Raw genomic sequence first — 72,089 nt, 5'->3', positions numbered from 1 at the left:
GGTACGGTCGGAATATACCATACCGGCCAGCAATCTGGTACGTTCGACCCCCCTGTTTCGTACCAGAAAAAATACCGACCATACCGGCCAATTTTGGGAAATACCGGCCGGAACAGAAAAAAAAAATTTTTAATTTTTTTTTTAAAGTTTTGTAATTTTTGAATTTTTGTTAGTGTAGAATGGTAACTTATTTGCATTAACTTATCAGTATTATTTGTTTTCTTAGTATGCAATGGTAACTTTTAAGCTTTCTATTTTTTATATTGTGTTTTTTTTTTTAATTGATACTCAAGTCTAAAACCATGAATAATTAGTTTTGAATTGAAGAAATGTTTTATGGTAAATTTTTACACACACACATACATACATATATACATACATATATATATATATATTTGTATATATATTTATAAATATAAAAAATAGCGGTAAACTCGAAATAGTACACCGGTATTGACCGGTATCCGAAATATATTATACTACTGACCAAACCGGTACAGCCTCCAATATGGTACTAACTCCCTTGATTTTTAGTCTAGGTCATTGCCTTTCAAGTTTTTCTTGCAATATCTTCGAAGAGACTCTTTTTGTAATTTGGTTTGCTTTTGGTTTATGCAATAAAGGTGTTTTGTTTTTTCAATTAATGTTGGTGATTGGTCTTTGGATACTTTTTTTGCCTAGAGGAGGACTATTGGGCAGTAAAGTTCTAGGTGATTTATTTTTTATTTTTTGGTTTTTGGGTTATCAAATTTTTCCTACCTACTCTCTAGATAAAGGATACATGACGCAGCCATATTAATTTAGATTATTGCAAGCCTTTCTCCTTTTCATCAACACTGTCCTCTAGAAATAATTGACGTAAGTAAACGTAATTAGTAGAAAGCTTTTCAACTTTAGATTTGACTAGCCATTGTAATTTTATGGGAATTTTCTCGTATGTCTTTTGTAATTATTTGAAGTAACCCAATGTTTCCTTGCATATAATATAATATTATAAAATTTCAGATAAAAAAAAAAAATTGTACAAGGTTTTCCTGAAACTGATATCAAATTAATGTATTTGACTAATGCTCAATTTGGGGTTTTACATTTTTTCGCTTTTCCTGTGAAAACATTTTCACAAAAGTTTCCATCTTATGCACCACAATGTCTTCACTCTTAGTGCTTAGGGGCTAGGGCATAGGGCATCCTCTTTTTCCACTTCTTTTGTGGTATGGCATCAAAACTTGAATCTTCTTTTGGAAATCACAATATTTTTCTAACTAGTATTCTTGATGTTCACCAAACACAAAAGGTATGAGACTGTAGGATTAGAAAGATTTCCTGAACACTGTTTGGAATGCGTCAAGCTTTGCTTAATTGGTGCATAAATGAATTGTGAGTTGTGACCTTGACTTGTTATGCACTACAGAAGATTTAATGTTTGAATATTAAATAGCTTGAAGGATGGAGGCTTTCACCAACTCAAATTCGGTTCATTAACTCATGCTTAATCTCTTCTTCAAATTAAAGATTAGGATGGAGGCAAAATTAAGTATTAGGAAAATCAACCATTGAGCTGATGGCTTCCATTAGTCAAATACATGTGATTGTTAAAGGTTCAAGATTTTTCTAGTTTGGACTCCATTCATTGTATAAAGCTTAGGTCATTTTGATGATTTGATTTAGTTTTGCAGCAATTACTGAATTCATTGGGTTAAAAAAAATCATATCTATTATCTAATCAACTGTGGAGTCAGAATTATTTTTTTCCGAGCAAGTTAATTAGTAAAATTTTATTTTTGTATCTTTTTTATAAAAATTACTAGAGACTACTAAAGAGAAGGAAATTATGGGGGCAATTTCCATAATCATTAATTTTGAATACCCACGTACCCCATCATCCAAATCATTGTATAAACTATTAGATGTGAATAAATATTCATCCTAAATTACGATCGTTATTGTAACATAAATCAAAAATTACAAAAATTATATAGCCATTACACTAAATTAATATTAATCTATCCACTAATATCTAATAAGAGTGGTATTAGTAAAATTTTGTACTTTATGATGTACAAATACGTATAGATTATAAATGCCTTCATAATTTATGGTGGATAACTGCAACAAGAACCTATTTAGGTCTCGTACCTAGCTTAACCGAAACCTTTCCTTCAGCTGTTCAGCAACCCTATTGAGTTATGGTGAAAGCTCCTCTAACAACCCAACTAATACTATATAGTCAATCGGAGAAACTATGATAGATGGAGTTTGATGGGATATCATTACCCTTTTTTTAATGTATAATACCATTTTTTTTATAATTTTAAATAGCTCAAATAAATTAATAAAGCATAAGAGTGGATCATTTTCCATTTTTGTTTGAATTAGTGAAGTAAAGTAATCTATATTTATTATACTTGTATGGTAAATATATTATGGATACGAGATTCATAAAAATAGTTGTTAAATTTGTGACTTTTACTCAAATATCTAGCATATAAGAAATGCTTCGTTTGTGGATCAAGTGTAAAGACTCTAAATCAAAACAAATTAACTTCACTATATTACAAAAAATTATTTTATGAGATGATTTTATAAGACATCACTCTCATAACATGTGTAAGCTCCACACATATAATCTCATATGTTGTGAGAGAGATATTTCATGAAACCGTCTCATAAGATACATTTTCCTCACATAATAAATAGTATTGTAGAAAATATGATACAGATACATTTCAAATACTCTATTTCGTAAAGCCTAATTTAGCACGTTGTAGTCCCTTATCTCACCCAAAAAAAGGAAAGACTAAAAAAATTATTTGGATTATGAACTTCCTAAACAATAACTTGTCTCAACTAGGATTATGTTTTCAATTATTATTATTATTATTATTATTATTTTTTTACCAACTTAGGCCTTCTGTCCAATCTGTGATACTAAAACCCAAAATAATTTATTTTCTCATCCACCTTGGGGAAAAAAAAATCTAAAACCCAAATCTAATTTGGTTGATAAAGGAAAGTAGCATAAGGTTGCATAGCCTTTTTTTTTCTTTTTCTTTTTCTACTCTATTAACTAAAATAGCTCCCGTGCTGTATCCTTCAAAAGTATAACAAAAATGATGGAATATTGAGAAATAGGATAAGTAGATAAAAAGTTTTGGTTGCCACTAATTCCTTCCTTATCCAAAACCGAAAAGGAAAAGTCGTATATTTCTTAATTATCATCTTCCATACACATGTATAACATGCAACCTGCATGTTTATGTGGAGTTGCATGTAGAATTGTGAAAATAAAAATCCAGAACTTTCAACCATTCTCATCACTACTTTTGTTTTTATATATGCATGCATGGCTAAAGATTAAAGACACCTGTACTAAATTGTTAATGGCTAATAAATAGTTCAGTTCAGATGAGGCAAAGTTTGCCACCCCAACTAATAACCTGTTTAATTTTTCCCAACAGTTACGGACTCACTTATAGTTTCAGTTCAGAGACTGATCTGGTGCATGCAGATCATCCTCATCCTCTATATTTTGTCATGTCACTGTAACAAAGAATTAAATACCCATTAATAATACCTTAATTAGTTTATTGAAACATCACTTTTTTTTTTTTTGGTAACCATTGAAACATCACTTTGATCTTATCTAGTTTGTAATAAATTCAAACAACTATTAATTCTTTTTATACAAAGTAAGAATTTTTTTTTTCTTCTTTTTAATAACAATATTTGTTATGCAAGAAGAACAAACGGCAAGATTGTGCTTCCATTCATTTTATTGAAGTTTTAAGGGTTTGTGAAATTACCCTTCCTTGGTTCAAATTATAAATTAACCTCCCTGAAATTTGAAAAAAAAAATTATCATTTTACTACTCTTAAATTACTCCTTATTTGGTTTAAAGTTTTGGTTATATGATTATATATATTTGTTAAAATTATGCACACAATTTATTAAATCATTTTACTAAAATTTAATGAAGCATTTTGCTTCCTTGAAAATATACAATACAAATATCCATGGTGATGATATCAAACTTTCAAATAACTGGTTAAACGACCAGAGTAAAATAATTATAAAAATTTTTAAATGATCTATCTATACAAAATATTATATTTTTATTTTGAAAATCAAAGGAGTAATTTTTTCATATCGTGGAAATTATACAAAATATTTTTTTTTTTCATAAATGAAATAAGTCATTCACAATAGCAAAAAGAAAAAAAAAATCAGAAAATGTACATTTTCTGTTTAAAACATCAGAAAATGCCAAATGAATTATAAGGCCCTATTTTTTTTTAAGAAACAAAATCAAAAAAGAATTATGAGACTCTTGGCTTAACTAAAAGAGTATTCAATGAATACAAAACAAAAATACACAAATTGCAAAGACAATAATAAAAGCTAAAATACTCAATTTTTCCTAAGAATAGGCATTGGCACCCTCACATATGGAAGGAATATTTATTCCTTCTTTTTAGAGAAAAGTAGAGACGAGTCAAACGTACAAGACGTAAGTGTACGGATAAGTGCCATTGAGTTAAAAAATCGTTAAGAGAATTTTACTTCTCGTCGTAGATATGCAACGTCTTACTTCCTAACCTACGGTATTGGAGAATCCTACGAAACATATAGAGACAAAACCCATATTTACAATGATTAAAACAATCTTAAAATAAAAGATTTTGGTTAATCCATTAAATAAAAAATTATCTGTTAATTTTAATTTCAAACAATTTTTTAAGTTCTTTTTTTTTCCTAAGTAAATCTATATTTTTATATGTTTATTATTTAAACAATTTTTTTTTAAAAGACATAATTATTCAAACAACATGAAATGAAAGTAAGCTCATCCAAATTTTGAATATGGTAAAATAAAATATATAGATTTTGAAGAAAAAAAATAATGTATAATATTCGAAATAAATAGAAAAAATGTCATATAAAAACTCATGCACAAAAATCAGTAATCTGTAAAATATTTTAGTGTTCTGATTTTTTTTTTCAATTTAATATTATGAGTTTGGAAACAATATAATATATTTTTTTGAGATAATATTATAAAATAAAATGTGGGCCCTATTTTTGTGATCCGGTTTTTTTTGCTTTACCAAAAAATAAATCCGGATTTTTTCACATTTGCTGGCCAGCTAAAACTAATTCTCTCTCTGAAAAAAATAATAAATAAGAAAAAGAAACTCTTTCCCTCTCTCTCTCTCTCTCTCTCGCTCTCTGTTTTGTGTGTCTGTGTTTGTCACGTTCCGTCGTGGTTGGGTGGCTCTGTTTGTATCTGCTTAAAAGTGTGACACTGTGTTTTACAAAAACATTTTGCTTTGCCCTTTTTATTAACTCAGACCTACTCCTCACTTTCACATGTTCAAATAAATAATTGTTCATTTCATTTCGTTTCTACTCTCTCTCTCTCTCTCTCTCTCTCAAAGTTTCAGAAAGGACACAAAAAAGTATTACATTTTTTGTGTCATATAAAACCTCTCTCTCTCTCTCTCCTGTCTGGCAGAATACAGTAAAAAGAAGAAGAGCCATTAGAGGATATCAAATCATAGGAAAGAAAAAAGGAGAGTAACAAAAGAGAAGAAAAAAAAAAATTGGAGAATGAATGTTCTTACACATCTTGAACAAGATTACTCTGAGTTTGTTGAAGTTGATCCGACTGGCAGATATGGCAGAGTAAAATCTCTCTCTCTCTCTCTTTCTATCTCTCTCTATTGCTATCTACTTTTGAGTCTGAATTTTAGATTCCTTTGTTTGTTGCAGTACAATGAAATCCTTGGCAAAGGAGCTTCAAAGACAGTGTAAGAATTCTTATTCTTAAACAACCCGAACAACCCATTTCAGAATTTTTATTTATTTATTTTGTTGTCAAAGTTTGAAGCTTTTGTGGTATTTCATTCAATTTGGTGCATACCCATCTCAGATTTCTTCAAAATGTGAGCTTTAATGGGTGTTTCTGTAAGTTTCTGCAAATGGGCATTTGATAGATTTGTCATTTATTGGGTGTTTGATTTTTTTGCAGTTACAAGGCATTTGATGAGTATGAAGGGATTGAAGTTGCTTGGAACCAGGTGAAGCTTTATGATTTCCTGCAAAGCCCTGAAGACCTTGAGAGACTCTACTGTGAGATTCATCTCCTTAAAACATTGAAGCACAAGAACATTATGAAATTCTACACTTCTTGGGTTGATACTGCAAATAGGAACATCAATTTTGTGACTGAAATGTTCACTTCTGGGACTCTGAGGCAGTAAGCATTTTTTTTGAAATTTTTAATGATTGTTTTGGTCTATTCCTTGTTTTCTGTCAACTTTGCCATGTGGGTCTGTGAGATTTCTGATTACCTTTTGTTGATTCTTTTGCTTTTTTATTATTGATAGGTATAGACTAAAGCACAAGAGAGTTAACATTAGAGCAGTAAAGCACTGGTGTAGGCAGATCTTGAGAGGGCTTCTGTATCTTCATAGCCATGACCCTCCTGTGATCCACAGAGATCTCAAGTGTGATAATATCTTTGTTAATGGGAACCAAGGGGAAGTGAAGATTGGTGATCTTGGCCTCGCTGCAATTCTAAAGAAATCGCATGCAGCTCACTGTGTTGGTATGCTTAATGATTATTGGTGATTTTGCTATGTCGATCTCAATTGTATGCTTTAATCATTATAACTAGATTGAAATCAATGAAAAACTACAGGTAGAGTGGAAGATAGTATATCAATGTATTTCCAATGAAACAAAAAGCTGTATCTGTTTTTATGTGCTTTTTTCTAATTTTATCTCCTGGGTATAGGTAGTGGAATTATTAATGGAAAGACATTTAGTTTGGAGTTGATGTGTTTTCGGGTTTCCTTTTTGACAGGGACTCCTGAGTTCATGGCTCCAGAAGTGTATGAGGAGGCTTATAATGAGTTAGTTGACATTTACTCATTTGGGATGTGTATATTGGAAATGGTCACTTTTGAATATCCTTATAGTGAGTGCACTCATCCTGCTCAAATTTACAAGAAAGTTACTTCTGTAAGTGGATACTCTGGATTCCTCTCCATTGGCCTGCTTTTGTTTGTTTAGCCAAATGATTAAGCCCAGATGTCACTTACATGCTTTAGTTCTACAGGGAAGAAAACCAGATGCTTTATACAAAGTAAAGGATCCCGAAGTGCGAAAATTTGTGGAGAAATGCTTGGCAACTGTGTCTCTAAGGCTGTCTGCTTGGGAGCTTCTGAATGACCCTTTTCTCCAATTAGATAACTGTGAATATGATTTGAGACTGGTAGATTATGGTAGAGAACTAGATAACGCAGGGCCCCTGATGAGGCAGCCTCTCCTTGAATTTCATCACAGCAATAGCGGCTTTAGTGATGGATACTCAAATGGTTATGGTTTTGAAGCCCAAAATGAATGGAGCTATCATTCAGTTGAGATTGAATCAAATGGAATCGAACTTTTTGAGCACCACGATGATGACCATACTGAAGATGTTGACATAAGTATCAAAGGGAAGAAGAGTGAAGATGGTGGCATCTTTTTAAGACTTAGAATCTCAGATAAAGAAGGTTGGAATCTCTTTTATCTTCTCTCTGTTGGCATTCTTTTAGTGGGTTGTTTACTTTTCCTTTTTAGTGGAAATCAAATGTGGCACTGTGATTGTATCTTTTTGCAGGCCGTATCCGGAACATTTATTTCCCATTCGATGTTGAGACAGATACTGCATTGAGCGTGGCAACCGAAATGGTTGCAGAACTTGATATTACTGATCAGGACGTGACCAGAATTGCAGATATGATTGATGGAGAAATTGCATCCTTGGTGCCTGAATGGAGACCAGGGCCAGGGTTAGAGGAAACACCCCGGTTTGCTAATCAAGGCCTCTGTCATAATTGTGCTTCCAACCATACCTCAAGTGGTTCCTTCATGGATTTTCTGTCAAATAATCAAGGCACCAAGAATATGCAAGTTCTGCAATGCTGTAGACATGGATGTGCTGCTTCAATGCATGGCCGGTTCGAGGAGATTACATTCCAAGCAGAGGAGTCTGAGAATCACGTGACATACGGTACACCAAACATGTCAAGCGAAAGTGATTATCAGGAAATATGGAGTCGGCAGGAGAGCCGTGAGCTTAGTTCAGTTGGCTCTGGCCAAAGCAATTCTTACGAGGAATATGAGAAATTGGAGCAATCAATAGTAACTGAGGAAGAGAATGACGTTAGTATGAACAATGATAATACCTCCAAAGAAGGAAACTTAATAGGAAATTTATCAGGTTCACATTCTTTCTCTTTGAAGCCATCCTTGTATCATGACCTGTCTGGACACCATGAGAAAGAAATCCAGCAGGACTTGAGATGGCTTAAAGCAAAGTACCAAATGGAAATAAGGGAACTTAAGGATCAACAGTTAGGAATGTCAAAATCTTCAAATTGTGGAAATAGAGAAGACAAAGTAGATGATTTAACACTACAAGATGACACCAATGGAGCTCCCTTGAAATCTTGTTCTTATGATGGGGAGTTTGGTTCCAATTTCCCTGCTCATGTCAATAAGAGCTGCCCCAATACGGAAACCCAAAGGGCCAAAAATTGCAAGGCGATGAAGGATCCCTCAAATGCTGAGGATATGTTCACTGCCAAGAGTTTCTGCACAAGCTCATTGCTTCCAAATTCTCTTCACAGGACAGTTTCTCTCCCAGTTGATGCTGTTGATATATAAAACCTGTAAGGCACTGTGAATTTTTTTATATATGTCATACACTCGTAGAGGCTGTAAAATTATCAAAATCCACCCATTTTGGCCAGGCAATATCAAATTTCACCATATGTACCATGACTTATATTGTAAGAGGAATAGGAAAGCAATGTTGCTGTCTCCAAACATACATACACACAAACTAAATTTATAATGTCAAAATAAATTGTGATCGATATGAGTAGTAGTAATAATTAGTGGGGGAGAGATTCAAGATTATAGGCTCGAAATTGACAAATTGCAATGAGTATTTTTTTGAAATTATCTCTGTATATTCTTTTCCAAAAGAGGGATATAATCATTGACACGGCTAGGATGGTGCGGTGACTTGGACGAGTGTACCATTTAACTACCATAATGATACATAGAAAGATAGATAGATATGATGAGAGTATAGATGTGTGAACAATGAGGTTTGTAGGGTCCTCCATGTGTAATGACTGGATTGAACTTGACTCCCTGCGGACGTTCAACACGTTCCAAGACACAGCGTGCAAAAGCCTGTACTCGTGTAGTCCATTTGGTCACCATTGATTGCGATGTCAGTGTGGCACGCTCTCGCGGAGTAGGTGTGTCGAGTAATGTTAGGGATACAATATTTTTAGTACATTTATTTTTAAATTGTTGATACGGTTTGTCCTGATTGAAGTAATATAGATCCATTGACACAACTTTTGTTATTTTCCTTTTGTTTTTAATCGTGATTTGTGTCATTGTAAAAACATGATGAACTCGACATATTGCAAAACTACAAAGAGCCTTATAATTCAATTTTCATTCTCCATCTCCAACTATAAATTATTGAAAAAAAGATAACAAATTGAAGTTTGTATTTTTTTTTTATCTTTTTTAAATTCATATGTCAGTTTGTTGGGTTACTTGATCAAATTTATAATATGTAATTATTTGTCACTCTTGAGTCTTGAATTATTAGGGATTGTCAGTTGTTGGTGGCCAATGAAAGATTAGCTTTTGCCAATTGGGATTTTTTTCTAGGGGCATGTCCTGTGGGGCCCCAACTTTTTTATAGTCAATTATAGAGGGGAGTTCAAAGAAGAAAGAAAATGTATGGCCCACAAAAGAATCAAGTCCCATGCATGCTGATCTACTTGTAATCTGGATTTACCCACACACCAACATGAACAAGATGGTTCTATTAATATCAGATGGTCCATTCAAGAAGCTCTTTTTATTTTATTTTATTTTAGCAAAGTCCTAGTGATCTCACATAGGCTGACTTTGAGAGACACATCTAAGGTTATTCAAATCACACAGACAAAAAAATCCACTTCATGATTATGCCATGCCATTAGAGTTTGTACAAAAAATTGTACCTTTCGAGTGAACCACTTAATTTCTCAGATCGTACCTAATAAATTGGATAAAAGTCATTGGTCCAACCTAAATGGATCACTATTGAAAGACATTGTATACTTGTGGTAATATGAGGCGCAAAATGGAGGCAAGCTACTATTTTCTTAGTGCATTTTTTCGGTGCCTGTAATGGAAGCACTTTAGATGATTTAAGAATTTGCCAAACTCTTTGGAATATCCAAACTCGTATGGAAGCATTACGTGTGTCAACAATTCTTGAGAAATTATTCAATACAATAGGATGAAATCATTTAATACAATAAAATGGCCGTGCAAACTTCCAAAGTCCTAACTAACAAAAAGAAGTTATTTCTTATCAATTGCTTAAGATTTTCATATGGTCATTAAAATTGATAATGATTTATTTGTATCGGTCGGAAGACCATGAGTATGGAATAACAAGAGGATTAAATAAATTAAACCCAATTCCGTATGGAAATAATTTGTTTGCTTTTATTTGACTAGACTTGATTTGCTCTCCATGAAACATTTGGGTTGGTTTTATGTTAAATCATTTGAAAAACCATACTATTTTTTAAGCAAATATTGTAAAAGATCATGTAATTCGGCTTGATATGGACAAAACTGGTGGGTGGATGTCCAATGCAACTATTGGGGCCAAGTTGGGTTAAACTTTTGCAATTTGGGGCTAACGCAACAATCCATGCAAAACATTAAAAAAAAAAAAAATCATAAACATGACTGAAAGTGAATAATGTAGGCCTAATTTGTCAATTAGTGTAGTTGGTAATTTTATAATATCCAACCAAATTTTTTTCCTTTTTTTTCTTTCTTTTTTTGGATAAATTTTGTTCTTATCAAAGATATGATTGTTTAAGGAACTGTAAAAAGGTAATGTTTTGTTTCATAAATATTTTAGGAGTGGATTTAGAATATAGTCTTTAATCTTTGCAAAAGTAGTTGCAAAGATCTTGTTCTCGAATTTTGTGGGCTCAACTCAATAAACAAATTGATCATCTAAATCACTTTAGAAAGAGACATAACGATAAGCATTATCACTAATGAAATGGAATGGTGAATTGGACTATGGTGGTAGGTGAGAGAGAGAGAGAGGGGTCACTTGAATAATTGAAAATCATTGCACGGTTTACCTCTCTTATATATTAAATATTAATAAGGGCAAAACTTGAGTACAATATTTAGGTGCTGATCTTTAGGTTTCCCTTTTTTTTTTTTTTTTTTTTTTTTCAATTTTACCATGTGAATTTTTTCCCTTAGGATAAAAATGTATTTTTTAGTTAAATAATTACATAGCTGAATCTTACGAGAAAAACCTAAAAAACAACACCTAAAGTACTATACCTAAATTTTGTCCCATTAATAATGTGATAATGAATTCATGATGATGATGTCCAAGTTCCTTATAGTTTTTTGTGATTACGTCCATGGAAATATATGATAAGTGGACACTTTTAGATCATAATAAAGCTACATTTCATCTTAAAGAAAAATAATAGTGTTTTTTTTTTTTTTTTTTACACCTACATAGACAAATTCCAATGGTACAACTTTTTATAAAGAGTTCTTCTACATCACTTTCATAATTTCATTCAAAGCAAAATCCACTATTGTTTGCTCCTTTTACCGGGTGCTCTACAAGAAGGAAAACAATGCAATGCCCACTTTATTTGTTTTTACTGGAAATGTTTGTTCTGAGCTCCATAGTCTATTCACAAAGCAGACCCACAAGAGCAGTCAAATGTTCTTTATAGTTGGATACTGAGAATTAAGGCATAAAGTTTGCATTGGAAAATATATTACAGAATATTCCATTGTTTCTTGCTTTACTTTTTGAATATATAATATGAAACCCGTGGCAAATTACACGAGGGCAACTCGGCAAAGTATTTATTTTATGTTCCATCACATTGGATTTCTTTTCTTTTCTCTTTCTCTTTCTCTTTCTTTTTTCCTTTGTTTTTTAGGAGCCATCGTATAGGATTATATTTCATAATTCAATAGTCAACACTAATGACAGCACCCCAAAATGAAAATATGCCCGTGTGACAAGTCAATTCTCTCTCTCTTCCTCTCTCCAAATTATATAAAAAGCATTAAAATCAAAATTTTAAAAAATATATATATATATATATATATATCATTGAACTACAAGATTCTTAATATGACATTGATTTTGATAATACATAAAGAAATGCTAAGGTCTTAGAAAGTGGAAGCAAATATTACTACTTTATTCATATTTTTGCATTTGAAGCCTTTAACCGAAGCACCATTATAGATAGATTAGTGCTAAATATACTTGAACTTACTACTTATTTTTTAGGTTTTAATCTCATTGATTCTCAAAAGAAAAGATTAAAAGAAAAAAAATGTTTAAATCTCATTAATTTCAAGGGGTTGGTTTAGTAATTTTCAAGTCTCATGTTATTCATGGGATCTTAGGTTTAAATCTCCTAACCAACATTTTGGTCCCATCTTAAGAGATTCTTCCTTATAGTTACTTAGAGTGCGTTTGGGAACAGATTTAAGCTTTATCTTATATAAGTTTTTAGCTATTTTTTTTGGTACTATTTGATGGTCCAATTGCACTATTTGTAGGCTCATATCATATCATAGACTATAAAATAAAAGTTGGGCTTAGAAACTGTGGTTGCGCCAAGTGGCTGTACTAAATTGCAGAAATTATTTTAGAATTTTAAAAAAATAAATATAAATTTTTTTGTACTAATCTTCTTCTCCTATAATTTCTAAATTGATAAAAATCTTAATTTAATTACAATCCAAACTCTTCATCTAATCCTTATATTATTATAATTTATAAGTTGATAAAAATTTTTTATTTGATTACAACTCAAACTCTTTATCTAATCATTTTTTATTTAAATTATATTACAACGTGTAAAAAAAAATACATGTTAAAAAAAAAAAAAACAACAACAACAACAACAATCTTCATCTTTTTTAAAATTAATTATATTACTTTGTGTAAAAAAAAAAAAAAAAAAGCAACATATTCAATAACAAAATCTTTCTCTTCACACGTGACTTTTTTTTTAGATAATTATTGTTTATACAGATTTACCAAAAATGTTTTTGGATAAAGTTAAAAAAAAATTGTAAATAAGGTAATAAGTATTTAAGTTTAAACCAAACACCTTCTCTTTCTTCTCCAAAAAAAAAAAAAAATAGCTATATACAATAAATGTTTGTTCTTTAAAAAAAAATTGTTTTTTTTTTTTGGTTATAAAAGAAAAGTTTCTTTTTTTCCTAAAAAAAAGTTTTATTTTTTTTTTATGGGATTTATGAGATGTAACAAACAAATTGATTAGAAATCTTATTTTCCAATTGGATTTAAATTCTCATCTCTCTCTCTCTCTCTCTCTTCTCTCTCTCTCTCTCTCTCTCTCTCCTCTCTCTCTCTCTCTCTCTCTCTCCTCTCTCTCTCTCTCTCTCTCTCTCTCTCTCTCTCTCTCTCTCTCTCTCTCTCTCTCTCTCTCTCTCTATATATATATATCCTCTACAATAATTGGTTCCAGTTTTAGTTACATACTCACACTTCATCTCTGATCTCTCAAAGTGATAGAGAAAACAAACAAGTTTATTTTTTGTTCTTTTTCTAAATTTATATTTTAATTTATAATTTGTGTTAATTTCTTAATTTTAAATTATGAATAATTTTTATTATATTCTTTATATTGAATGTAAATTGTTGTTTATAGTTTTTTGGTTGTGTTATATTCTTCAAAAAAAAAAAAAGTTTATATAAATTTGGCAAGAAAGCTAAATAGATAAGCCTAAGAAATGTTTACTAATAATAGTTTTATCGGTAACTTTTTTATTAACATGATTTGAAAAAAAATTGAATAGAGAGTTAATTTATTAACGTGATTTAAACTCTACTAAAACTTTTTTAAGGGATTTCTAAAAAAAAAAAATCAAAGTAATCTTCTAATTATTAACTACTATGCATTAATTTCTAACTACCAAAACCCATAATTGAAATACTAATCTGTATGAGATATCACTTCCAAAGATTAATAGCTTAGCTATTATATATTATACGCTGACTTTTTTTTTTCAAAAGAAGCATTTCTCTATCTCCCCGCAAAACAAGGGGATTATAATAAGAATTAACCAGACAAAGGTAAGGCTACACCACCTCTTTTCTATAATAGATGTTAAATTCAGAACATTTTTCGTGCATATACACACACTACACAAAGGGATTATAACAAAAATTAGCTAGATGAGGGTAAGACTATACCACCTCTTTTCTATAATAAATGTTAAATTCAGATCATTTTTCATGCATACACATACACATGTAGTGTGCAACGCACATGACTTAAACTTTAAGTTTAAACTTAAACTTGGTAGGGTGAAACTCATTCAAGTTTCAATATCTTTCCATGCTTTCAAGGACAAAAATTAAATTCTCATGTCAGTCTCTCTACAAATTTTTAAATGTTTAATAATTTAGATTGTTTTTAATTATTAAATTGAGGTTTCTACTTAAACATGATTTCAATTATTATTTTGAATAGTTTTTAATTATTAAATTCAAGGGTTTTCCATTTAAATATATGTGATTAATTGAGCTTTAAAGTTCAATGTTTTATTGAAAATTATTTTATACATATTTTTTAGGTACTTCTATCATCTTCCATTCAATTATATAAATAAATATATATATATATATATATATATATATTATGATACCTTAGTCTCACAAAACATAGATTCATTATGTAACTTAAAAGTAAAATATTCATTTATTATTTATTATTTATTTTAAGTAAATTAATAAAATAATTATTTACATATAAATTTTGATTAAGCCGTGCGATAATAATGCTAGTTGTTAGAAAAATCAGCTTATTTTTTACATGTTTATCGGCTGTTGTGCTCACAGGTCACATTTTATTATTTTAAAAAAAATACTTAAAAAGCTGCCTTCAGTTCCAATGCCACAACGTTTTTGGTGAAAGTTTGGCCACTATTCACTCATATTATGGTTTTTTTTTTTTTTTTTTGGGGTCTAAATCTAGTTGACTGTTGTTATAGTTATCACTAACGTTATGGTATTTTTTGGCGACTCTAATTGATAGCTTTGATGAAATATGTATCTCCAATATATGATATAACAAACTTGATAGTAAATTATAGTAAAGCAAAAAAAATTAGTTATTATTATTGTTGTTGTAATATTTGTTTTTCATGTTTGGAAGTTATTCTGCATATTCAAACATTAAAATAGGGTTAGAATTACACATAAATTTTTTCTTACAGTACCTTTAGCACTTTTCGCTTTTTTCTACATTACTTTTAGGAAAAAAAAAAAAATATATATATATATATATCAACTAGTTTTTAGTTTTTTTTTTTTTTTTCCACAATAGCTTCACAATAAGTTTTCAACAAAAGCTAAAAAAGTTATTCCCAAATAAAGCTTTAGTAAGTCTGAGAGAACAATTTAAAAGAAGACAGAAAGAAGTAATAAATAATCTCCAACCAAATGATCTCTTTCAGACCTTCACCAGTGCAATTCAATAAGCTTGGCAAAGGGTCTCTCTTTCACTTTAAACTCAAAACATTAAGTGCGACAGCCTTCATTCTAAAATTCAATGCTCATAAGTAGGACTTGAGATGAGCCTACTGCCCTAGGATTCAAGTTGAGACACCAAGGAGGGGAAAACTCGGTTGGCAAAGGTGACTGCAAATGTGAATTTTAATATGCTCTTACCACTTTTGCACGACTTGGTCAAGGGTCTATGTTTTTTTCACTCAATATGCAGGAATATCATTACTTTTCAACCCGTTCAATAAGGAAGAAAATCCACTTGCACTACAGTTCATTGGCACAAATTTGTCAAAATATGTCGGGGCCAATTCAATCTTTACAGGGTTAACCAAGATTAGAATAATTGATTCAAGTCTATGGAAAAGCCTAATAGAGTTCATTTACACCTCTTTTGTGTCCATAGACTTTTTTGCAAACCTTTACTTACAAGCAAATAAGCATAGAATACCATGATACTATATGAGAAAGAAATATTTGAAGAACTAGAAAACTCCCAACCAATACAAGATTTGCCCATATCATCCCACCCCCCCAAAAAGAGGAAGATGATAAAATTTATGGTTGACCCTCAATGTGTTGCAGGTGCAGCTCCCACTTATGAAAAAGAGAAGTGAATGTTAGGCATAAGTCCACAGCAGTGAAAACAACAATACTTTCAAAGCTTAATAAACCCCATGCCATGTCCTTTTCATCTCCTAATCAGATGTAACCCTTAACCACTACGGCACCTTCATTTGCAAGTAGGCAGAAGAATCCTTCTGCAGGAAAAATACAAAAAATTCAAGAACCTCTTTTTCAAAAACGGTAAAGGCAATTAGAACGGTTTACTAGAAATATAGGTATCCTCCTATTTTTATTTTATTTTATTTTTGAGTAATGCTATGTATACAAAATTTCACAATATTTTTTACAATAATTGAGTTAACAAATTTTTACTAATTTTTATCTGGACGAACCATGAACATCAATATTTTATTTATCACTAACAATTTGCCACATCAACCGAGAGTGAAATTTTTATTGTATCTATAGACTTTTTATTTATTTATTTGTTAAATAAATTAGAATACAAAAGCCCGAAAGGGGCAAGCCCATCTCAGCTTTGACAAAAATCCCAAGAAGGGAAAGCAGGGTTGGGGACTGGCCCCGGGAGAAACAAGAAGTAACCCAAGAAGCTATATTATGGGTTAGAAAATTTAGGTCTCTGTGAACAAATTTAGCTAACTAAATCGAGCAAAATGAATCCAAAAGTGATCTAAAACCTCTTCAACAATTTCTTCAACCTCCCAATCAGAGTGACCTGGGACCTCATGCATTGATGACATCCTCTAGTCAACTTTGCCTCTAGGAAAGGAACTCATTTAACAATTAATCTATATAACCGCTTAAATAGAGGAATCCAATGTAAATAGCACTACCCAAAAAACCAATAGATTTTCCACATTAGAATTCTGGGAAGGTTGAGAAGCTTCAACGAGCTAAACTCAAATCAATAATCAGTCTTATGATCCATCCACTGGCAGCATCTGTGGAACTTAGAGTTGAAGGAGAACAAATGTTGAACAATCTCCATATGTGACCATTATGCTGTTGGATCATCCCCATTCCCTGACTCTCTGGCCAAAACTCCATCCCAGCACCAACAAAACTTTCAAACTCTATCTTGGTTGTTTTGATGAAAATTGTTAATTTTAAGTGTTTTCTAGCATTTAGTGCAACTAAAAATATTAGTCAAAGGAAAGACGTTTTCCATAGTAAATGAAAAATTACAACAAAATGGCAGAAACTGGCTTATGTTTTTAAATGCATACACCATTTTCTAGAAAAAGCCTTCGCTTCATCCCCACCACTATTATCCGCTTCAACTCCTCTATGCCACCATTAACTTCTTTCCCCGTCAATGACAATTACCTTCACCCGCCCACTCATCCATCACCAACCTCTAATTACCAATCACCAACCATCACGGCCACCAATGGTCAACAACCAATACTACCACCATTGTTGTCACTGTTGACCACCCCCACCACCACCATCATTCATCGCTGGTCAACCGCCAATGCCGCCACCACCACCACCACTTTCCTTTCCCCAATCAACCAAAATAAATACAAGTACCTGTATCTACTAGCAACTTTGGAGTCCCTTTGGGGACAAGCAGATAATGTGGACAAGCACTTTCACAGAATATGGATGCAACATGTCGGTGGCCGTATACAATTGTATTGCATCATAAATCTATGCATGGCATACTGCCGACCAATGAGAGCGATGTGATGAAATAGAAGAAGAGGGGAAAGAAAAAAATGTACCGCATTATATATATATATATATATATATATATATGCATAAATCCTGCTGACCAATGTGAGAGATGCAATGAATTTTTTTTTTTTTTTGGGGGGGGGGGGGGGTGTAAATGCTCAGTAGTAAGCATGCATCTCTGTCTATTACTGATTGATTGTATATGCTTTAATATGCAGCTCATCTGTTGATTCTAATTGTAATGTTTAGTTAATATCATCAATATACAAAGGTGCACCTTTATAATTCATATGACAGATTGGAGAATTGGTAAAAGAAAGGGAATACCTTGAAGTAAATATACAACCACTGTTTTAAACTAACAAATTGAGAACAGCTGCATACATCTAGTCAAATCATAGACAATTACAATTTCTGTGAACTATAGACTAAGTTTCCTATACAAATGCCATCTTAGATCCAATATGCGGTTGAGCTCATACCTCTTACTGCATGTTATAAGGTAGCTTATTACAATACTCTTACAAAGGCCTCAAAAGTGGATAATCTTCAAGAAGTTCCCGCTCTGACAGGGTGTCATTTTCATTCTGAGGGGTCCACAATACCTCAACTGCCTGCATGAAAACACGAGATATCAGGCATAGATATTTTACACCTACAAGTTCTGATTTTGGAAAAAATTTCATACTTACTAGTATTTTACTTGAGGGAATGGATCCAAGCTTTTGCAATGCTTCTTTCAAGTCCCCACTGCCATTGATGGTGGGGAGCTTATGTACTCCTTCAGCAGCCACCAAGATTGTTATCTGTTTTAAAGAAATTTCAGAAAAACCACAGAAAAGGAGGGGAAAATTTACGTTTCTATTTTTAATCAAATATTTATGTCCCATGACTACCGAGTCATAGATGCTGTGAGTTTATAAAGTTATGTCTATAGAATAGAAAGATGAGATAAAATGCACATAATTTAATCACTTTATACAGGGAGCATTATAATGAGATAAAACTATTGCATTGAGCCACCCCAAGATGTGCACAGATAGAAAAAGGATGCAATCCAAAGATGAACAAAAGGCTAGAGTTCTTGCCATTATTCAGGATAAGAAGAGAGTGAAAGTAAATAACACCTATGCAGATTTATTATGGATCCTATAAAATCATGGGAGCACCTTCAATTGAGATGCAGAGACAAACTGGTTGTGGTCCCAGATTTAAAGGCTAAGTAAACTCGAAACATTTATTATTCCAAAGCATGTCAAGGTCTTTCTTATTACAAAGGTCTAACAGAATTTTAATAGTGAGAACCTATGAAGCACGGGTGCGTTTTGGGACTCGGGTGCAGGTTCGGGTGCGGGACTCGGCAATTTTTGAAAAAGTAGGGTTAGGGTGCGGGTGCGACGGGACTCAGCGATTAAAAAATTATTAAAAATATTTTTATTTATATTTTTAATATATTTTTACTATTAAAATATTCTTAAAAAACACGTTACTATGCCTTGATTCACAAAACAAAGAAAGATGAAGGCAAGAAACACATTACTATGCCTCTGAGGTGGGAATTTCGGCTGTTCCGGCTAGATTCAAGGCTGATTTCAGCCTGTTTCGGCCGTTTTGGTCGCCGGCCGATACAACCCGATAGGGCCGATACGGTCCGATTCTAGCCGAATCAGGCCGATTCGGCGCAAATCAAAGCCGAGTCGGCGTGAATCAAACCGAGTTGGTGAGGAAAAAAAAAAAAACTCTCAAACGCGGCACCGTTGCATGGGCAACCGAGTCGGACGCCGCGTCCCATGTCGGACTCAAGTGCAGCACCCTCCCAGCCGCGTCCGTGCTTTCTAGGTGAGAACATCTAAGAAGAAATTAGGGGGGGGTGGGGGGACAGTGGAAACCTTTGTTCAAATTCATTGTAAAAGGTGAGCTGAGGCTTTGTAATGCTGCTAGGCTAAATGTTGTCATTGCAGCCCTCATAATCCCATTGATTTCATGTGGGCCATAGATTAGTGAATGGTGATATTTGGAAAAAAATTACAAATTAACAAACAGATCAACAGTGAAAGTTCATCTATAGTCTATTAGTCTTTCAACAAGAAATCCAAAATTGATTGTAATCAGACAGAATTAATTTAATGCTGACTTGGTTTTGTTTAGTGGGGCATTTGGTATGGTTGTAGTAGGCCTGTAAAATACCTGAACTGATTCACACCACAAATTTCCATTCAATGGCAAATTCTGAAATTTCTGCAATCAAACTACACAAAACCATGCCTACAACATCCTTCTCATCATGGTTATTCTTCCCCTTATTTAGAATGTAAGTTTGGAGAAATTATACCAGAGCAGTTATAATGTTTCTGGATTTTAAATTACAACAGGAGTTTCTCTCAGATGTGGCTTTTTCATGGAAGGTTATTCGTTAGGTTCTGTTTTCTAACACCACTCTCCAATCCCACACACCAGCCCCCCCCCCCCCCCCCCCACACCCAAACAAAAAAATAAAGATAAAAGTATAAAAATCAAATGAAATAAAATGTCAATCATGTTATCAGAAGATTAGAAAAAACCAATCAAGATGGATTCAGTTCCATCTCATAGACAAACACTGCCGCCTGAACTATGTTATACCATATAACCCAACTAAGTTTACTACTTCTATGACCATTGCGTCAACTTCATCTTAATCCCCACCCACATCCTTCTTTTGACAGAGACAGAGAGAACTTGTTACTTGACACACCATAGAAATGATAATGCTCATGGTATGAAGATAGATAGAACAAAGCACCTTAGTTGTGATTGAAGGAATATCATATATTATTAATCATGCATTTAAATAAAGCAAACCCATAAATAAATAGAAAATTACAACACATTTATGAGTCTAGTCAGCAGCAGATCACCTAAAAACCCAAAGTCAAGCTAGAAATGGAGTATTTTGATATATTCATTTTAACTATAGCCAATTTAGAGATGACCTTACCACTATGTACTCATTGCTGAATCCATTAGCTCTCTGGCTAGATGTACTTTGCTTTTTAATGTTGTTCACATTGACTAGTGTTTCTTCATCAAATTTCCCCCGTTCTTCAATAGAAAGTTGATTGAAGCGTTTCTCTCCGTCCTCCATGCTCCTCTTTATATCCACCTGCAAGAGTGGCACCAGTTAAGCATGCCGTCAACATTGCTGAAATCATGTCAAACCAATTTCTTAATGGGGAGAGGGGGAGAGAGAGAGAGAGAGAGAGAGAGAGAGAGTTTATAAAGAAGATGCCACTATAAGAAGTAATAGCTGCAGGGAATATATTCTGAAGAGGACTGCAGAGATTCTTCTGTATAAGAAATGAAAACATGAACCACATAAAATCCTATGTCCTGGATACACAACTCAGAAATTTAAGTTAATCCCTCAAGAGCTCTAAACAAAATAAAACTTTTCTCCAAGTAACGTTGTCTACAAAACCGAGATACTAATTCATACAGTGCCAAGTTCCAACTGCAAGTGAATGACAAACAGAGAATCAACTAGTTTGTCAGTCACAACCCACAAACACAAGGGGTCCATGTGTGTCTATAACAATAGGCATAAAACAAGTCAACCCTCCCCCAAGCCCTAATGGAAGGTGGCCCCTTCTCTCATTTGTTTGTTTTTTTGAAGAACATTGAACCAAAGTTACCAAACTGTACTTGTTTCCTAACCTCACTTTAGTAGAATAAAAAGTTCTAGGAAATGGTGTTCAACTTACAGCTGAATAACCTGAGATACAATAACTGGGATGCCGAAGCAAAGCTAGCGTTGTCTCTGCGCCCAAAAATTAAGATAGTAAAAACTTCAGAATTTTGATAAAATCAACAACAAAAATTAAAAGAAAGCCCTAGATTGACATGTTAATTATGACAAGTCTTAGATGATGAAATCAATATAGAGCCAACTTTAATGCTGTAATATATACTATAAACACTAGTTCAAATCAACGCCTCGAGGGTGAGGCCATGGATTCAAGACCCATAATGTGCATGTGTAATTATTACTCCACAGAGAGAGAGAGAGAGAGAGAGAGAGAGAGAGAGAGAGAGAGATCTTAGTTGTACTCATCTTCTGTGTAAAGAAGAGCTAATCATATAACATTACTAAAAACCGTAACAATTAGTATAATAAGTCAACATCACTTTTTCTTAAGAGGATATTATGGATAGATACCAAATTTAAATCTGAACAGGTCAACCTTGTGGTGATGACCCCTCCAGAATCACTATAACGAAACTTTTCATGATTTTGATGCCATTTGGAAAATTCTTTATGAGCATGTAAGTATGAATTAACATAAAATTATAATACCTTGTGCTACAACATATCACCCCCTTAAACAATGTATATATGTGAAATTTTTCTAAAGACACAAGCTAATTTTCCACAGCACTTTATTTCACAAAAATCATTACAAAATTATTCATCCACACATTATTATTTCACCTGTATTTTTTCTTTGTATTTGGGGAAAAAAAATCTCTCTATAAATTTAGCTCAATGAGACGTTTGTTATCATTGCCTCATAGTAATGCTTGACCTTCGATGTTCTATAGCAAACCTCTCTCTATAAGTTTAACTCAATATGTGATTACCTTGTGATTAGCAGCAGCCCTTACATAAATTTCATTTTTCCTTTATAACATTAAAAATCCTATAATAAATATACAGATTAATTATTTGCAAAAATTAGATTAAATCAATGAATGTCCTAGAGAATGCACTAAACCAATGAAAAGTTTTTATCATCAAATTTTGTTTTAAACTTTATGAGATTAGATGCATGTTTACAATCAACTACTTGGATTATTTATATCTTTCCTATACCAGTTTCTCATATTTTTACAACACTGAACTCAATGATTCTAAAACCTCTCACATACAACCTTGTTTTTAAGGAGGGTGGGTGAAAGTATCAATTCAGGTACAACCCATTGGCAACTAGGATTAGATTACTTAAAGCAAATGAGGAACCAATTATGCCCATGACAACTAACCTTACGGCAGTAAAATTTGTTTGAATAAATTTTTTAGGGTACATCATTTGTTAATTTGCAAAAGATTACTCATATTCACTAGTAAATGGGCAAATGAAAGATGAAAATCTATTAAATAAAAAAGAAATAAACAACAAATCAGATGAATAATATAAACACTTATTTAGAAGTTCCACCTGTCAATACATAGCTCAAACCCGAAGAGCTAGATGTATCTGCAGTTTCAGCAATCCGATTAAGATCCATTTGAAGTGACCGCCCCATGCCCAGCAACCCAACCTATGAAAGTCAGTAATGAGAAAATTCAGAAGAACTGCTTTCTCAAATTCAAGAAAGATTTTAAGAAGTGAGTCAGAACTCAACTTCCAAACAAAAGCCTCTATGTATGATGTAACAACGCCACAGTTACTTCATAGCCAACTAAATGAACCTACCTTATAAATATGATTAAAAAAAATACACTACTATACCTGTATAACCTAAAACTTCAAATTGCTAAACTATATTTATGACTTTTGGACATTTCCACAATAGTTGAGTACTTGACTTGCAGGGGCAGAAGATATATAATTGGAGCTTATGTTGGTATTATCATGGTTAATGTTCTTTACATTTTTTAACCGTGGAGTTTGCTGAATATGGTAACTTCAGAAATCCCCCAAAGCTTTCAATTCATAAACCCTAAATTCCATGCCAGACTGCACTTACGAACACATTATTTCTTGGTGCTGAATATATTGCTTCGTAAAGCAGAACACAAGATTGATTTAAAAGAATCATTCAAATAATTATCTTCCCCCCTCCCAAAAAAAAAAAATTCCCACTTAAGTCCAACCACCGTAGTCCCATCACAAAGCCCAAGACATTTCCATAAAAAGAAAAGCAACATCCAACAAACATATTTATACTGCGAGTACTGGAGGCCAATAATTTCACCCTTTCTCTTTTCTTGGTTAGCTTTAGATTTGATAGATAAAAGCATCCTCATATGATCATAGATTTTTTGATACATCAATAGTTGGGAGTGAGGGGATTTGAACCCTAAATGTCTCTATTGGAAACATTAGGAGATGCCAGCCAATTGAGCTACTAGACTCTGGGCGCTCTTCTTTTCTTTTTTTGATAAGTAATAAGGATATATATTCAAGAAACTACCTTATGCAGAAAAACATAAGGCAGAGAGAAAAGTACAATGGGAAAGAAAGAGAGAAAAAGAAAAAAAGAAAGGAAAGGGTACTAATTACACAGGAGAGAGCTAAGGAACAAAGGGAGGGAATCAGTAAAGGTGAGTCCCCAAGCCCAAGACCAGTCAAACAGAGAGCCACTGAAAGAGGCCAATAACTGGTCATCCAAACTTTCCATGTCCTCAAAAGTCCTCCTATTTCGCTCCCTCCAAAGACACTACATCAAGAATAATGGAGCTAAGTTCCAAATGCTAGACATGCTTTCCAGGCCAATTCCACCAACCAAATAGAGTGTCCGCAACCAATCTTGGCAAGACCCAAAAAATCCCAAAAGATCTAAATACCAAACTTCACAGCCGATAAGCCTTACCACAGTGAAGTAAAAGATGATCCACCGTCTCCCCATTACAACGGCACATGATACACTAGTCAACAAAAGCCAACCTTCTACCCCTCAAATTTTCTCTATTAGCTAATGACCACTGAGCCACTTTCTCCCCCCATATGGACCGGAGTGTTAGGTTGCAGATTCAATACTGCTAACAAATGTTTTACTTACCAATAAAGATTATTTTAAAAAAAAAAAAAAGAAATCAGCATTTTGACAGACAGAAACAACTGTTACAAAAAATACTAGAATCAAACCAAGAACCTTTTTTTTTTTATTGGTAAGTTACACAAAGTGATCTTAAACCAACTCCCTAGCATCCAACTTTCTCTTACAAGTAAGTGCCATTTGAACCAAAGCTCATTCACTTATCAGTCCAACAAACATTTTGGCCACAAGTACTTGTGTGACCAAAATTCAATCATTATTTTGGACAAAACTTAGGTACAGTTACTCATCTATTCTACCTTAGTTTCCCTGATCAAATTCAACCGGCACAACCATGAAGTTTTTTTGGCTTATTAGTCATCATTTTCAAGGTCACATAATTGAATTTAACAGAATAACATAAGGTGCACCACATAAGAAACTTTTTTTTGACAAGTACACATAAGAAACTATAACTAAGTTTTACCTAGCTTGGTCAAATGAAATTTTATACTAAACAAAACAGTCATTTCACAAACTCTTTAGACAAACATGTCAAAACATCAAAATCAGATAACAAAACCCATGTGAGCAAGTAAAATCAAAACAATCCCAAAATTCTCTCCCACAGTACCTGAAGCTTGAGCACACTGGTTTTCTCAGTGGCAGTAAGCACACCACCCTCCGACCGATCCGAAAGAACCCCCGAAACCAAAACAAACGCTGCGAAACCCATCAAAATGAAGAAGAAACTCGACCCGACCCCCACAGCCGGCCCCATATAAAACCCGCCACCACCGCCGAAAGGCGACGGCGCATAATACGGAGCCGAAAAAGAAAACCCACCTCCCGAATTCCTCGGCACCGAATAACTCCTCGACGATGACGACGAGGAAAACGACCTGCCGCCCATTCGGCCACCGGAGGCGGCCAATGCCGAATTGGGATCGTATAACAACAGCAAACCCAATAGAACAGCGGCCACCGCTGGTTTTCTCAATGCTTTTATTGCATTAAGGAGAGTATTTGCAAAAACCTCAAATGGGTTTTGGGTTTTAGAGTCGGAGGACAAGTCTAAGTCGGTGGTTACATGGTTCTTGTTCTTGTTGGTGAAGATAAAGCATTTAAAACTGAGTTTGGAGGAGGTTTGAAGGTTCAAATTCAAGGCTCCTGATAATTTAACGGGTCTGGTGAATGAGGTGGTGGTGGTGGTTGGGAGGAGTCTAGGAGGAGAAGGAGGAGGGAGGTGGATAGAGAAGGTGTGGTTCCATTTCAATGAAGCTGTGGTGGTGGTGGCCATGTAAGAGATAGAGATAGAGAGAGAGATTGTGGGTTTTTGGTTTTGGGTTTTGGGAGTGAGATATTATTGTTGGTGGTGGTGACTTGAGGAAGAGAATGTGTTGTGGTTTGTGTTTGTGGACTTGGGGAGGAAAATCTGGGTGATTGTGAATTGGGCGAGTCATGGCTAGGCAGCTGTGGTTTTGAGTGGACAACCTCATCTCATCTCAATATCAAACGTGTCTTTTTCGTTATTTTATTCTTCTTTTGGAGGCACGTGACTACATGAGGGTATCACGTGACATTGTATATGCATGTGATCTAACCCCAAAAAAGAAAAAAAAGTGTGATATAATTTTCCTTAAACACTAGTTTTAATCTTTTCTCATTTTAGTCATTTAACTTTTTTTTTTTTTTTTTTTTTTTTTTTTTTTTTTTTTTACTTTTTTTGAGAAACAGTCATTTAACTTGTATGGCTTATTTGGTAGTGTTGTTCAAACAATGGTTTTCAGTATGCCCCTTTAACTACAAAAACAAAATATAAAAAAAATATGGACTAAACAAAAATTGTGTACAAAATAAGAAACATATATTTTGTATGTTATACTTTGTTGATGTGTTTTATAATATGAAATATTTAAAAAATACTTATTTTGTATGTAGTATTTTGTTGAATATGAAATAGATGTTAATTTTTATTTTCATAATTTTTTTTTTTGGTTTTAAGCTTTGGCCCCCTTATATATGAATCCTAGTTCCGTTCCTGGTAGTTAGTAGTGATGTTTTATTATGGGAGTTTGAATTACAATTCTCAATTAGAGTGTTTAAAACATGTATTTTGAAAACTCATCTATACCAATTTTTAGTTTTCAAGTAATATTGTTAATTGGTTTTTTTAAAATAAGTTGAAAATTGTTGAGCCCATGGACAAGATCAAACATTTTTTTTTTCTCTCTTTTTCTCCCATGAGCCCACCTCTTTGTTCTTCTCTCTCTCTCTCTCTCTCTTTTCTTTTCTCTATCCTAAAATATATAATAGTATTCTTTTATTGTACATTCATCATTTTTTTCACATTTTAAAATTTGTTATTTGAAATATGGTATCAAACACAATTTTTTTTTGAATTATAAATAATTTAAATACGTATTTTCACAACAATTTTCAAACTATAAATTTTCACATCATTTTGAATATTAATACATAAACAACACTACCAATTGGGCCCAATATTTTTCTAATGTAGTTTTTCCATCTATTTTCGTCCAAATCATGTTATCACACCCATCTGTTTCCAAAAGAAAAACCACATTGCGTAATATGGCTTCTCTAACCCTAGCACCTATGAGTCTTTTAGAAGATTGCTTCTTGCCATGTGTAGGTGTACCCTCCCATCCCTCTAGACTAGTGGTAATGGTTTTTATGTTATAGTCTTATAGATATGGTAGCAATGGCTTTTATGTTGAGGATATGGTGGTGAGAAAAGTGGAATTGGAGAAAGTCCAGTAAATCTATTGAATCAATTTCACACGCAAATGAGGGAAGATGAGATGTTGTAGTCAAAGTTGGATTGGTCAAATAGATAATCAAAAAAAGGTCACCACCACCCATTGAGGGAAAAGCAAAATCCATTTAAATCAGAGTGAGATATGGATAGAAGCCTTGTAGTTCAACGACTCAGACAACGATAAGTTCTATTTGATAACCTATTACCTATGGTGGAGACCTTGCTAGAACTAAACTTTGTAATATAAAAATGGTTTGCATTTAATATCTATCTACTCCTTGGTACTAAAAAAAAATCAATGGATTAAAGGGGCATATTTAAAAATAAATACATAAAAAAAATTGAAATCATAACTCATTAGTTCTTTTCTTTTTTGTTTTGTTTTGTTTTGTTTTTTTTTTTGAGGAACCAACTCATTAGTTCTTTACAAGTCATATATTCCACACCAAAAAGTCTTTAAAAATAAAATAAAAATGAGGCCTGCCAGAAATTTGTATGGTCCCAACTCTCAACTCCCAAATGGCCCATATAGTCCAATTTAAAAGAAGTTTAGTTTTTTCTTCTCCGGCCCAGCCCAGCCCAACAAACCCAACCCACGCAGTCCCATTTGAGAGCATCATTTGGAAACCCTAGCTCTATATATAAAACCCTAATATTTGTCTCTGAGCTGCCTCTATTGCCTGCGCGAGTGTGTGAGATTCTGTGTGTGTGTTTGTGGCCTTAGTCGCGCCCCTGTACTTCGCAAACCAATCTTCAAACAAGCAAACATGGCGGAAAAGGCAGTGACTATCCGTACCAGGAAGTTCATGACCAACAGGCTTCTCTCCAGAAAACAATTCGTGAGTTTTATTTTATTTTTGAAAATTTTCCCATTTTCACTTTTGTATAGCGTTTTCCCTTCGAATTCTCGGTTACCAAACAAAATTTTAGATCTTTTAGGAACAACCCTTTTCATATCGATGAAAAAGAACAACTTTGGATCTGATGGGTTGGTGGGGTTTTGTGTTTTATGTGAAGTTATGTTGTTTTATTGTGTTATTTTTCTTGGTATGCAAACAGGGACTAATGGGTTTGTGTTGTTAGTGTCTGTTTTTCTATGTTTTTTTTTTTTTCATTTGGGTTCTTGTTGCGAGATTAGATATAACAAAACAGATTGTAGAAATGTTGGATCTCAATTAGTATGATAATCTCCAAGCATTAAGGAATGGAAATATGAGCTGGTTATTGCATTCGATTGGCGCCCAAATTAATTATTGCTGACCTATTCGGGACCTTAATAGGAACTGGGAAGTGTAAGTGTAAGGGATAAGCTTCTGATGGTGCTTGTTTTCCCTCATTTCTAGGTGACCAATCAGGTCAAAATGGGGTTTGTGTTGTTTCAGCTACTATTTAAAGGTTCAACCTGAGAAGTTTTAGTGGGACTTAGATATTGAATCCTTGGTGTGTGATCTTATGGAAAAGAAGATAAGTTGTTAAAGTTATGGAAAAGAAGGTAGGTTGTTATCCTCAATTTATAGGAGTAAATTATTTCTAGTTAGCAATGTGTTTAAATTAATTGTGAATTAAGATTGACTGTGTACAAAAAGTTGTCAATTATGTGATTTAGAGTTGGATTAAATGTTGTTTATTGTCATCCTGGAAAAAAAGGTTCTGATTCTTACCATTTGTTTTTTCACAAACAGAACTTAGGTTAGGTCTTTCTGCTTTTTTTCCTGACACAAAATGTTGGATGTAATTTATTTCCAACAATAAGAGATTATGATTTTTTTTGACTTGAAAGCCCTGTTTATTTTGATGCTCTTTTGTTGCAGGTCATTGATGTTCTTCATCCAGGAAGACCCAATGTTTCCAAGGTAAATCCAAATTCAATGACAGATGTTTATACATATACAAAAAAGAAAAGAAATGTTCCGGACTGTTAAACTTCTAATATACTGTTGAGCAACTAAATGGCATCATTAATTGAATTGGGGTTTTCATTTTCTGTAATATAAAGGCTGAGCTGAAGGAGAAGCTGTCAAAGATGTATGAAGTGAAAGACACAAATGCAATCTTCGTTTTCAAGTTCCGGACTCACTTTGGAGGTGGAAAATCAACCGGTTTTGGTTTGATTTATGACTCTGTTGAGAATGCCAAAAAATACGAACCCAAGTACAGGCTCATCAGGGTAATTTTATATGGCCTACTTTTGCTTAATTTGTAATTCTAATTTATTGATTAATATTAACCAGTTTTGGTTTGATTTATTAATTCGTCACCCCACCCCTCACAAAAAAAAGAGGGAGGGGGATGAGTTCTGTCTCGAGTGTATCCTCTCCCTGTAAGAATAGGATGGAGGATGAAGGTTGACATTGTGGGATCAATGCCCATTTGGTTGATAAAGGTGTTGCTGTTTATTAAAGATATATCTGTTGTTCTATTAATGTTGCTTTATACTTTTAGGTTGCACCATGGGTTGTTGGGTGATTGTAGTTTGCAGTTCGATCTATTTTTTTTATTCTTGTTCCTTGTTTGTTTCTACCATAACTTTTTTGTTCTGGAAATATTTATTTTATAAGCAAGAAAGAATTATATTGAAATAGATACTTTATGCAAAAAGAGCACAAAGCAATCCAAAAATTTACAAGGAAGAAAAAAAGAAAAAAAACACAATAAATTTTTTTGGTGTTATGCTTAATTTATGCTGTTATTCTCTGTAGCTAATAGGCATCTTGCTTAGATACCTCATAAATTTATTCTAAATATGCGAATTCTGTTGCAAGTTTCCAAAATTTTCCACAAATCTCCTTCCTCATCCCCCCCTTTTTCTGTTAATTCTGTGTAACACCATACTGTTTGCTATCTGGCTCTATTTATTAAAGTGTTTCCTCTGTTTATATCTCATCATTCAGATCTGTGATAGTAAAAATATGGAATATACTTGAGATAATCCTTAAAAATTTGTGGTTCAATGGTCCTGCTGTTAAAGTTACATTGACTTGTATAATTTGTTTGTCACTTTATTTATGGTGTTTTATGAACAATAAGTGCTAAAGAGGGGACAATAGCCATTATCGTTGTATGTCATATGAAAATGTGTTTATTATTTGTCTATTGGGCAATGTTGTGTTTAGATATTTGGCGGTCTGACTAGTCAATCTTGATGTTAATATTAGCTGGCTAGCCTTCATTACGTTTTGTTAATGTTTTTATACAATTGGTAGTGCTCGTCTTTTATTTTACTTGACCTTAAACAACTTCTTAAGTTTAACTTAAATCTCTAGGTCTAGCTACAAACTTGGAGCCTTAGGCTACAACCAACAATAGAAAGATGGCATGTGTTCTTGTCATGTACAGTGCACGACTCACTTAAAATGATTGTATATGGTCACTTAGGTGTGGTTTAGTAAGTCATGCATTGCACTTGATAGGGACACATGTCATCTTCCTATTGTTTTCTTTGCTTTGTTATTTTGTTACATTGCACTTGAATATACTGTCATACTTGCACATCCTTGCTTTGATGGTAAGTTAAGCTTGAAATAATGTTTCAACTTAGAATTTTTCATGTGTTTACAGTTGATTGTTCTGTGTATATGCACTGATATTTTATTATTTTTCCATGGCAGAATGGACTTGATACTAAGGTAGAGAAGTCAAGGAAGCAGATGAAGGAAAGGAAGAACAGGGCCAAGAAGATCCGTGGAGTAAAGAAGGTAAGCTGATTTCTTAAATTTGTTTGGTGCTTTCTTGATGGTAATCCGCTTCTTACGTATTTGTTTCTTCCATTTGTGTTGCAGACAAAGGCTTCAGATGCTGCCAAGGGAAAGAAGAAATGAGTTTTTCATGATTCTTATAGACCTGATTTGCAGCAATGGACTTTATTTAATAGCTCTATTTTCTTCTTAGGATTTCTCAAAATGAAATCTTTTGTTGTTAGCATTGGTTTTGGTGTTTTCTGATGTTTTGTTATACTATCAGATTTTGAGTATTATGCAGAGGATGATTTTGAAATTTTTGGCAACACATTTCCAGAAATGTTCCATCAATGAGCTGTGAATAAGGCCAATTATAATTAGTTGTAGAATTTTAGGACCATGCGGGGTGGGCTTATAAAATGATGCTTCTGGGTTTTCTTATAAGATTGAAATTGTGTTGTCTACCTGTCTAGTACACAATTTCAGCTCAATCTTGGGCTATTATGGTAGTGTTTGGATCCGCGTTTGTTAGCTTATTTCAGCGTCTGCGTTTAAAACTCAGATGAGAACCATGCTATAGTAGAAAAAATAAATGCTGAGATGAAACGCCCAAAATGCGTAGCTGTATTTTTCTCAACGCACCATTTCAATAATTCTTCAGTTTGTGTACTGGCATGCGTGTATTGTTCCTTTTGTTTTCATTATTTTTTTTGGAAGAACTTGTTCTTCCCAGCAATCTGAAACCCAGCAAAACAGTGAAACTAAAACCGTTTTGGAAGAACGTGAAAAAATCCAAACGGATCAACCCATCAAATCCATATGAAACCAAAAGCAAATCAAACCTATTAAATCCATATGAAACCAAAACCAAATCAAACTTATCAAACGGATCTACCCATCAAATCCACTATCGATCAACCCATTCACCACCACTGAGTTTCGATCAACCCATCAAACCCACTGCCAATCAACCCATCCACCACCACTGAGTTCCCAAATCAAGAAACTAAAACATTAGTTCTTCATAAGACCAAACTCCATGGGAGAAAGAGGAAGCTCAATCTTATGCATATCGAAGAGAGAGAAAGAGGGATGTCTACTGGGAAAGGAGTGAAAAAAAACAAAACAAAACAAAACAAAAAAAACAAAAGTTCCAAACGCACTACAATAGTCCCAAATTATTTGTTATAGTGTTTTTCAGTTTTTAGTTTTTAATTTTCAGCAAAATAAATTGTATCCAAACGGACCCTATATGTATTGAACGGAAGTTCTTTTTCCAGAATACTAAAGTGGGGGAGTTACTATAGCTATTTATCTGTTCTGAAGTCAATGCGGCTGAGATGGTTGTGTTGGATTGGACAAGCAAAAGGCATTCTAGGAGCATTCACATGGCTTATTTAAAATATAGCATATGAACACAAGAAAAACAGTCAGCATCGAATTATCAATTAATTAGCAAAATGTCATTTAGTTAACGTGCTAAAAACAATAGAGAATGCTGTAGTTTAGGTCAATGATTACGTTGATGTGAAATCTCTTATTTTTGGTGGTTAACTTAATAGCGTGTCCTTGTTCCTTATTGGTTAGAGATTAGTCAGCTTGCTTTGTTACATTTGAAAAGATGCGGCTGGGTGGTTTGTCTTGTAATGAGATTGTTGAAGTATGCATTTCCATTTTCTATCTATGATGTTTCTATTATGTGTGTATTTTGAGAGTAAAACCCCGGTTTATAATAACCCAGAAAAAACCCGGTCTGTTGCCTCTAATAAATAGTCACATTTAAATAAAATACTAATTGATTGTGCTTCATTTGAAGGCAATCCAATTATATGTCCTATGTGATTAAAAAAAATCCATATTTAAAAAGTAAAAATGGACAAAACGTCCCTAAGTGCAACCTTCCCAAGTTTAATGTACAGTCCTCTCTCTATTCATGAAATTGGAACAAAAATCTAGCAATAATTCATTATTCTTTTACTGATGAGTCAGTAAATTTTTTTTCTTTGAAATTCTAATTTCATTTATGATAAAAAAATGGATTCCCTTTATTATTATAATTTTAAGTTAAGAGATGATTCAAGCTTATGACATTCGTTTTATGATAATTGTTCTTACCATTTGTTAAGTTCTTTATTTGAAAACAAGAATTTTTAACAAATACAATTAACAAACATGTTTGGAAGAAAATGTTAAATAATCACTCTCTTTCATCCTTATTTAGTATGCAAACCTATCAACCATCACTCTCCCCTCTTCCTTTGTGGTAATAAATAATAATCAATCGATATAGTCTTATAGAAAGTTAAGAATGATCAAAATCTATTTGGTGATTATGGCATATTATATTGGTTCTTGTTCTTTATCCCAAAAGATAGTTTGGTGTTATGTAACTGTGTGGACCTGATTTAAACTTTTAACCCAACAAATGTGGACTTAACCCTAAAACAATAAATTTGTAGAGAGTGGGTTGAAGAACTAGGCTCTAATGAATTGAACAATGGATAACTTTAATTTGAACGACTGTAAAACATAAACAAGAGACTTTTTTTTTTTTTTTTTTTATATAAGTACATAAACAAGAGACTTGATCTTAATATATTTTCAATCCGAGGAGGTCTTCCTTCTGTGACTTAATCACAATTGGATACAAAGATAATTTCAATTGTTTAGTCTATTCTTTTTTTTCTCCTCCTTCATGAAGAGTTCTTCACATTATATATCCTCATTTGGACCATCTTTATCCTACACCTGTTGATCATCCGAGCCCTTATTTGAGTATCTGTCCCATCAGACACCTTTTCTGGTTCTCTGTGAGTTGTGGTAACCAAGGTAGCACTGTTTAGAAGTCTTCTCCACATAAATGCAACAAAAAAAGTAGCCGCAGTGCATTTAATGCGGTGGTGGCAGCTTTCCTTTAGATATTTTTAGGTTTCCTTCATTCTCGTATGTTCATGAGGCATGTCCTTATCACTGGAGTTTCTTGAAAGATCACTCTAATTTGCTAGAGTACATACTTTGAACTATATTTATCAAATCCGAGAAGGCATGTCCTTATCACTGGAGTTTCTTGAAAGATCACTCTAATTGCTAGAGTACATACTTTGAACCATATTTATCAAATCCGAGAAGGAGCACCTTCTCGGACAACCTTTCATTTTCTCCCTACTTATGGGACTTTAACTAGGAACATCTAATAATTATTTGCTCCTCCTCGGATCTATCTATGTTCTCGGATAAAGCCCAAGGCCCAATATACGATCTTGGACCCTTACCCCTATAGTAACAATTTGTTCAAATGTAGAATTAAGGAATTTATTTGTGGTGAGAGCAGTCCTCCCCTACAGAGTTTGATCCGTAGATTATTTAGAACTTCGGAAGATGGTCAAGGTAGCTTGCTTCCAAGCCACTGCACTAGATGCGTGTGTAGTCGTAAAGTAAACCAGAGGTTCGCCTCCCCTTGGAGGAGCCCTTCCGAAACAGTAGAAAAGTGTGGTGAGGTGGGATTGAGATGTTGGGGGTGGGATCATATGTAAGTTGAAGCATACGGAGGTTGTGTGAAGAGCGATGGCTAGAGGAGGTGTATATTTATATATACCTTAAATTTGATTATTATATTGTGATTAGGTTTTGTTGTGTATGTTAATATTTAATGATTCTATTTATTTGAGAAAAAAATATATGAAAGCAACTTAAAATTGGGAAAGAAATAACCAAAATAATTCGGAAAATTGCAGTAATTTTCTATAAAGTTTCTGTGATTACACTCACCCACTCTATATTTTGGAATATGAGTACGAAGTATGACACACACCTCCCATAAAATGCAAATTATTTACATTGACCTCCCTTAGATGATCGAAATAAGACCTTAACAAAGGAAAAAAAAAAAAAAAAAAATTCTTGAAAACAAATCTCAAATTTGCTATTTGAGGAGGTATGGACGATAGTTTAAGTAGAGGGTAAAATAGGAAATTCATTTAAAAAAAAGTCTTTTTCAGTCATCCAAAGAAGTTTACTGTAAATAATTTTTTATTTTAGAGGAGGTACGTGTCTTATTCTAAATTAAAGGAGAGATGAGTGTAAACATGGAAAATCTTATGAAGAATGATGCTAAGTTATCCTAAAATATTCCTAAGAAAAAAAAAGAAAAAGAGAATTCCAAAATTTTTCCAAATCAATTGATTGGACTATGAGAAACAGCGTGGAAATCATGTCCTATCAATTTCAAATTGTTATTTGTAGCCCCAATTGGGTACCAAATCCCAACCATTTACTTTGTAATTTAGGGTGACAACGGTTTGGACACTCTGAACTCTGAAGTCTGAAACCTTGGTGGTTTCCACTTTAGGATTGGCCAAATCTATTGTTCGGTACATGTGGAAAAGAAGAAAAATGGAATCAATTCACTTGGCTTTGAAAGTTTCTCTAAAGATGGATTGGAAAGCAGTACAGTACATTCAGTTCAGCTCATTATCACTGTTTGTTTGCTTTTAAGATGAGATATGCATGAAGGGGATTGTTTCTTTTTCTTTTTTTTTTTTAGTCAAATAGCAAAGTATTAAATAATGTCAGAGGCAGATAGGGATGAAAATTCGGAGAAAAAGCAGGGAATCTACTTTGCAAAATCTTTTGTAAGCCTTTACCAACAAGGAATTGCTACATATTTGTAATCTTGCTAAAGAGCTTTAGACCAACACTGGAATTCATTTTTTAGCATCAAAGTTTTTTAATGCCTTGTTCTAACTTATAATAGAAATAGTGTTTTGTTCAAATCCCCCCTCCCATAGTAATTATGGATTTATCATGAAAAAGAGAAAGAGAGCGAGTTAATAATAATCATAATCATTCAAATTGAATGTCTTTATTAAAAATTCTAAGCAATATCGTTAAATTACAAAACTCTTGGAAAAAATTTTATAATTTTTTTTGATAAATATAATATAATTTCAATTTATGGTGTTCGCTCCATGATGATTGATCTTTATTATTAAGTCAAGATGCTAATGAATTTTTGGTGTAGACGGGATTCAAATCCGAGTTCTCTTATTCGATGACACAAGACTTTTCATGGCAAAACTTGCCAAACGGACCATCTAGCTTGATTACTTGATCGAGTAATTAACCACTGCCATTTCCGTGCATTTTGGTGGAAAAGAAGGCTAGTGCTTAGCTCTTACGACAAGAAAATTAGGCTGAAATTTTTCCTAATGAATCTTACAGTAATGTCACAGTTCAATGCTATTGCTTGTGGGGCTTGTAGTCCTCTTAGTTGGCATTGCTTGTGGGGCTAATGGTTCTAACTTTGGTCGGTTTGACGAGTTTTCAGTTTTGGACTCTGGATATATACATGTGCATACAAATTGGTCGGTACCATTGGTATTTCACTTTTTGCTCCATGTGCTTCACTAGAAAACCTCTATTCTTGGGTATGAAGCAGATCATTTCGTCCAAGAAATAAAGCAAGACTCTGCATATATTATCAACTGCCTGTCAAAACCAAAATTTCTCAAGTGGTCTTTCGTTTTTAAATATATTTTTTTATTTATTTTTTTTATAACCTCGTTTTTAAATATATATATGTATAACCCCATAAAATCCAAATCCAAGTCCGCTATTTTTTATCAACTGGCTGTTAAACTATACTTCTCAAAAAAATATATATACACTTCACGACTTCTCTGTCATCTCTGAATTTGTCAAACAAAAAATAATAATTAAAAAAAAAAAAAAATCTAACCCTATGAAATCCAAATCCGCTATAGCTTGCACCCCAAAATTTTTAGACACTTGACAGGCTTTTGCCTTTTTCCCTGGATTTGACCGGGTTTTGAAGTGGTGGCGTTTTATAGGTTTAATGTAAACCGTAAAGTAAACCATTTCCGAAGGCACTAGGAAAGAGCCTAAAGTGGACCTTAAATCTTAAACATATTTTTCTATCTCTATATTCAAATGCTGGACCTTAGCATTAATTGCTTGAACAATAATTCTAGTGACATTGACCTTTTAACAATTTTTTCTTTGTTTAAATTCACAATTGCTGAGTAAATTTGTTGCAGAACTTAATTACCATAATTTTGAGAAAATTAGAAAAAAAAAGTTTATATCCTTAGCATTATTCCTTCGTTTTCCCCTAATGTGAAGCAATGAAAGTGTGGTTTCCTAAAAAGGGTGACCTAATTGAGCATGAAGCCAAACAAGAGCCAATTGTTGCCTTCCTTTTTTTTTTTTTTGGAAGAATACTTTTCATGTTTATAAATTCATGGCTAAATTATATTTGTTTGTTGCAGTAGCAATGTAGCATAGCCCTCTCTCAATCCTTTGAAATCTATGCTAATATTATTCCATGTGAATTGAATGAAACATTTTGACTCTCACCAAACAGGAGGTCAAGATTCCAAGTCTTGATAAAGACACTGAATGGGAATTAACTCTAGGCCAAGGAGTAGAACCCCAACCTACAGGGTGGATTGGAAGATAATGGAATGTTTGGTAATGTTGTTTGAACAACAGTTTTCGTTGTTTAAACAACACAACACATATTTTCATAATATTTTTTTACCTACATGTATTTCCACATACAACACTTAAACAACGTTACTAGAAATCTTTTATCAAACAAGCTTTTTTGAAATTTACATTTATGGTGTATGATCTTTCTAGGTGTGAAAGCGTAACTTTAAGATAGTTCATCATCAATTCACATTTTGGTTCTGCCTCCTCCTATAAAGATCATATACAATTCATAGTGTTCAGCCAAAAAAACAAAAAAAACAAAAAACAAAAAACCAAAATTAATCAAGGTGAGCCGCCCATACACACCATAGGACATACATATATAATAAAGGAAATGTGCTACTTGTGTTTCACACAACAAAATAAAAAAGTCCCATACATTACGAAAGCTGATTATGTTGGTTAATCATAAGTCATTACAAAAATAAAGTAGAATAAGTTGTCCTTTAGCCAAGAGAAGCAGAAAAAGAATAGGTGGTACACGTCATATTATCTTAATTTTTTATGGATAAAATATATGCATAGTTGGAAAAACATATCCTGTAATGACCCTAATAACATTCTGTTTAACTTTAAGATAGTTCATCATCGATTCACATTTTGGTTCTGTCTCCTCCTATAAAGATCATATACAATTCATAGTGTTCAGCCAAAAAAAATTAATCAAGGTGAGCGGCCCATACACACCATAGGACATACATATATAATAAAGGAAAGGTGCTACTTGTGTTTCACACAACAAAATAAAAAAGTCCCATACATTACGAAAGCTGATTATATTGGTTAATCATTAGTCATTTCAAAAAATAATGTAGAATAAGTTGTCCTTTAGCCAAGAGAAGCAGAAAAAGAATAGGTGGTACACGTCATATTATCTTAATTTTTTATGGATAAAATATATGCATAGTTGGAAAAACATATCCCGTAATGATCATAGTAACATTCTGTTTTGAATGAAAGATTTTTTGAGGTTTAATCTATAGAGTGGAGGCTTGGGTTAAGCTCGAAGAAAATTTTTTGATCCGTTTCTTAGTCCATTGTGAATCCTCTGCATGAGATATAAATACCGTTGTTTTTTATTAGAATTTTGGTGCGTTGTTTTGAGAAAGAAAAATTATATTGCCGCACCTTGTATTTTTTATTGAAAATAGTAAAATTATTGTAATCTTGTGAACGTAGATAAATTGCCGAATCACGTAAATATTGTCATATGTGATTTTTTTTTTTTTTGTGTGCATATTTTCTCTATTTTTGCCTCTCATAAATCTGGGAAATCTTGTAAATTCCTTACACATGCCTATCACACCTATCGCATGAGAGGTGCCTTACATATTCCTATTATACTATATATAGGCATATATCCTTTTATATAATTTTTTTCTATAATTTGTTGCTTGAGGATAAAATAATTTTAATCTTAAACGTTTTTGTTGAAAATAAAAAAAAAAAAATGACAACTACTTAAACTAGGGGAATCTAGGTAACTAATTTAATTTTTCCAACTATCTAGTTAGTAGTTAAGGTTTCAAAACTATATTTTTTATTAGCATCTCGAGTCTTTGAGACTCGATTTTGGCTTATAAATCGAGTCTCAAAGACTCGATTTTTATGGTTTAATCACATTTGATGTGGCATTTTTTTGCCATGTGGTAACCACCTGGAAATCGAGCCTCTAAGGCTCGATTTATAAACCAAAAAAATTTAAAAAAAAATTTGAAGTATCATGTACTAGCCAAAATACCCAAAAACAAATTTCAGAAATCCCAGACACAACAATCCCAAACTTAGAGACTTAGATCAGAGGGAGAGAGAGCTCACCTCACTGGCACGCGGCCTGGGCTCGCGCGAAGGCCTGGGTCACGCGCGGCCTGGGCTGGCGCGACGGCCTGGGCTCCGCCTGGCCTGGGTCGCGGCCTGGGCTGGCGCGACTGCCTGGGTCGCGCACAGCCTGGGCTCGAGCGCGAGCCTGGGTCGCGTAATGGCCTGGGCTCGTGCGAGGCCTGGGCTCCCGCGCCGGCCTAGGCTCGAGTGATGGCCTGGGTCGCGCGCGGCTTGGGCTCGCGCGCCGACCTGGGTCGCGCGTGGCCTGGGCTCGCGCGGCCTAGGTTCTGGTGATTTTTTTTATCCGATCTCACTCCGATCTCCATCTTCTCCGATGTTCTAGTGGTTTTTTTCTCCGATCTTGATCTTCTCTCTCTTTTCTGTTTCTGGGTTTTTTTCTTTTCTCTAGTTGTCCTCTAATGTTCTAGTCTGATTTGTTCTTATTTATAAGGGTTATAAATCGAGTCTTAGAGACTTGATTTCCATGTAATCGCCACGTGGAAAAATATGCCACATCGGACATAATTAGAGCATAGAAATCGAGTCTTTGATGCTCGATTTATAGGCCAAAATCGAGTCTTTTAGACTCGAGATGCTAATAAATAATATAGTTTGTGAACTGAAACTACTAACTAGATAGTTGGGAAATTATGGCTAATTTCCCATTTCCTCCCTTAAACTACAATATTCTTGTATAATTGGATTTAGCTTATAAGAAATAAATAAATAAAATTAAAACGAAATGTAATAGTAAATATTAGTTCCTAGTGGACAAAATAGTAGATAACCTAACTTACAAGTTACAAAAGCACCGACATCTCTCTCTGTCCCTATTCTTTTTTTTTTTTTGGTGAAACTCTGTCCCTATTCTTGTCATGACTTGTGCATACCCAAGTCATCATGCTAACTAAGTGGGTCATTATTTCATGCACCGATGTCTCTCTCTCTACCACTTGCTTGTGTGAGGATTAGGTATAGAACTATAGAAGTATTTCCTCTAGAGTGGAGGGCTTAACTAGTGGGAAAAGAATATTAATTAGTTGCATAGGTATTTCAAGATAAGCATAATAATATATTAAACTGAATACTAGGATTGGAGGGTTTTTTCATTTTTTTTTTTGTGGGTTGTGCATGCAGATTTTATGTCTTGTAAAATAATAAAAAAAGAGTTTTCATCGATTATTTTAATTATTTTTGTGGAGGGGTGAGCTCCTTTAGAAGGCTGCTTTGGGTTTAGGTGTGACCCTCACAGTTTTGTCCCACATCAGGAAACTACGCCTCCCACCTTCACCTTTTTGACCCACAAATATTTAACCAAATCTGTACAAAAAAGCACTTGCCAACTAGAGTATGCATCTATCACCATTGACCCACAAACATTTAACCAAAAAGGACCGTGAGGGTGTGTTTGGATACTGCTTATTGCTGAACACTCCAAACCCCTTCATGTGCTGACTTTGGTTTTTCCAGCATTGTCAGTTTAGAACCTTACTCTGCTCCAACTGTAATTTCAAGCACGGAAGATAGCTATCATCTATGGGATCATTAACAGCACAAACCTAGATGCTGTCGCATATTATTTATATGTTTTGAATGCTGAACTGAACTCAATGTCAATCTATTATATGCGGGATTTAAGAAAAGTTTCGGAACAACGTGATGCTTGATTTGCTTTATGTCCACCCTGCTCATCCTCTGGCTTCACATATAATCTGGTATTATGGAATATATTCTCAGTTGCCTCCAGATGAAAGATTTGTTTGGGTAATTCAAGCAAATGCTAGGTTAGTCGATCTCATTGTAAATCAGTTATCTAGTTTGAAAAATAATGATAATTTTTTTTTCATGCACATACATTGGTAGATAATATTAGTAAGCACATACACATAATCAGCTATATATTTTCCATGTTGTAATTGTCAAAAGTTGTAGTAACACATTTAAGTCAATTAAGGATGAATAAAGGGTTCACTTACATCACTGTGACATTAACATATAATTACCCAAAAATAAGCATCATAATCACTCATCAACATCTTTGATTTGAGTCATGACTGCATCTTACAATTCACCACGGCTAATATAACTGCACAACAAAAAGAAAAACAAAATGAGAAAATTAATTCCAAAGTAAAAATGAAATTTTAAACTCACAAAAAGAGAAAGAAATTTCATAAAAAAGAAAACGCACTTGTTAGGGAGTGTATTTGCATCTGGAAAATAAATTCTCGGAAACCTAGTTTTACCACCGCAGCTATCAAGTTGTTCTCTACAATGTTTAGGAATTCCAATGGTGTCGAAGCAAATGTGAACCTCTAATAGTTGAGGTGCACCTTGTCTAAAGTTACATTTCAACTGCACATTTTGTTGAAATTCGGCATTGAATTTATGGTATAAAACATCCCTTAGGTATCCATTGCAACCACTGCGATCACCTATATAGAAAGAAACCAAAATTGCCATTAGTAATTCAGGAAAACCTAACCACAGAAAATCCAAACCCCAAACCTTTCAAGATAAAACCAAAAAGAAAGAACTTTTAGCCATAAAGAAAATAAAATCAAACAAAACAAGGAGAGATTTAAAAATGTAAATTACAAGTGAACTTAAGCATATACACAGGCCCCTAGCTCTTCCTTTAGCATCAATTGTTACCATGTTAGAGAACTTAAGTGAATTCATAGCACCACTGACAATTTGACATACAACAATTCAAACAAACACCCAAATCACCACAGGATTCTAACACATTATACATCCAAATTTTCCCAAAACCTAACCCATAATTCCAACCCACATCATTCCAAACCAAATTCTTAAGATCCAAATATCTTTAAAGGTAGACACATTTTATTTTTATTTTTATTTTTATGGAAATTGAAAGGAATTGCTCATTTAAGGAATTTCAGACATAGCTGGAAGATTAGCACCACATGTTACCTTCAGTTTAATAAACTCCTGTGTGCACACATATAAATAGACACGAATTCCCAGTATTCAACTACTATGTTTAATATACTTCTCAAAAAAAAAAAAAAACTACTGTGTTTAATACCATAGAGAAAAGTTTTTATATAACAAAATGTTCTTAGTCACGCATAGTTTTTGTTCCCATTTCGATCTGTGCCATATCCACAAAGACTTATTAATATTATATTATTATATTCACTTTCTGTCTCGTTGAGTGATTAGTTCCATTAAGTTAAGAGAAAACGAAATGGCCTATGATAGAATCAACCACTACACCAAAATAAGTCTATTATATCAAGCGTTAATACAGCAAAATTAGTATAGTGGTATTAGACATAATATCACATCTAAAAATTAAAATTCGTTGCAGTAGTAACTTAAAAATAGTAAATTATTACATTAATAATAATTAGTCGTAATAATTTATAATTTTCAGTTGCAATAGAGATTTTAATACTAAATTGAATTTAGAAAATTTTTTACAATAACTTAAATTGAAGAAATCAATTTTTTTTAATAACTTAAATTGAAGAAACCATTGTAATAACTTGATACCAATTATATATTTTGCGATATATTATAATAGATCGAAATTTTAAAGAGATGGCTTATTGCAACAAATTTAACATTGTAATAACTAAAATATCAATTATTTTACAATCTATTGCAATGACAAACATGAAGCTGCAATGAATATATTATTACAATGATCTAATTCTAATTATTTTACAATCTATTGTAAGAAAAAATATGAAAAATTTAACTATTACAATAAATATACTGTTACAATAATTTGAACCCAAATTATTTTTGTAAATTCTTTACAATCTATTGTAATAAAATTCATGAAATAATAGCCTATTGCTATAAGATATTCGAAATAATAAATTGTTTATTGCAATTGCAAATATATTATTACATCAAAATTTTCATTAAAATATTTAAGGTTTATTGCAACAAAATTTTTTTGTAGCACAAACTTATTACCTCAAATTTTATTGCAACACTTGGCATAAATTATTGCAATGACTTCGATGTTATTGCAACGATTTTTTTTGTTGTAATAAACATTTTTTTTTTGTAGTGAACCTAACCAAACTGTTAATAAGTATCTAACGATTAACATAAACAACAACAATCCAGGAAAAAGTAATAAACAAAATACTAATATACGACAGAATTTCAATCACCTAATACTATATATCATACTAATTTGAACAAGATACTGCACGTGTGAAAGCACTTTCAATGATTTCAACAAATATATTATGATTACTAGGATAAAATCTAGGCTCATACATTAGATTTTTCAATTAAATTCAAATATAGTTGCATTGACTAATGAAATACAAAAAGTATTACATTTCCAATAACAATAAAATTCAATTTAGTTATGTGTTTACAATCATATACTGTAGACATTAGACTCCCATAATTGTTTATTAGCATTTATAGCCTGAAAATATGGCATTGGATTAAATTAATTTCCATTGCCATGTTTGGTTGGTGATAGCCGTATGTCATCCCAGAAAGAAAGTAATTAACAACCAACAGAACTTCAAAACTAAATTGCAAAACATAGTAAAATGTCATGTTTTCGAAAAATAAATTCATACTTAATACTAATTGAGCCGCAACTCCTAGAGATTGTTGGACTAGAGAAGCTAAATGCAGGGTAAATCGAAAATAATCCTCAACACTTTTTCTGCTGCAACTTCCATGCTTTTCCCATTGAGCTGTCCAAAACTCCTTGTCTCTAGTCTGGTCATTTCAAATGTAGTTCATTCTTTATAATATTGACCTACAAAAACAATATTATAATCAGTGAACACACAAAATTAATTTAGTTAATTAAAGTACTTAGTAATTAGTGAACACACAAAATTAATTTAGTTAATTAAAGTACTTAGTAATCAGTTCATTCTTAAATCAGTGAGCACATAAAATTAATCTAGTTAATTAAAGTATCAATGAACGAATAATTAATTTAGTTACTTAAAGTACTTAGTTCCTATAAAAAAAAAAATTAAAGTACTTAGTAACTATAAATATACCTTGCTATTAGTTAATGCTTCAGTTGTACGAGAATAATTTAGTATTTCTCCATATGCATTGTGCAGCCAAAGCCCATGGATTGTGAATGAACTTAGAAAATAACGATTGAACTTCTTGGAGCACGATTGTTCGGCATTGCACAGAGAGATCGGCCAATGCATGGCAAGAGTGAAATAGGTGGGAGACTCTCTCTCATCATCCATACCCTTTGAAACTGAGAATGCGAGTGAGAGGAAGAAGATAGTAACCAGAACATATTTCATTTTGGCTGAGTATTTTCTCTGCAATGTTTGAAAATGTCAAGGCATAATATATATACGAGACTCTGTTTGGCTGAGATGCATTACACACACTCAGCGATTCTTCTAATCGTGCATTATATGTCTATGAGTTACATTTCCCCCCCCCCCCCCAAATTTATGCCATATTTCCCTTAAAATTAACCTTTGTTTGATGAAGGTTAATTTTGGGAAAGCCCCAGCATATAGGTGCTCAAAGAAAATGCTAACATGCTAAAGGCTGGACCTAATTCACTGGTGATGTGAGACCACACATTTTCGAAGATTGTTTTTTCCTATTTAGTATATACAATAATTTACTCCCACAAGTCCATGCCTTTGAGAATTACAAGTTTACAACTGTATATTATTTCACAATTCCAAAAATCTCAGAATTTATACATCAAGAGAGAGAGACTGAGTGACAATGATCGAACTAAATGTTAATGATTAAGCATTTGTAATATAAACAAGATTATTTATATGTAAACTTGAAACAAAGCCATACAAACCACTTATTCCTAATAGTATGACTATAGTCACTATACCCTTCTTTTTTCTTTTGTTACAAGTCTAAACCATCATTTCATCAACATCATCAAATGAGAATCAATTTGAAGCACAATGCAAATGAAAGATCTACCAATAAATGCTCCTAAACAATTATAGCAACATGCATTTGTGGGAGAGAGAGAGAGAGAGAGAGATTGACAGACAGACAAACAAGGTATTATGGCAAGGATATGTTAACTAATACCAAGTACCTGCTATTTTCAAGCATACATTCAACTTCATCCATCAACTGAAGATTTTTAAATAAGCTTTTAAAATTCATATGATTATCAATAGCATCTTTTCCTTCAATATAGACATAAAATTTCAACTGAAAAAACTCCTAGAAAATTGACACCATACTCCAAGTAATTAAATAACCCACACATGCCAAGAGGATAATTTCTTAGTCTAACCTCTCTTATTGCAGTAACCTCTGCATATGTAGTCGGGTCAGTGTTTCTCAAAACCATGTTGTGGCAACTTACAACTACCTCATCATTATGAACAACAACTGCACCAAATGGGCCTCCATCTTCACAGTCAACCCCTTTATATGCTTCTTCAACCGCTTTGGTTAAAAACTTGTGATCTCTATCCTTTACAACTGGTTGGCCAATCACAAGGAAAGCACACCATGATAATGTCACAAGACCAGGTGTAAATAGTTTGTAAATCATTACTCTATTGATTGAAATAGACAGAATAAATGTAACCAATCAGTTGGTAGACTACATATGAGGCTGATGAAATTACTAGTCATGAATATATAATTCTTTTATAAAAACAATTTTCCACAAATACACTGATCAAGGAAAAAACGGCTCTTTAAAGATGATTACCAGTTGATGAATGGTAAAAATAGGCTAAAAAAAGGATCAAAAAACGTCTCCATATAGAGTCAGTTTGTGATAATGAAGACTAAAAGTAAAACTATAATATGATATGATGTCATGTATAATTCAAGAAAAAGAAAAAGAGTAACTAGACCAACTGACTTGATCACCAAAAAGTATATGATCAGCTGTGTATACGCTAACTCTTAAATCTTCATTTCAGGGATGGGAGGAGATGAGATAAGAGACAACTTTGAAATTACCTTCTTGATGTCCAGAAAATGCAGAAGCCACAGAAATTGTTCCGTCTTTAGCTTCCAGCACTATGAACAGAAAGAGGGCAAAAGACTGTAAGTGACATCACAAGCCAAAATATATAAATAGAAACACACACAAGCCAAAATTATCCTTGAACTACCATAGGAGGAGAAAACAATAGCTAGGTGGAACATGAGGAAGAAAAGTTCACAAAGACATACAACAGTGGTTGTGTGCAATTTCCTAAAACAGACTATGAGGACTCAAGGAATCCCTTGGACTGGCATATTCATATCTCTCACTACCAACAAAGTCATTTATTCTCAGACCAGAAGCAATTTGCATAATTTTACATCCATCTCATGGTAGCACCATCCATAATAGGAGTATCATAGAAACTGTGTTCCCTTACTCCAAATATCAGAAACTCACCCATTTCAAATTTCAATAATGAGGTATAACATGTATGTATCATGCATGCATACATGATACATACATGTTATACATCATGTTGATGATAATGGATCCACATGGCAACTCCCATAAAACAAAACTCTAGATTATAATTCAAGAGAGAGAATGACAACCAATATACATGATACATACATATTGATGATAATGGATCCACATGGCAACTCCCATAAAACAAAACTCTAGATTATAATTCAAGAGAGAGATGACAACCAATATAGACTGCAAAGTTAAGAAAGTTCATGTTTTTACATGTAGAACAAGAGGAGGAATAAATTAAAACAAAGAAAAATAGTTGTACAAAAACTTACCATTGGCCTCCTCCATGATTGGAACTGAGAAGAATGAGAGGGAAATGAAGGATTTAAGAAAATAGGTATTCAAGAAAAGTGTTGAGAGAAAAAAAGGGATAAAGAGAGAGTGTGAAAAAGAAGACAATAAAAACTGGTCCACGAATTGTAACATTTATGTAGTTTGGGGGGAGAGAGAGAGAGAGAGACAGAAACAAAGAGAGAGAAGGAGTCCTGGGAGTGGGACGAGGTTCTTACTTCTTAAGTACAACAAAAATCATATGTACTTTTCAAAACCTCATACCCTTTTGCAACTATCCCTTCAAAGCCAAAAGGACATTAACTTGTACACATCCTTATTGCATATCTTTTATATCTTCTATACACATTACTCACTTCACATTTAAAACGTGGATATTGTGTGTGACGTTATATGGACAATGTTTGTACAAGTGTATATACCAACAGATGTGAAAGAATGTCAAAACTCCTCCCAAAAAACCTAAAAATAAATAAAGCTAATGCACATTTGTATTAGGATTTTTTTAGTTTTATTTGTGTATAATTTTTTAAAATTTTATCTTTTTACATGTAATTGTAATTTTACTAATAGAATTTTTTGCCCCATATTCTATTTTATATTCTAACAATTGGAATATGTCATATATATATATATATATATATATATATATATTTGATTTTGTTCCATTTTAACATTTGATTATTTTATAAGGAAAATAAAAAATACGTAACAAGTTATAATTATTAATTAAACATAGAGCGGAGCACTCAGAATAAAAAAACAATTTTTATTTGTAATTTTACCTGCTTTATGCAAATAAGCTTTAAAAAAAATCCAAATAGAGAGGTAATGTACCCCCAAAATTGAAACGAAGCAAACTGCAAACCCACACAAATCAATCTCTCTCTCACTCTGAAGTAATTCAAAACCCAAAGTATCTCCTCAAGTCACTAAGCCAAGAACCAACATTGTCTCTCTCTCTCTAAAGACTAGTTGAATGTTTCGAGAAGGGAAAAATAGGTAACTAACATTAATTTTCCAACTATCTAGTTAATAGGTTCAGTTTTGAAACAAATTTTTTTTCTAACATCTCGAGCCTCAAAGACTCGATTTAGGACCTATAAATCGAGTTTTTGAGACTCGATTTTCATAGATTGATCACATCCGATGTGGATTTTTTTCCACGTGGAGCCTACCTGGAAATCGAGTCTTAGAGACTCGATTTCTAACCCAAAATTTTTTTAAAAACTTGAAGTCTCATACATAACCCAAAATACTCAAAAACAAATTTAAGAATCAATCCCAAAGTCTCAGATCTCAGATCAAAGCTTAGAGGAAGAGAAAGACTCAGATCAGAGGGAGAGAAAGAGCTGGGTCGCGCGCGGCTTGGGCTCCGTGCTGCCTAGGTCGCGCGAGCCTAGGCAGCGCGAGACCCAGGCCGTGCACTGCCTGGGTCGTGCGAGCCCAGGCAGCGCGCGGCCTGGGTTGCGCGAGCCCAGGCAGCGCGGTGCCTAGGTCGCACGAGCCCAGGCAGCGCGGCGCCTGGGTCGCGCAAGCCCAGGCTTCTGGTTTGTTTGTTTTTTTTTTTTTTCTCTGCTTTCTTCTCTGCGACCTAGGCGACGCACGGCCTGGGCTTTGCGGTGCCTGGGTCGCGTGAGCCTAGGCAGCGCGGTGCCTGGGTCTCGCGAGCCAAGGCTTCTGGGTTTTTTTTTTTTTTTTTTTTTTTTTTTTTTTTTTTTCTTCTCTGATGTTCTAGTTCCTCACTGATTTGGTTTTATTTATAAGCGTTAGAAATCGAGTCTTAGAGACTCGATTTCTATGTAACCACATGGAAAAAAATGCCACGTCGGCGTAACTAGAGCATAGAAATCGAGTCTTTGATGCTCGATTTGTAGGCCAAAATCGAGTTTAAAAGACTCGAGATGCTAAAAAAAAAAAAAAGTTTTGAAACCTTAACTATTAACTAGATAGTTGGGAAATTATGCCTAATTTCCCATTTCGTCCTTTCGAGAAACAAAGGCAAAGTATAATGAAACACACCATGATTCCAGCATGTTTCAGCCAACCCAACATAGTCTCAAGCCACAACAACACCTCTAATCATCAAGTCCCTCAAAACCTCATAACTTGCATATACCAAACTCATCTCTCCAACTCACCAACATATCTCACACTCACTTGGTCCAAAACCCCCTTCTCTCCCTCACCATTTACGCCACTGACTCTTTCTCCATCACCATCTCTCTCAACCCATCAACTTTCTCATTCTTCAAATCTCGCCCAGGCTCCCAAGTCCATCAACTTAACCCACCACCACTACCAAAGAATCAAGCTTTACTGGGACTTCACTCGGGCTGAGTTCACTCGCAACTAGGCCGAGCCCGACTCGGGATTCTACGTTGCCATCTCTTGCAATACCAAGCTTGAGTTTTTCCTTGGTGATCTTCATGACGAGTTGAATCGGCGATCCGGGTTGGCCATGACTTGCCAGCTCTGTGAGCCAACTCTGTTGTCTAGGCGGGACCACGTGTTTGGACGCAGGAATTATTTATCCTGGGCTCAGTTCTTGGGAAACAAACATGAGATTGGAATTGAGTGCAGTGGGGGAGTGCTCAAAGTAAAAGTAGATGGGGAAATTAGGCTTGTTGTAAAAAGGTTAGCATGGAAATTTAGAGGGAATGAGAAAATTTACGTGGGTGGCATTGAAGTGGAATTTTTTTGGGACGTGTTTAATTGGGTCAATAATATTAGTACTAGTAACAGTAATGACAATAATAGTGGTACTAATGGCATTGGGCATGGTGTGTTAGTGTTTCAAGTTGGTGATGGTGGGGTGTGGCCAGAAATGGCAGGTCCAGAGAAGAGATTAATGAGGAAGAGCTTATCGGTTTCATTGAGTTCCGGTTCGACGCCATCTGCGATATGGTTGTCACCGGCCGTCACCGTCATGCTCAAGTGTACTGCATGCAATGGGCTGAGGAGAGTAGTGATGGTGGGAGGTGTTCATCATGTTCTTCATCCACTAGGTCATGTGGGAGTAATGGGGGCTTCTCTTTGTTGTTGTACGCTTGGAGGAAGGATTGAATTCTGAAATTTTTTGTTGAAAGTAAAGAGAAAAGTTTGTATGTGAAATTTTTTTGTAATCAGTTGGCTTGTACGTGACAAAGAGAAAAATTTTCAATTTGGAAATCATTCTTTAATAATAGTTTTGCATTATTGTTCTAATTGATTTATTTTTGTTTTGAATTAAACCTTTTTGTGTGATCCTTCATTTGCTCTTTAATCCTAGAGTTGAAGAATTTTCTTTTGGTTTTTGAAGGATATAAAAGAAAGGGGAAATTTACTTAAAAATTGACTTAAATTTTGAATCCAGTTAATTATTTTATTTTATTATTTTATTTTCATTTTCCATGAACCAAGGGTTGTAGTTTGTTATTTTCAGAAGTGTAAAGAGGCATGTTTTTGATAAATTTTTTGAGAAACGCTGGGGAGTTTATAGATCTCTAAAAATAGTTGGAGAAGACTGTCATAAGGAATCCAAAAAAGGAGATGGACAATTTCATTCTTTTATTCTTTTTTCCCCAATGTAATTTGAACCGATCTTTTATTGTTTTGACTTTTGATATGTTGAAACTTGAAATATATAATCAATTTTTTTAGAAGGAAATATATAATTAATCAATTAATCACAAAGAAAAATATTATTTCTTTTTCTCGTGCACTAGGTTTCATAATAATTGTTATGTAAATATTTGATTTTCGAAAAAGTCAAGGACACTCGGTCACAATTCAATTAGTTTCACGTGAACATCTAAGAAGTGATCATCCAATAATTATAAAATATTAGATCAAATTACCCATTTTAAAGATTTTGGAAGGAGTGATAATTGATTCGAAAATTGTTTTTAAACAAGTCATGGTACAATATATGGAGACTCTTTATTTTATAGAGTTTTTAAAGCTAAATATTTTCCAAACAATTTGGTTATGGAAGCAAAAAACCCAAGCTCGGCATCTTATGCTTGGAAGAGCATCATCAAAGGTAGGGAGGTGATAAGGAAGGGGGGCGATGTGGCGAATTGGAGATGGAGAATCTGTCCAGGTGTGGGGGAATAATTGGCTACCAGGAACAAATAAAACCAAAATCTTATCCCCATGTTGGATTGGCGCAGAAAATTCCGAAGTTAGTATGTTTATTAACCAAGAAAATTGTAGGTGGAGGGAGGACTTGCTGGATCACTACTTGTGGCAAGCAATCTGGAAAATGAATGTTCTTGCAAAAGTAAAAAATTTTGTGTGGCGAGCATGTCGAGACTCTCTCCCAACGAAGACAAATCTGGTTAAGCAAAGGGTCGTTGACGACGCTACTTGTGACTGCTGTAAGGTCCAACAGGAGGATGTGGTCCATGCCTTATACTCTTGCCCAAAGCTACTGGATTTATGGAACCAATGCTCACAGTGGAAACCTAGCAGGCTGCAGCAAAGTCTTGAGTTTCTTCGACATCATAAAGTGATAAACAAATTACATTGACTTGTGTAATTTGTTTATCACTTTATTTATGGTGTTTTATGAACAATAAGTGCTAAAGAGGGGACAATAGCCATTATCGTTGTATGTTATATGAAAATGTGTTTATTATTTATGTCTACTGGGCAATGTTGTTTAGATATTTGGTGGTCTGACTAGTCAATCGTGATGTTAATATTAGCTGGCTAGTCAATCTTGATTGTATATGGTCACTTAGGTGTGGTTTAGTAAGTCATGCACATTGCACTTGATAAGGACACGTGTCATTTTTCTATTGTTGGTTGCATTGCTTTGTTCCTTACTTTGTTATTTTGTCCTCTTTGAATATACTGTCATAATTGCACATCCTTGTTTTGATAGTAAGTTAAGCTTGAAATAATGTTTCAACTTAGAATTTTTCATGTTTTTACAGTTGATTTTTCTGTGTATATGCACTGATTTTTTATTATTTTTCCATGGCAGAATGGACTTGATACTAAGGTAGAGAAGTCAAGGAAGCAGATGAAGGAAAGGAAGAACAGGGCCAAGAAGATCCGTGGAGTAAAGAAGGTAAGCTGATTTCTTAAATTTGTTTGGTGCTTTCTTGATGGTAATCCACTTCTTACGTATTTGTTTCTTCCATTTGTGTTGCAGACAAAGGTTTCAGATGTGCCAAGGGAAAGAAGAAATGAGTTTTTCGTGATTCTTATAGACCTGATTTGCAGCAATGGACTTTATTTAATAGCTCTATTTTCTTCTTAGGTTTTCTCAAAATGAAATCTGTTGTTGTTAGCATCGGTTTTGGTGTTTTCTGATGTTTTGTTATACTATCAGATTTTGAGTATTATGCAGAGGATGATTTTGAAATTTTTGGCAACACATTTCCAGAAATGTTCCATCAATGAGCTATGAATAAGGCCAATGATAATTAGTTGTAGAATTTAAGGACCATGCGGGGTGGGCTTATAAAATGATGCTTCTGGGTTTTCCTGTAAGGTTGAAATTGTGTTGTCTACCTGTCTAGTACACAATTTCAACTCAATCTTGGGCTATTATATGTGTTGGGTGGGCGTTATTTTTCCAGAATACTAAAGTGGGGGAGTTACTATAGCTATCTGTCTGTTCGGAAGTCATTGCGGCCGAGATGGTTGTGTTGGATTGGACAAGCAAAAGGCATTCTTGGAGCATTTACATGGCTTATTTAAAATGGGTCTGGTTTCTGTCCAGTGGCCAGTGCCACTGGACAGAAGCTGAGTCCATTTAAAATATAGCATATGAACACAAGAAAAACAGTCAGCATCGAATTATCAATTAATTAGCCAAAATGTCATTTAATTAACGTGCTAAAAACAATAGAGAATGCTGTAGTTTAGGTCAACGGTTACGTTGATGCGAAAGCTCTTATTTTTGGTGGTTAACTTAATAGCGAGTCCTAGTTCCTTATTGCTATTGGTTAGAGATTAGTCAGCTTGCTTTGTTACATTTGAAAAGATGCGGCTAGGTGGTTTGTCTTGTAATGAGATTATTAAAAGTATACATTTCCATTTTCTATCTATGATGTTTCTATTTTATGTGTATTGTGAGAGTAAAACCCAGGTTTATAATAACCCAAACAAAACCCGGTCGGTTGCCTGTAATAAAATAGTCACATTCAAATAAAATACTAATAGATTGTGCTGCATTTGAAGGCAATCCAATTATATACCCTATATGATTAAAAAAAAATCCATATTTAAAAAGTAAAAATGGACACAACGTCCCTATAGGTGCAGCCTCCCCAAGTTCAATGTACTCTCTCTATTCATGAAATTGGAACAAAATCTAGCAAAAATTCATTATTCTTTTACTGATGAGTCAGCAATAATTTTTTCTTTGAAATTCTAATTTCTTTTATAAAAAAAAAATGGATTCCCATTATTATTATAATTTTTCGTTAAGAGATGATTTAAACTTATGACATTCGTTTTATGATAATTGTTCTTACCATTTGTTAAGTTCTTTATTTGAAGACTAGAATTTTTAACAAATACAATTAACAAACATGTTTGGAAGAAAATGTTAAAAAATCACTCTCTTTCATCCTTATTTAGTATGCAAACCTATCAACCATCACTCTCCCCTCTTCCTTTGTGGTAATAAATAATAATCAATCGTTATGGTCTTATAGAAATTTAAGAATGATCAAAATCAATTGGTGATTATGGCATATTATATTAGTTCTTGTTCTTTATCCCAAAATGATAGTTTGGTGTAATGTAACAATTTATTCAAATGTAGAATTAAGGAATTTATTTGTGTTGAGAGGGAGCATATAAAGAAAAGTGTGGTGAGGTGGGATTGAGATGTTGGGAATGGGATCATACATAAGTTGAAGCATATGGAGGTTGCGTGAAGAGCGATGGCTAGAGGAGGTGTATATTTATATATACCTTAAATTTGATTATTATATTGTGATTAGGTTTTTAACATGGTTCTGTTTGTGCATGTTAATATTTAATGATTCTATTTATTTGAGAAAAAAAAATATGAAAGCAACTTAAATTTGGGAAAGAAATAAGCAAAATAGTTCAGAAAATTGTAGTAATTTTCTTTGAAGTTTTCTGTGATTGCACTCACCTACTCTAAATTTTGGTATATGAGTATGGCGCACACCTTCCTTAAAATGCAAATTATTTACATTGACCTCCCTTAGATGATCGAAATAAGGCCTTAACAAAAAAAAAAAAAAAAAAAGAAGCTTGAAAACAAATCTCAAATTTGCTATTTGAGGAGGTAGGGATGATAATTTAAGTAGAGGGTAAAATAGGAAATTCATTTTTTTAAAGTCTTTTTCAGTCATCCAAAGAAGTTTAGTGTAAATAATTTTTCATTTTAGAGGAGGTACCTGTCTTATTCTAAATTAAAGGAGAGATGAGTGTAAAAATGGAAAATCTTATAAGAATGATGCTAAGTTATCGTAAAATATTCCTAAGAAAAAAAAGAAAAAGAGAATTCCAAAATTTTTCCAAATCAATTGATTGGGCTATGAGAAACAGCGTGGAAATCATGTCCTATCAATTTCAAATTGTTATTTGTTGCCCCAATTGGGTACCAAATCCCAACCATTTACTTTGTAATCTAAATTTTAGGGTGACAACGGTTTGGACACTCTGAAGTCTGAAACCTTAGTGGGTTCCACTTTAGGATTGGCCTAATCTATTGTTTGGTACATGTGGAAAACAAGAAAAATGGAATCAATTCACTTGGCTTTGAGAGTTTCTCTAAAGATGGATTGGAAAGCAGTACATTACATTCAGTTCAGCTCATTATCATTGTTTGTTTTCAAGATGAGATATGCATGAAGGGGATCGTTTCTTTTCTTTTCTTTTTAGTCAAATAGCAAAGTATTAAATAATGTCAGAGGAAGATAGTGATGAAAATTCGGTGAAAAAGCAGGGAATCTACTTTGCAAAATCTTTTGTAAGCCTTTACCAACAAGGAATTGATACATATTTGTAATCTTGCTAAAGAGCTTTAGACCAACACTGGAATTCATTTTTTAGCATCAGAGTTTTTTAATGCCTTGTTCTAACTCATAATAGAAATAATGTTTTGTTTAAAACCCCTTCCCATAGTAATTATGGATTTATCAAGAAAAAAAAGAGAGAAAACAAGTTAATAATAATCATAATCATTCAAATTTGATGTTTTCATTAAAAATTCTAAGCAATGTCCCTTAGTTACAAAACTCTTGGAAAAAACTTTATATATATTTTTTTGATAAATACAATAAAATTTCAATTTATGGTGTCTGCTCTATGATGATTGATCTCTATTATCAAGTTAAGATACTAATGAATTTTTGATATAGACAGGATTCAAATCCAAGTTCTCTTATTCGATGATAAGACTTTCTAGGGCAAAATTTGCCAAACAGACCATCTAGCTTGATTGCTAGATTGTGTAATTAAACACTACCATTTCCGTGCATTTGGTGGAAAAGAAGGCTAGTGCTTTGCTCTTACGACAAGAAAATTAGGCTGAAATATTCCCTTATCAATCTTACAATAATGTCACAGTCCAATGCTATTGCTTGTGGGGCTTGTAGTCCTCTTAGTTGGCATTGCTTGTGGGGCTAATGGTTCTAACTTAGGTCGGTTTGACGAGTTTTCAGTTTTGGACTCTGGATATATATATATATATATATATATATATATATATTTATATATATGCGCATAAAAATTGGTCGGTAGTCTCGGTACCATTGGTGTTTCACTTTTGCTCCATATCACTAGAAACCTCTATTTTTGGTTATGTTCATTTCGTCAAAGAAATAATGCAAGACCCTGCATATTTTATCAACTGCATGTTAATACCAAACTTCTCAAGTGGTCTTTCGTTTTTAAATATGTTTTTTTATTTATTTTTATTTATTATGTAGTATAATTTTAAACAATATTATAGTACACAATAACTTAATATAGAATTTATATTTTAAAATTTTCACCGTTAAGTTGTCTGTAATCTCTGAATTTGTCAAACAAAAAAAATTTCTAACCCTATGAAATCCAAATCCACCATAGCTTGCTGTCAAAATTTATTAGACACTTGACAGGTTTGTTTTTTTCCCTGGATTTGACCGGGTCATATATTAAACAGAGTTTGAAGTGGTGGTGTTTCATGGGTTTAATGTAAGCCATTCCCTAAGGCACTAGGAAAGAGCCTAAACTGGACCTTAAATCTTAAACATATTTTTCTATCTCTATATTCAAATGCTGGACCTTAGTATTGCTTGAACGATAATTCTAGTAACATTGACCTTTTAACAATTTTTTCTTTGTTTAAATTCACAATTGCTGGCTAAGTATGTTGAATAAATTAATTACCATAATTGTGAGAAAATTTGGAAAAAAAATTTATATCCTTAGCATTATTCCTTCCTTTTTGCCTAATGTGCAGCAATGAAAGTATTGCTTTCCTTTTCTTTTTTTGTTTTTTCGGAAGATTACTTTTCTTGTTGATAAATTCATGGCTAAATTGTGTTTGTTTGTTGCGGTAGCATAGCTCTCTTTCAATCCTTTGAAAACTATGCCAATATTATTCCACGTGAATTGAATGAAACATTTTGACTCTCACCAAACAGGAGGTCAAGATTCCAAGTCTTAATAAAGACACTGAATGGGGATTAACTCTAGGCCTAGGAGTAGGGACCCCAACCTGCAGGGTGGATTGGAAGACAAAATCATTTGAGATTTACATGTATGATATATGATCTTTTTAGGTGTGAAAGTGTAACTTTAAGATAGTTCATCTTCATCATCTATTCACATTTTGGTTCTGCCTCCTCCTATAAAGATCATATACAATTCATAGTGTTCAGCCAAAAAAAAAAAACAAAAATTAATAATGGTGAGCCGCCCATACACACCATAGGACATACATATATAATAAAGGAAAGGTGCTAATTGTGTTTCACACAACAAAATAAAAAAGTCCCATACATTACGAAAGCTGATTATATTGGTTGATCATAAGTCATTACAAAAAATAAAGTAGAATAAGTTGTCCTCTCGCCAAGAGAAGAAGAAAAGGAATAGGTGGTACACGGCATATTATCTTAATTTTTAATGGATAAATCGTTTGCATAATTGGAAAAACATATCCTGTAATGATAGTAACATTTTGTTTGGCTATGTGGAATCTAGTGTATGTTTAATCCGAATTATGATCTGACATAAAAGTGTTATGGTTTTTAATGAAAGATTTTTTGAGGCTTAGTTTATAGAGCGGAGGCTTGGGCCGAGCTTGAAGAAATTTTTTTGGCTTGCTTCTTAGTCCATTGTGAATCCTTTGCGTGAGATATAAATATCGTTGTTTCATATTAAAATTTTGGTGTGTTGTTTTGAGAAAGAAAAACTATATTGCCGCATCTTGTATTTTTTCTTGAAAATAGTAAAATTATTGTAATTCTGTGGATATAGTCAAATTACCGAAACACGTAAATATTGTCTTATATGATTTTTTTTTTTTTTGTGCACATATTTTCTCTTTTTTTGCCTTTCATGAGTCTGTGAAATCTTGTAAATTCCTTACACATTCCTATCACACCTATCACATGAGAGGTGCCTTACATATTCCTATTACACCATATAGGCATATATCCTTTTATATAGTTTTTTTTTTTTTTTCATTTTTTTTTATAATTCATTGCTTGAGGATAAAATAATTTTAATCTTAGATATTTTTGTTGAAAATACGAGGAAATGACAGCCACTTAAACTACTACCCTCTTGTATAATTGGTTTTGGCTTATAAGAAATAAATAAATAAAATTAAAACGAAATGTAATATTAAATATTAGGGTAAAATGCAAAATTGATTTTCTAAGTTTCTTTATATTTCATTTCAGACCTCTAACTTTGCTTTTGTTCATTTTAGTCCTTTAACTTTCAAGTTTATTCAATTAAGGCTTTTTTTATCAATTTTTGTTATATGTTGTGTTTAATTTTTTAATTTTATAAATTTTTCTTCAAATTTTTTAAATTAAAAAAATTTAATTAATGATTGAAAAATATTTTTCAAATTTTTTTTTTAAAAATTTTAATAAAAATTAACAAAAAAACCTTAATTAAATAAATTTAAAACTTAGAATACTGAAAAAAAAAATCTAAAAAAAGGTTAGAAGATTACTTTTGCATTTTAGTCATATATTAGTACTCAGTGGTCAAAATAGTAGATAACCTAACTCACAAGTTACAAAAGCACCGACATCTCTCTCTCTCTCTCTCTCCCTATTCTTGTCCTGACTTGTGCAAATCCAAGTCTTTTTTTTTTTTTGACAGCTGTGCAAATCCAAGTCATCATGTTAGCTAGCGGGTCATTCATAACTTCATGCACTGATGACTGATCTCTCTCTCTCTCTCTCTCTACCACTTGCTCATGTAAGGATTAGGTATAGAACTATAGAAGTATTTCCTCTATAGTGGAGGGCTTAGTACTAGTGGGAAAAGAATATTAATTAGTTGCATAGGTATTTCAAGATAAGCATAATAATATATTAAACTAAATACGAGGATTGGAGGGTTTTTCCAACTTTTTTGTGGATTGTACGTGCATATTCTATGCTTTGTAAGAAAGTGGGTTTTTATCGATTATTTTAATAAATTATTATCATTCATATAATATACTTAAATTATATTCTAAAATTTCAAATTGATCAAAGCTAATTCTCCATATACCAAAATCATTCAAACTAAAAATATAAAATAAGAGTAATAAAATAAACTTATATACTTGGTGGGTTGGGTTAGGTCAAATTTGTCAACTCCTTATTCCAACTCAACCCATTTTAATGAAAACCAACCCAAGGTATCAAATTAATTTAGGTCAAGTCAATTTTATCGAGGTGGTGGGAACTACAAAATACTCAAAATGTAATTCCCCTTAGAGCCTTTTTATTCTTCTTGTTTTTTTATTAGTCAAAAGCTTCTTATTCCCTTTTTAATTATGAATTATCAAAATTCAAAAAGCATCTTGTTCATTATAAAGGAAAATCCCCAAAGGTGTTGAAAATAAATTTATATAAATAAAGTAAAGAATAGGCTATTAAGTGCATTTACTAACCTACTAAATATCCTGGTCCTGGACACATCTTGCGTCTAGCCTCACCCAAAATTGGACATGTGAAATGTTCCACATGCTTGATCAAGTGGCAATCACCAAAAAAAAAAGGCAATCACAATGCTATGGCTACTGGCTAGAAGCATGCCTTTATTTGTTTCAAAGAGCAATTAATTAAAAAAAAAAAGAAAAAAGAAAAAAAAGAAAGAAGGCATGTTTCATCTTCATCCTTTTTCTACCTATCAATGATAAGCAAAGTTTTGAATTTCATTTCAAACGTTGTTCTGAAATGTTTACTTGAAACAGAATATTTCGATATCAGTATAACGGTGTATCATTTTAAGACTATTATTATTTAAAAAGGTTTATAAAATCTCATACATAATTAAACAAATCAAATGGTCATAAAAATCTCTACATAATTTAACAAACTAAAAATTCATAAAATCTCTTTTTTTTTTTTTGTATAAAAAATTGTGGGGCCCAAATGATCTATGGGCCAGGCCCATCTACCTAGGGAGAATCCGGAGGCCCAAGCCGAGGAGGGCTATGGCCCAAGCTCGACAAAATAGCCTTTGGATACCACCGAGGACAGCTCAATCCTCGGCAGACCCAAAGTCCCCCCAAAGAAGAAATAAGGGTAAAGACGGTATAGGACTGAAACTTGGAGGAAAGATCTAAAATATCAAGGGAAAGCTACTGTTACTGCCATTTAATGCTCTGAAACTGACAGAGCCGCAGTCTTTAGCTTTTACAACCACCCCCAACGACTTTGAATATGGGCTGATGGGACAAGTATCAATTTTGGAAAGATTGACCCTATACGTGGACGAAGGACAATGAACGCAGGCGAATATAAAAGGAAAAAGAAGTAACCTAAAAGAGGGGGTTGGGAAAAATGGCCAGAAACCAGAGCCTCCCAGCCCACCTCCAGGAGAAAGACTCCAGGGGTGAAGGAAAACCGAAACTTGTATGAATACCACGAAAAGCCCACCGCCTGTCAACCAAGGCCTAGCCTTCCAAACCCACGCTCTACAAATGATATTGTTAGGGGCCTTTTCACGCGCGAACCCGACACTGTTACGGTCCGCCACGAAACGTGTCCTTACAATTGGCGCCGTCTGTGGGAAGGGCTTGTGTGTTGGTATAGGAAGTGGGTCGGTAGAGTTTCTTCCTTATATCTAACCGCTGGTTATAAAATTCTAGTATAAAGTTCCGTTAGGAACTACGTTTCTTGATTAGGGGCTTGGTTGAGGAGCTAACTCCCTTAAGGCCAAGATCCCCCGTAAAGAGCAAACTAGGCACTTTGTAACGTTAACCGTATGGATAAACTCTAGGGGCTTGGCTGAGGAGCTAACTCCCCTAAGGTCAAGATCCCGTACAAAGAGAAAACTAGGTTTTGGACAGAACCAAGGCATTGCATAGTCCACCGGACTCAAGCCTCTGGGGAAACCAACTACCTGGATGACGAAAACTAGGTTTTGGACAGAACCAGGGCATTGCATGGTCCTCGGACCCAAGCCTCTGGGGAAACCAACTACCTGGATGTAATGAAAACTAGGTTTTGGACAGAACCAAGGCATTGCATGGTCCTCGGACTCAAGCCTCTGGGGAAACCAACTACTTGGATGATGGAAAACTAGGTTTTGGACAGAACCAAGGCATTGCATGGTCCTCGGACCCAAGCCTCAGGGGAAACCAACTACCTGGATGTGGAAAACTAGGTTTTGGACAGAACCAAGGCATTGCATGGTCCACCGGACTCAAGCCTATGGGAAAACCAACTACCTGGATGATGGAAAACTAGGTTTTGGACAGAACCAGGGCATTGCATGGTCCACGGACTCAAGCCTATGGGGAAACCGACTACCTGGATGAGGAAAACTAAGTTTTGGACAGAACCAGGGCATTGCATAGTCCTCGGACTTAAACCTATGGGGAAACCAACTACTTGGATGAGGAACCAACTATTTAAAGAAAAAACTATGGCCCGTAAACCTCAAAATCCCTCCGAAGAGAGCTCCGCGTTAGCAGACAGGTTAATACCTTGATTGCGCGGATTCCTCGGTCTACCCTCGGATCCCCAGTATCAAAGGGGTTGATGCGATACGGCGCAACATATTACCCCAAAAGCACAACCAAAGTCCCTCGCTACTTAGCTACCCTTTCAGACGAATTATTTAGAGATTATCGTTCTCGGACATTGGTCTAGCATGCATCGCGTAGTACTCAGCGCTTGTCCCGGTTAGTTCCAAGAATTTAATTTATTGAAAGTTACCATTGTTATACTTGATAATATTTGTGAGTTTAAATTAGTAGGAACCTGTGTTAAAGCATTTTTTCTACCTGGAATATCCTTAAGGGCAAGCTTGCATTTAATATTCATGCATAAAGTAGTTGTTACGGAGAAGGAAGATATGTATGGAGAAATAGACACATATTTTATTAAGACAAAGGAACAGTACAGTGTACAATGAAAAGCTGAAACAAGCTTACACTAAAACTGATTACATAAGTAAAGGAAAATACAAGCGAGTGGAGATAAGGCCGTGGGGACAGCTCAGAGGAGAGGTTGGCTACTGCGCCAAGTTATTGTCTAAGGAAACTATTCCTCGACACTTCTGCATGCCCATAACTCAGGCAGCCAAAGAACCTAACCTCAGGCTAACACCATCTACAGAAAAGGTGCTAGGAGCTTGAGGTTGGGAAGCCCCCACAAAAATTTGCCTGCTACAAGGCAGACAGTGCTGATGGTGGAAATTCCTTCCTTGGACATACCGAAAAACTGGCATGACCAGAACCTGCTTCGGATTTTGACTAAAAGAGGGAAAAAGACCCTCTCCCCTATGACGAAATGGAATGCTCCCTTGAACTTGCACCTCCTTGGCCCGTACCTCCCTACTCTGAGTCTCGGGGGGACATGACGCCTTTGTGGCGGAGGGAGCTCCTTTTTCCCAAGCCCTGCCTCAAGCATGATGAACTAAGGGAGGAATCTGAAGGATTTGTGTGTGGATAGAGCAATTTTCTCTCCTATTTATGTTAAAAGATAAGGTGGTGGCATTTAATTCACGCAGCGTCTCAAGGAACGCTACAGACAAAACGTCTCTGGCACGATTTCCAATGTCGTCTGCAGCCCTGAAGATAAAGTAGTCTCGAGAAGGAGCACCTCGAACAACGGGACGCCCGAAAAATACCGTGTGACCTAAAATTACGAAAATACCCCCTAATTTGTGGGTCCAATAGATTCGCGGCCCAAGCCCGGTTCAGCACAGGGGCCCATGGACGGAATCAAGGCATTGCATGGTCCTCGGACTCAAGCCTATGGGGGAACCAAGTACAAAAAAAATAAAAGTTACAAATGTCGGACAGTACCAAGGCCGTGTATGGTCCTCGGACCCAAGCCAATGGAGAAACCAAACACTTAGATAAGAAAAGGTTTGAATTTAGTAAGATGGGCTGCTTGATAAAAACGTCAAGTCACTTCGTCCACGGCTTAAACACCATAGAAGGTTAAGGCCAATAAGGGTGTAAGGAAGGTGGTGGAACGCCCCAGCATTCAGTCGTATACGAGGGCTATTCATTCGGCAGGTGATATGTCCTCGGATGGTTATTTCTCACACGGCATCAAGCCTTCGGATCTCTCCTCGGCTAATTCCGGGTAAGTACTACTTTTTACGGGTCGGCCTTATTGTGCTAAGCACTTCTATCAAAGTTATGGCGATATCTATTTATTATCGAGTATTTTGGTTTTAGTCGTCATTGATTTAGATGCTATATCGTTGTGCCGAGCAGTGCTTGCAAATTTATAAAAACGTAAAGACATAATATGCGAAATAAGGTAGACAACAATCTTTATTAATATGAAAAATTGCTACAACATACAAAAAGGGGCTCAAACGAGCCTATACAAAATGTGAACTGCCTAAGCAACCATTACATCTGTAGTACAGAAAAGTAAACTGTCAAGCGTCTTTTAAACTCGTCTTCAAAGTTTCTCCAATCTCCGCCTCATTGCTGCTCATACTAAGAGAGGGACTCACTTTAAAAAAGAGAATGAATGAAGAAGAAGGAAATAGTAAGGAAGAAATCAATGACGAAGATGGAGGGGATGAATAAAGAAGATGGAAGACATGAGTAAAGAAGGAGGAGAAGAGGAGAGAAGAAATGAAAAGAAAGAAAAGGAGCAAAAGAGGGAGAAGAGAAAGCACCAGGTCGGAACTGGTGCTGGGAAGACTATAAGGAGAGGGCGGGGGAGGGCACCAGGGAGCAAAAGAGGGAGAAACAGAAGCACTTAGCCCCTGCCTCAGCCCTGACTCCTAACACGCAGGTGCCATATTAGGTACGCTCGTGAGGAGCCGGATGGTAACGACCTTGGGTGTTCTCGACTCAGCCACGTCGAAAGTTTGACGTGACGAGTCCCTGCTTCGGATTTTGACTGAAAGAAGGATGAGGTTGATTTTGAGTCTTCGCCATCCTTGCCCCGATCGAGCCATGATGAGCTTTATCGGAACGTGGCATTTTTGGGAGGGGTGGGGCTTTTGCATCCCTTGTTGTTACGGTAAAGTGTATCACGATTTAGTGTATAAACCAGTGGGTAAAATGAACCCTAGGGGAGGCCAAGTATTTCAAATCTCAGAAGGATGAAAATGGATTCTTTGCAAAAACAATAACCTCCTCCTTTCCTTCTTATACAGAGGGTGGAGCGGGAGACATTTAATAGGTTCAGATCTCCAAATGAATCTGCCAACACAAACATGCCGGTTCCGCTTCTCCACCCCATCAAAACAAACCGCCAAATTAAAGTAGTCTCGTAAATAGTGGTCATAAAAAGCACGTTTTGGAATACCCAAACGATAAGAAAGCGTCAAGCGCGAAATCAAAAAAAATAACCGTCTCATAGACCGGTGCATTTCTTGGACAGATGAAGAGCCGCCAGCATTATTAATAGGCCAAATTGATTGGGCCGTAGGACGAGGTTGGACATCACCAAAACCCCCCTTTCCAACCAAGAGGTTGGACAGCCGGGTTTTGAGGGGCTATTGTGGGGCCCAAATGATCTATGGGCCAGGCCCATCTACCCAGGGAGAATCCAGAGGCCCAAGCCGAGGAGGGCTATGGTCCAAGCTCGACAAAATAGCCTTTGGATACCGCCGAGGACAGCTCAATCCTCGGCAGACCCAAAGTCCCCCCAAAGAAGAAATAAGGGTAAAGACGGTATAGGACTGAAACTTGGAAGAAAGATCTAAAATATCAAGGGAAAGCTGCTGTTACTGCCATTTAATGCTCTGAACCTGACAGAGCCGCAGTCTTTAGCTTTTACAACCACCCCCAACGACTTTGAATATGGGCTGATGGGACAAGTATCAATTTTGGAAAGATTGACCCTATACGTGGACGAAGGACAATGAACGCAGACGAATATAAAAGGAAAAAGAAGTAACCTAAAAGGGAGGTTGGGAAAAAAGGCCAGAAACCAGAGCCTCCCAGCCCACCTCCAGGAGAAAGACTCCAGGGGTGTAGGAAAACTTAAACTTGTACGAACACCGCGAAAAAACCCACCGCCTATCAATCAAGGCCTAGCCTTCCAAACCCACGCTCTACAAATGATATTGTTAGGGGCCTTTTCACGCGCGAACCCGACACTGTTACGATCCGCCACAAATCGCGTCCTTACAAGTAGTATTCAACTTAGGTAGGAATATTAATTTGTATCCAATTATTGATAGTTTCTAAATTCATTCATGCCTACACATGGTGTTATAGGCTAGTTAAAAATTAAAATTCAAATAATTTTCTTTAGGCTAAATTACGTATTTAGTCTCTAACCTTTACGCTAAATGTCAACTAGGTCTCTATCATTTTGAATGTGTCAATTTAGTCCCTAACTTTTTGGTATTATGTCAATTTGGTCCCTGTCATTAAGTGATGGATGGAAATGCTAACCTGATTAACAACTAAAATAAAAATGACATGTGTACTGCTACGTGGAAAAAAAAAAAAGAATAATAATTTAATAAAGGAAAACCATTTTATGTTAAAATTAGGATCTCCTCCTGAACAATCAAAGTTTTACGCTGCCAACCTTCCGCAGAGACAAAAAATTAACAAGTTCCTGATTGGTTGCCAAGAAACCATAAGAAAAGGAAATAGAAAAGCAACTGAAAAACTTAAAATCAATCCAAAATGAAAATTTTCTATTATTTCTGTTGCAAATTGTAACTATTGAAATACAAGAAATAACAAAAAAAAAATTCTTCTGTTATGGTTTTGACACGAAATCCTCTACAGCCAAGGTTTTGTACCCATTTTGTCTTTTTATTTTTTCAATTAGTAACGAGTAAAGAAAGTAGTGATAGATCCTGCCACCTTAAAAAAATCTGTTGTTGTATTACCATTGAGCTTTGGAAACAAGCAAGTGTCAGTCTTAACTAGAAACCATGGCTTGTATTATCCTAGAAGAACTTGAGGTTCCCAGACGACACCGTTTTATTTTCTACACCATATTCCCTGACTTCTCACTAAATTCTGATCATACCCCTAACCCTTCACTATCCTCCTCTCGACTCTCTCCACCTCCATCTCCTATAGTATCGGAAAATTTTTATTTTGAAATGATTGTAGATCTTTCAGTTGCTTTTCTAATTCCTTTTCCTATGGTTTCTCTGCAACTAAACAGGTTTTGTTAATTTTTGGTTGATGCGGCACTCTGAAATTTGTTTGTTCATAATGAGATCCTAATTTTTAACATAAACTGGTTTTCCTTTTATTTTTATTTTACTATTATTCTTTAATTTTTATTCTACATGGCAGTACACTATACACGTATGTGTCATAATTTTATTTTTTTTAAATTTGCTTGTTAGTCATGTCAACATTTTTCATCTATCACTTAATGACAAGGACAAAATTGACACAATTTCAAAAGGATAAAGACCAAATTGACACATTTGAAAAGTCAAAGACTAAATTGACATTTAGCATAAATGTTAGAAACTAAATACGAAGTTTACCATTTTCTTTAAATACCTAATTCAAAATAAATCATTTGTTTTGAAGCACTAAATAAATCATTCAGGATTGTATAATTGCTATAATTGTTAAATACCTTACCCATCTCATTTATTTGGATCTATTAGCTAGCGGTTTGATTGGTGAGGTACCATCATCATTTTCAAACCTCAAGGCACTCTCTTCCTTAAGTCTACGAGGTAACTATCTCAACGGTACGATCCCATCATCACTTTCAAACCTCAAGGAACTCTCTTACTTGGATCTACAAGGGAACTATCTCAGTGGTAAGATCCCATCGTCACTTTCGAACCTCAATTTCAATTAGGAATACACAATTCTTGAAAAATATTTTGAATCTCATAAATTGAAATTTTTTAGGACCAATACCTACGTCGTTGGGGAACCTCACCAAAGTTACTCAAATTTTCCTAGACTCTAACTACTTCACCGGCCATATTCCTTCATCACTTTCACATCTAAAGGATCTCAATCTTATTGACCTCAGCTTTAACAATTTTCAAGGTAGAACTCTTGATTTTTTTACCAGCCTCACAAAACTTGCCAAAGTTTACTTATTTTATAAGCAACTAATTTTAATTTCACAAGATCAATACCAGTATCATTTGGGAACCTCACAAAAGTTACTGATATTAAGCTCCAATATAACAACTTTACCGGCCAAATTCCATCATCACTTTCAAATCTGAAGTATCTGAACGTTATTGACCTTAGTTACAACAAATTTGAAGGTAGAACTCTTGACTTTTTTACAGACCTATAAAAACTTGCCAAAGTTTACTTATTTTATAACCAACTAATTTTAATTTCACAGGATCAATACCAGTATCATTTGAGAACCTCACAAAAGTTACTGATATTATGCTCCAATATAACAACTTTACCGGCCAAATTCCATCATCACTTTCAAATCTGAAGTATCTGAACGTTATTGACCTTAGTTACAACAAATTTGAAGGTAGAACTCTTGACTTTTTTACGGACTTATAAAAACTTGCCAAAGTTTACTTATTTTATAACTAACTAATTTTAATTTCACAGGATCAATACCAGTGTCTCTTGGGAACCTCACAAAAGTTACTAAAATTATGCTCCAATATAACAATTTCACTGGCCATATTCCATCATCACTGTCAAACCCAAAGGATCTCACTTTTATTAACTTCAGTCACAACAACTTTGGAGGTTTTGGTGGTAAAATTCCTTTTTTGACCAACCTAACAAAACTCTCCACAGTTGACTTGTCTTACAACCAACTCACTAGTCAAATGTGTGAATTCCAACCTAACAATTCACTACAATATCTTAGATTGGAAAATAACAGGCTTTATGGCTCTCTTCCAAGTTCAATCTCTAATCTTGTGAATCTTATAGAGCTTAATATTGCATCGAATGACTTGAGTGGCATTGTGGAATTTGATGAGTCCACAAATCTCGAAGAACTTGAAACCCTTGACGTTTCAAACAATAGTCGGTTTTTAGGCATCAAAAGCAACTCGAACCATACCTTCCCCTATCTTCAGACATTAAGCTTGTCTTCTTGCAACATAATTGAATTCCCAAAATTTTTAAAATCGTCAAAATATTTAGAAAACTTGGACCTATCTAGTAACAGAATCTCAAACCAAATCCCAGAATGGATGTTTGAAGTTGTGGAGAATCTACTGTTTCTTGATCTTCATGCCAATCTATTGCAAGGAAATCTTCCTATTCCACCTTCTACTATGATCGCCTTTTTTATGTCGAACAATAGATTGATTGGGGAGATCCCATCTATGATTTGCAATGCAAGTAGCCTTGAAATCTTAGATATCTCTAACAACAATTTGAGTGGTAAGATTCCACAATGTTTGGGAAACTTTGGTCATAGACTTTCAGTGATGGATTTGCGAACGAACAATTTCCATGGCACTATTCCTGATACATTTGAAAAGGATAATAGTCTAGCAACTATTGCCTTTAATGGAAATCATTTAGAAGGGAAATTACCAAAATCATTTGTCAATTGCACAAATTTGGAAGTTCTTGACCTCGGAAATAATAAGATCAATGATTCATTCCCCTATTGGTTGGAAGCCCTTTCGAAGTTACGGTTACTTGTCTTGAGTAATAATAAACTTCATGGTCCTATAAGAAATCGTAAAAATAAGGTGGTGTTTTTCTCTAAATTACAAATTCTCGATCTCTCTCACAATGAGTTTACTGGTCTTTTACCGAGAATTTATTTTGAAAATTTGGAAGCCATGATGATTTGCAATGAAAATGCAAAAGAACCACAATATTTGGCAGCATATTATGGTACACATACGCATAAGCGTAGTGACTATGATAGAGTTGAAATACCCAAAGGTTTTTATCAAGATTCAATAGAGGTGACTGTGAAAGGGTCAAAGAGAGAACTACCGAGAGTCCTAACCATCTTCACAATGATTGATTTATCAAGCAACCAATTCCAAGGAGAGATTCCAGATGCACTTGGAAGGCTTAAATTTCTCCGATTGCTCAACCTTTCCCATAACAGCCTAACTGGCCATATCCCATCAACTTTGGGAAATTTATTAGCACTTGAAGCATTGGATCTCTCTTCAAATAAACTCACTGGTGAAATTCCTATGCAATTGACACTTCTAACATTTTTGGCCATGTTAAACCTTTCACAAAACTACCTTATTGGACCCATACCTCAAGGCAAACAATTCAATACATTTGGTAATGAATCATATGATGGGAACTTAGGATTGTGCGGATCTCCATTGTCAATTAAATGTAGTACTAATGAGCCACCACCAACAATATTCCTTGAAGACAATGATTCAATGTTTGCAGAAGGATTTGGTTGGAAGACCGTGTTGATTGGCTATGGATGTGGATTTGTGTTTGGATTAGTTGTGGGATATGTTGTGTTTAAAACAAGAAAACCCCAATGGATTTTAAGGTTGATTGAAGGAGAACGAGAGGGAAGGGTGACAGGGCGTATCAACCAAAGACCCAAGCGAAGAAGACGTTAATGCCACATGGATTAATACTGTGCTATGGATTAATGTGTGCTCTTAGGTGAGTGTGACAAACTTCTCTTTGCATTAATATTGTGCAGTGGATTTATATTAAGTTATATTAGAAGTAGCATTAACATTTGTAGTTTCCTATATATTCAATAATTTTTCTCTGTTTACTTGCAAGGTACTGTTGGAAGTGATGAAGGACCCTATTATCTACTATGAGTTGAAGAAGATTACGTGCTTTGACTTACAACTGTTCATTAGAATGTTGGGTATTAAGGAGTTGATCATGCTTATATGAATTATGGTGTTGTTTTCCTATTCATCTAATAATAATGCTCAGATTTCACGTATGTATTTGAGGTTGAGGGTATTCTTTGTGTTTGTTTTAAAATTGTATCATGTCTTGGACTTAGTTTTGAGGCTAGTGTTGTGCTCAGTTGGCTTGTACTTATTGGAGGTTATTTCGTGTGTTCATTTGTGTTTGTTTTGATATTATGTGGCGCATTGGACTTAGTTTTGAGGGTGGTCTTGTGCTTAGTTAGATTACTAATATATTGTTATGAAAAAAATAAATCTAAAATGAAATATTTCTAATTGTAAATTATAAAACACAAGAATTTTGATTTTGAAAAGGGAAATTTTCATTATGTGGGTTTATTTTCCGTAAGTAATTTTTAAAATGGGAAGAGGGATTAATGGTGCCAATCATAGGAATTATTAATTTTTTAGTAACTTGGACACTTATTTTTTGGACTTTTTTTTTTTGTGTGATCATGTGTTAACCGTTGAAGGAGTGATCTTACTAGAATCTACTTTTTTAGAAATCAAGCTTGGCACTGGACAATGACATAAAGAAGACCAATGGTATTAGTGAATCTTCAACCTAGAAGAAAAACCAATCCAAAATCTAAGAAGCGAAGCATGTGTGTTAAGTGGGATTTTGATTTAGGTTAAGGGGTGTCGATAGAGTATTTTATCTGCTCTCAATTTTATTGTAAAATTTTGAATAGGACATAGGAAATTACATGTTTGCCGCCAAGGCCAGTGGAATGACAGGTATTAAATTAATTTGTCTCTATTGAATGTAGGATCCACCAATTTCATGAATTAGGCAGTGGGATTGACTAATAGTCAAACAGGCTCAAAATTCTACCAACACACCTTATCACACCCAAATACACCTTCCAAAGCGCTTTGACCAAATTTGAACATGTTTGACAGAGAATTTACCAAAAATCCAATTGTCTGATCGTGACAAGTTCAAGCTCATGTATAAGGTAATTGAATTCTCTTTAAATTTGTTGCTCGTGGGTCAAGTTCAGACTTAAATCAAGCAAGATATCATGAAAATAATGAAAAATTGGAAACAACAAAAAGGAAGTCATTTTAATGAAAAAGTGTCCTAGAGCTTATTTGCAACCAAATTGCGGTTAACACTTTGTTTGGTCGCAATTGAGAGAAGAGAAAGGAAAAGAAATAAGTGAAAGGAAAAGAAGAGAGGAAAAAAGGAAAAGAAAAAACTTCCCTAGTATATTTTCAGGAAAAGAAGCAATCCTTTGTTTGACTTCCAGATGAAAAAAAAAATTATTATTATTATTATTTTTACCCTTATGCCCACATAAATTAGGGAGAGAAATATATAAGACAAGGACAAAAGAGAAAATTCAAGCTGTAAGAAGTAAAAAAGGTAGGCTCCACTTTTTATTTGAGTTTCCCTGCCTCCTTTTCGGCCCAAATTGACCGGATTGCAAACTGTGGGCCCGGAGGATTTGTTTTCTATACATTTCTTTTCTTCTCTATAATCCAAATACAAAAAATCCCTTCCCTTCCATAGCTGGTGAAATTATTATGTCCAGAATCTACTTTTTGTAAAACGCTTATGTATAAAAACTCAATTTATTTGTCTTCGGTGCTTCTTTTTTTCTTGTAATTTTTTATGAACTTTTTTCTTTCTTCTTCTTTTTTATTTTTTTATTTATTATTATTTTTTTTTTTTTATAGATTTGCCCTCCTTATATATTTCTATCAAGCTTTTCAAGGGAGGATTTTGTATGTTGACCTAGTTGTTGAGATATCTGATACACAAAAATATGTGCATGAAAGATGAAATGTACTAGTTGTTTAATTTTTTGTTAAATATACTAGTCGCTAGATTTCGCAATGCTCGGAATAATTCAATATAAAAGGTCCTTAAATATACTAATCATTTCATTTCTTCTTAAATATACTAGTCTCAAATATTTTATTTTCTCCAACTAAACGTCCTTGTAGGCTTGTACAGCTATTTACAATATTTTTTCACCTTTGGAAATATCTCCTCATAAAAGACAAGCAATTGATAGAAGTAAACCATTGGTATCACATTCCACCCTTGGGGTTGTTCTTCAACCTTCTCTCCCAACATGAAAATTTCTCCACATCACACTATTGCCTTAGTAAATCAAGAGGGTGTTATTTGGCGCTTTATTGGTTTTTATTGGCATCTAAAAACTTTGAAGAGAAGATCTGTTCTTTTGCAGTTGCTTGGATTCTTGAAGACAATAAACTTATTTGTGATAGTTTTGAATTTTCTTTTTTCTCTTTCATTTACGATATAATCATGTTGCTCTAGCCTTAGCTAGTGTTGCAAAAGAGAATAAGGAGATCATTGTTTGATTAGAAGAATGTCCATTGTTTCTCTTTCCCATTTTATAACATAATTTTGAATAAATAGAGTCTACTATCGTTTCCTCTCA

General features: G+C 34.1%; 4 protein-coding genes and 1 long non-coding RNA gene across 5 annotated transcripts; 4 read left to right on the top strand and 1 right to left on the bottom strand.

Annotated features, from left to right (window-relative positions):
- The first annotated feature begins 5,194 nt into the window (after positions 1–5,194).
- LOC115981471 (probable serine/threonine-protein kinase WNK9) lies at positions 5,195–9,024 on the top strand. Its single transcript, XM_031103635.1, has 7 exons — positions 5,195–5,683; positions 5,771–5,808; positions 6,030–6,257; positions 6,388–6,608; positions 6,867–7,024; positions 7,122–7,560; positions 7,668–9,024. Exons 1-7 carry the CDS (start codon positions 5,609–5,611, stop codon positions 8,714–8,716), a joined length of 2,208 nt encoding a protein of 735 aa, XP_030959495.1. The 5' UTR covers positions 5,195–5,608; the 3' UTR covers positions 8,717–9,024.
- Positions 9,025–18,180: 9,156 nt separating this feature from the next.
- LOC115981613 lies at positions 18,181–26,136 on the bottom strand. The gene is made up of 6 exons (XM_031103889.1): positions 25,327–26,136; positions 23,150–23,252; positions 21,695–21,750; positions 20,932–21,096; positions 18,647–18,760; positions 18,181–18,568 (listed from the first exon to the last, which is right to left on the bottom strand). The coding sequence occupies exons 1-6, from the start codon at positions 25,990–25,992 to the stop codon at positions 18,476–18,478; spliced, it is 1,197 nt and encodes a 398-aa protein (XP_030959749.1). The 5' UTR covers positions 25,993–26,136; the 3' UTR covers positions 18,181–18,475.
- A 1,994-nt stretch (positions 26,137–28,130) lies between these two features.
- Positions 28,131–31,505, top strand: LOC115980007 (40S ribosomal protein S24-1-like). The gene is made up of 5 exons (XM_031102184.1): positions 28,131–28,313; positions 29,286–29,327; positions 29,471–29,641; positions 31,083–31,169; positions 31,254–31,505. The coding sequence occupies exons 1-5, from the start codon at positions 28,242–28,244 to the stop codon at positions 31,290–31,292; spliced, it is 411 nt and encodes a 136-aa protein (XP_030958044.1). The 5' UTR covers positions 28,131–28,241; the 3' UTR covers positions 31,293–31,505.
- A 20,605-nt stretch (positions 31,506–52,110) lies between these two features.
- Positions 52,111–52,626, top strand: LOC115980010. The gene is made up of 2 exons (XR_004089269.1): positions 52,111–52,294; positions 52,379–52,626. It is a non-coding gene; the product is annotated as an uncharacterized LOC115980010 (long non-coding RNA).
- Positions 52,627–66,409: 13,783 nt separating this feature from the next.
- LOC115980004 (receptor-like protein 33) lies at positions 66,410–69,867 on the top strand. Its single transcript, XM_031102180.1, has 5 exons — positions 66,410–66,618; positions 66,713–66,856; positions 66,940–67,083; positions 67,167–67,310; positions 67,394–69,867. The coding sequence occupies exons 4-5, from the start codon at positions 67,214–67,216 to the stop codon at positions 69,358–69,360; spliced, it is 2,064 nt and encodes a 687-aa protein (XP_030958040.1). The 5' UTR covers positions 66,410–66,618; positions 66,713–66,856; positions 66,940–67,083; positions 67,167–67,213; the 3' UTR covers positions 69,361–69,867.
- The last annotated feature ends 2,222 nt before the right edge of the window (positions 69,868–72,089 follow it).

This window comes from Quercus lobata, chromosome 3, assembly GCF_001633185.2.
Source record: "Quercus lobata isolate SW786 chromosome 3, ValleyOak3.0 Primary Assembly, whole genome shotgun sequence".
NCBI classification, from domain to species: Eukaryota; Viridiplantae; Streptophyta; class Magnoliopsida; order Fagales; family Fagaceae; genus Quercus; species Quercus lobata.
The sequence above is the reverse complement of the archived record's forward strand: the minus strand, read 5'-3'. Positions and strand labels throughout refer to the sequence as shown.

Excerpts from the sequence above, each read along its gene's own strand:
- LOC115981471 (XM_031103635.1), top strand. The coding sequence starts at position 5,609 with ATGAATGTTCTTACACATCTTGAACAAGATTACTCTGAGTTTGTTGAA. Across the intron at positions 5,809-6,029 it reads AAAGGAGCTTCAAAGACAGT|TTACAAGGCATTTGATGAGT; the intron begins GTAAGAATTCTT and ends ATTTTTTTGCAG. Across the intron at positions 6,609-6,866 it reads GCATGCAGCTCACTGTGTTG|GGACTCCTGAGTTCATGGCT; the intron begins GTATGCTTAATG and ends CCTTTTTGACAG.
- LOC115981613 (XM_031103889.1), bottom strand. The coding sequence starts at position 25,992 with ATGGCCACCACCACCACAGCTTCATTGAAATGGAACCACACCTTCTCT. Across the intron at positions 23,253-25,326 it reads CCAGTGTGCTCAAGCTTCAG|GTTGGGTTGCTGGGCATGGG; the intron begins GTACTGTGGGAG and ends TGACTTTCATAG. Across the intron at positions 18,569-18,646 it reads TTCCCTCAAGTAAAATACTA|GCAGTTGAGGTATTGTGGAC; the intron begins GTAAGTATGAAA and ends GTTTTCATGCAG.
- LOC115980007 (XM_031102184.1), top strand. The coding sequence starts at position 28,242 with ATGGCGGAAAAGGCAGTGACTATCCGTACCAGGAAGTTCATGACCAAC. Across the intron at positions 28,314-29,285 it reads TTCTCTCCAGAAAACAATTC|GTCATTGATGTTCTTCATCC; the intron begins GTGAGTTTTATT and ends CTTTTGTTGCAG. Across the intron at positions 29,642-31,082 it reads CCAAGTACAGGCTCATCAGG|AATGGACTTGATACTAAGGT; the intron begins GTAATTTTATAT and ends TTTCCATGGCAG.
- LOC115980004 (XM_031102180.1), top strand. The coding sequence starts at position 67,214 with ATGCTCCAATATAACAACTTTACCGGCCAAATTCCATCATCACTTTCA. Across the intron at positions 67,311-67,393 it reads TAGTTACAACAAATTTGAAG|GATCAATACCAGTGTCTCTT; the intron begins GTAGAACTCTTG and ends TTAATTTCACAG.